At 39.0% G+C, this 72,089-nt stretch overlaps 4 protein-coding genes across 4 annotated transcripts; 1 reads left to right on the top strand and 3 right to left on the bottom strand.

Annotated features, from left to right (window-relative positions):
* Nucleotides 1-4,848: 4,848 nt before the first annotated feature.
* Nucleotides 4,849-23,582, bottom strand: bms1 (BMS1 ribosome biogenesis factor). Its single transcript, XM_066666547.1, has 23 exons — nt 23,444-23,582; nt 22,456-22,640; nt 19,930-20,120; nt 19,729-19,808; nt 19,288-19,476; nt 19,060-19,202; nt 18,333-18,454; nt 18,015-18,208; nt 16,578-16,717; nt 15,168-15,838; nt 14,710-14,811; nt 13,143-13,294; nt 12,706-12,787; nt 12,558-12,628; nt 12,253-12,441; nt 11,155-11,343; nt 9,802-9,982; nt 9,295-9,353; nt 8,994-9,116; nt 7,650-7,797; nt 6,923-7,098; nt 6,567-6,728; nt 4,849-5,481 (listed from the first exon to the last, which is right to left on the bottom strand). The coding sequence occupies exons 2-23, from the start codon at nt 22,629-22,631 to the stop codon at nt 5,254-5,256; spliced, it is 3,768 nt and encodes a 1,255-aa protein (XP_066522644.1). The 5' UTR covers nt 22,632-22,640; nt 23,444-23,582; the 3' UTR covers nt 4,849-5,253.
* A 1,728-nt stretch (nt 23,583-25,310) lies between these two features.
* On the bottom strand, nt 25,311-26,481 carry mxtx2 (mix-type homeobox gene 2). The gene is made up of 3 exons (XM_066663146.1): nt 26,460-26,481; nt 26,121-26,293; nt 25,311-26,015 (listed from the first exon to the last, which is right to left on the bottom strand). Exons 1-3 carry the CDS (start codon nt 26,479-26,481, stop codon nt 25,311-25,313), a joined length of 900 nt encoding a protein of 299 aa, XP_066519243.1.
* A 6,827-nt stretch (nt 26,482-33,308) lies between these two features.
* On the top strand, nt 33,309-42,167 carry si:ch211-214e3.5 (zinc finger protein 518A). The gene is made up of 2 exons (XM_066666461.1): nt 33,309-33,356; nt 35,500-42,167. The coding sequence occupies exon 2, from the start codon at nt 35,518-35,520 to the stop codon at nt 40,051-40,053; it is 4,536 nt and encodes a 1,511-aa protein (XP_066522558.1). The 5' UTR covers nt 33,309-33,356; nt 35,500-35,517; the 3' UTR covers nt 40,054-42,167.
* A 5,549-nt stretch (nt 42,168-47,716) lies between these two features.
* adgra1a (adhesion G protein-coupled receptor A1a) lies at nt 47,717-59,465 on the bottom strand. The gene is made up of 5 exons (XM_066665971.1): nt 59,335-59,465; nt 55,695-55,818; nt 53,613-53,764; nt 52,244-52,339; nt 47,717-51,719 (listed from the first exon to the last, which is right to left on the bottom strand). The coding sequence occupies exons 1-5, from the start codon at nt 59,382-59,384 to the stop codon at nt 50,249-50,251; spliced, it is 1,893 nt and encodes a 630-aa protein (XP_066522068.1). The 5' UTR covers nt 59,385-59,465; the 3' UTR covers nt 47,717-50,248.
* Nucleotides 59,466-72,089: the final 12,624 nt, after the last annotated feature.

The following is a 72,089-nucleotide window of genomic DNA, read 5'->3' on the forward strand; positions in this document are numbered from 1 at the left end:
ACTCACTCGAGGTCAGATGGAACACATGCCATGACCTAGACACCTTCATCCTAGAAAGGCAGGACAAAGCACTGCAGAAGCCTAATTACAAGCATTAATTATACTCAATCTGACAGAAACACCTTGGCTAACCTGCCGTGTACCCAATCATACAATACCTCAACACCCTTAATGAATACAAATGCTGGAGGGATTTTACAATTAAGTAGCAGACAGGTGAGAAAAACTTTGCTGTCTTTATTTTCCTGGAAAGACTAGAATGTTGGGACATTGCTGTGAGGGCTTGTTGGCATTTATAGCACTTAGTGAAATCTGGTGCTAAGACTGGATTATTAGTCTAGCTTCACAAATGCCACCAATATTAAGACACTGAATGGTGCTTCATCAGAACCCTCTATAGAATGTAACCATGAGAAACCTATACTAATGTGCAGGCATTATTAGTTTTGCCTTGTCCTGTACAGTCACAGTTCTAGATATAAAAGTGTTTGGGTTGTGGGACAGCAACAATATAAAACTCATGGAACACAAGAAAAATGTTTGCACAGAGAATGCACCTTCAGCTACAGTGTAATCAGCTTCAAGGTGTGGGTCAGCTCTCAAACCTGTTATAAACACATCACCATCAGAATTTAAGTTGTTCTGTTCTCAAAAAAAAATTAATAAAAAATACACACACACAAAACAGACTAAACTCCTGGGTGTAGCACAAAGCTCTTGACAGATGACTTGAATTAGAAGCAGCTTATCCTCAGAGTCCTGCTCTCACTGAAACTTAGCATTCCCATTGCACTGGGAAAATCCATGTCCAGATGTCTGTAGATACCCCTTAATGCAATCAGCTACTTATATATTTTTTTTTTATTTTAAGATGTGCCCACTGAGGAGTTGTGTGACAGATGTTCAGATGTGGGAACAAGTTAGTTTAATTTTTTTCAAAAAACATGAAACAAATTGAGATGCCCTGGAGTAGCCACACAAGTCTAAGGTCGCCATGCTCAATGCTAAGTGTTAAGTGTTGCCATATTAAAGGAAACAACCTTATAGCTGACTAAAAATTATTTTCGAGATACAAAGCATTATGTGAGTGCAGAATGTGTTATTTTATGACTTACATTGTGCGCTACAGAGGGTGAAGAAAGACATCTGGGATTTGGTAGCTTCGCTGCAGCATGGAAACATTAATCACTTGTCATCTCACATTTTCAGACAAGGAGAACTACTTTTTTTAAACTTTAAGTCAAATCAGAGAAATACTTTAGGAAGATAGTTACAATAAAACATTATCCTCCAAAAATCTGACACAGTGGGATCAAGAGAGAAAACAATGGGACAAAAGAATGCATGGCTTGGGCCTGTAGTCTCTTATACACTAAAACAAAACATGAGTGAAATAATATGATTACTGAAGTTTGTATATGATCTGTGATCATACAAATTTGGTCACAAGAGCAGAGAAATGCATTGGAGACAAACGTGTTAACAGTTTTCAATTAGATCCCATGAGGAAAATGCTAATATGGCTAACAGTTGATTACGCCCTTTTCTCATTATGCAACCCTGTGGGATCCCATAACCCTCATGATGCAAAGTGGATGCTTTCCCATCTGTTTATATTAATGCTGCTCTCTGAAACCAGACAATCTGCCTCAATATGACACTTTGGCAAAGAACATCATGTGACTGTAACCCATGGACTGAGCTTCTTAGAATTGGCTTGTAGAGCATTGCAACTGTTTTCTAGAGTCATCCAGCCAATACATTTGAGAATGGATTAAGAGGCTAATCCATCAGAAAATGACTTCACTTGTTACCGTGTCTGAATGCCATCAAATCTTCAGAGCAATGGTTCACTGACGTCTTAAGCTTTCTTAGAATAAAGGCAGCAGCTCTTAGTGCAGCAAACTGGGTCAAATACCTATTAATAGCCTTTATTTGACAAGAAATCGCCAATGAAGTGTCCATGAATGTTAAGTCAAATGACCTACCAAATATTTTGGACAGAAAGATATTCCTACTCTATGTAAAACATCACTCAGAACATTAAGGTTCCAGATGGTTCTGGTACTTGCTCGCTTTGGCAGTTTTGTTATTACAGAGTCAAACAAATTCCACAGTGTACCAGAGAATACTGCAGAAGAATTGTCTGAACTCCAGAAGGCGGCAATCTGTCAGAATCTGATAACACTTAAACAAATCCACTACAGAACGACTCAGAAAAAGAAGAAATGAAGATTCTGACAGGCCGAGGAGAAACTCGGATAGAAAGAGCTGATTCTGACACTGTGTGGAGGACTGTGCAGAAGGCTGTACTGTACATCTAAGCACTTAGATAGTTGAAACAGTGTCGTGTGGAGGAGGGGGCAAAAGAATACCACAGAGGCTGAAACGTACAGTAGTGCTGAGAACTGTGTCGTACTTTCATAAGTGCCCAAGAGCTGTACGTGTTGAAATTCATAGACAATCAGATTAACTGAGCTAAGCTAGAAGCCTAATACCTGGCATGGTGGATCACTTTTCAATACATTCGGATGAGTTTCATCTAACAAACTACCCGATCTTACTAAAAACTTAAGGGACTGAATGTCATCATATACACACAACAATGCTGCACCAACCAGTATAAAGCCTCCCTTGATGATCAGACACTTGCTGCAGCAAAGAAGGGGCAAACTCACTACAGATGCGCTTGATTTTTGAAGAAACACTAATAAAGATGGTCAGAAAAAATGTAAAATCCAAGACAGTAGCTCATCAGTTGCTACACAGTTCGCGTTGGTCATGATCTAGTCCATCATTGGACACAGGACGCTGTTGGCTAGATATTGTTGGTTAGTGGACGATTTTCAGAACCAACTTATTTTTGGAATGTTAAACTATAAAACAGATGAACTCTAAATATAAGTTCTAATAAAACTTATTCCCTACCTAAAAAAATAAGCCTATTTTATCCCATTGAACTGCTCATATACTCAAGCCTTAGGCACAAGCCTACTCACATAAACAAGCACCATCTTGGGGTAAAATTGACTAAACAGTCTTTCATGGGACATAGAGGCATTCTTAATAATGGGCACTCATTTTAAGCTTTACGTGATTATATGTAAATACTTGCATAAACATCATTCACAAATGCTTTTGTATCTGAATAATATTTAGATCCGTATTGGGTGATCCATTCAGAAATCAACCTTTTAGACTTGAATCAGATCAAGGAACTGGCTTGTAACTCACAAAAGTTTATAAAGGAAAATTAATGGGGCAATCATTTGTGTTCTATGATACTTTTTCATGATAGGAAACTACCCTTATACTAGACTGAGCAGGGAATGCTACTTTACCACCATGTGGGTGACCCTGGAATATGAACTTATTCACTCATTGACTAAAAAGTAATTGGTCTGTATCTTAAGTAAGCTGCAATTTTCAGTGAAAAATAAAAGTAAAAATATTAGATGATCACTGTAATAAATGTAATTTGCTATATTCTCATGACAAAGATTATGTATTGCTCCTCAAACAGGATTCAGGTGTGTACATTGTATGTTTCACAGAAGTCTGCTTTGGGTAATAGGGGTTTTCTAAGTGACAGAATAAGTCATGGATATTTGCATCATTTGTTCCAAAGTCATATACATTAACCGTGTTATGCATTTTGTGGCACGTTAATTGAAGCAGAATATCTATATTTGTGACAGGTTTTGATAAATCTAACATCATTCAAGAGTTCATCACACTTAGAGGACAAATGATGTAGTAAACTGAAAATCCACAAAATGGATACCTCCATCATATTGTATGTATATAATACGCAGGCCAGAAAAAAAAAATGAAGATGCAGTGAGATGCATCAAGATGCTTTTAATAATGGCTCTATAATCACTTGGCAGCATCCTTAATCAAGATAAAATCGTGAGGTGCCTACAGATTCTCACTCATAATTCTAACACTAGCAAGAGACAAGACCAAGGCTCCGTACGGACATCTGCCATCGACTGCACAGTATTTTTGATCTAGTGTGCTGTTGACACAATATGGAGAAATAGATACAGTAACTTCACACTATGGTCAAAGCCTTTAGACACAGCTCACGCAGTGTTTCTTTTGAAATCATGCACATGGTTTGGCGAAATTTCCCCCCTCTTTAGTACAGTAACATTCTACTCTTTTAGAAAGGATTTACACTAGATGTTGGACTATTGCTGTGAGGATTTGACACAAACATTATTAGGGTCATCCCATGATCCAAGTTTGACAGATCAGTCAACTCATTCCAAAGGAAATATATGCATTACTCTGTAGAAAGTTCCACTGCTATAGATCCAAATATTGCCTTTGGGCATGAGGACCTGAAGCTCATGTATAGTGTTTTAGAGCCTCCACTTTAACAAGTTGAAATCACTCGTAAGGAGTTGTTTTTAGGACAGGGTGCACCAACAGTGTACACATTCTTAAATATGTTGGCTATAGGACACATTTCAATACGATACTCAAATGCCTGCTTTCGACGAATTTTTCTGTTTCAGTCGAGTGTTTGTTAAAATGAGGCCACAAGAACTGAAGATGGTGACTGCAGCCCTACGTTGAATTTCATCACAGTAACATAAGACAAAACCTTCCCCGGCAGAAGCCCTGTGTGTGTGTGCACAATTGCTCACAGACATGTTTGTAAAGATGATGTACTGGAAGACCAGAGATAATCCAGTGACTGCTGCCTCTACTCCTACAGATCTGAGTCAACAGCAAGCAGCTGCAATTTTTAAACCACTATTTGTCCCAGTGATTAGTGATGGTTAGTGATGTGAAAAAAATACTCCATCTCCTCTGACAAAAGCAAACTTATCTACAAAGGGTTGTTAGTGCTTTTATCTAGTCTTTTAGGGAACATCACAGTAGAGTTTTGTCACAAACACAGATTTTTATTAAAACTAATATTTGGAACCACTTGGATGATTATCAAACTCACTGGCAGCAACAGAAGTCTGTATATCTCTCCACGATTCAGAGACCTCCCTGCAGTCCTTTCAGTCTTGTGCACAGTAGCTGCAGGGGATTTTGCTCATGTGGAGGTAGTATTTTCTGAAGACACAGTTCTTTCATATGACTATGTGTAATCCACACACTGAACAGAAAAGCACTAGTATCAGGACTGAGCCACTGATTCTTTTGGTACTCTTCAAAGGACAGTAGGTCAACCCAGTGTGTCTAGAGCTCTAGCCTAGCAGCGCCAGTTACAGTGAGTTCTGTACATGCTCAGTCATCTTTAGAAGCTCCCTTCAAACTGGATTTCAGCTTCTTCTTCTCCTTCTGTCCCATGGCACGGTACACCTTCTTCCTCTCTTCCTTCTGCCTCCTCAGCTTCTCTGCCTCCTGCTTCTCTTTCTGCTTCAGGAAGTCTTTGTGCTTTGCATGTTGTTCTGCTTGGACCTTCTTGCTCTTGTGATTATAAACTGTGCTCAGAGCAGTAAGCAATGCTGCCACCTAATGGACAGAGGAAGAGTTATATAAGACCACAGAAACCATGTATATCAATTGGTCACAGTATATTTTACACTTTTCATCGTGACCTGCACACATCAGCTGTGTGAATATTTCACACTTGAAACACAAGTATATTAACTGGCATTAAAATGTAAGAAACATCTGCAATCACCTACGTTACACTTTTGAAAGGTTTTTTTTAATTATTAAATTGGTACAGCATCTATATACTCCTTAAAAGCACGACAAGAATCTACATTGGCCATTAGGCAGATTTAACACCAAAGATACTTAAGATTTCTTAGATAAATTTTAGCCCTATGAAGGTCAGGATGTGTAAAATATATTAAATTAAATTAAAACATTTTTTACAATGACCATTTCTCTTTATATATGATAGTTTCACAGAAGAGTTACACATTCTACCTTCCATTCATTCTGCAGCACAATGTAGCCAATGTAATGCCACTCTTTAGTCTGTTTATTGTTGACCATTCTAAAAGAGAGCTGCCAACTTTAGTCTAAATTTAGCCAAAACACTTCACGCATGTTGAGATTTAAACAGTGATTAGGCGAATTCCAGGAGTTTAAGTAGGAATATGTACCACAAAGTCCCTAAGGCAAAGAAAATGGAGGGTGGGGGAAACATTAATAAAGATAATAATAATTAATTAAAAATAAATAAATAAAAATAAAAAAATTAAATTAATAAAAATAAGCTTTTGGCTTCCCACTTCTGTCATGACACACAAGCATGATGGAAAAAGTAAAATAATAAAAACACACTGGCTCAAAATACTACACCTCCCTGTCCTGTTTAAGAACAGGGGTTGTTGGAGAGATTTCATGGGGATTGGTTCAGAAATTGGCCAGCAAGCTGTCTGCAGTATTTGCCAGGGACAAGGATTAAAGAAATGTGATATTTAGAAAGCCGGTGCTCTGGAGGCATCCTCGGTGGATTAACTTTAGTCTAATGATAGGTATTAGAACACGTTTGAAATGACAGCAAAATAGTATTAAATTCAGTTAGTGATGCATAAAGCCCATGCTTGGGGCAGGATAGAGGGTCACCCTCTGCTCCTTACCTTTCTCTCATGGGGCTCCCGGATTACAGCAGGTCTTTGGAGGTCTCGGGGAGTTTTGCCCTTGCCTTCCTGGGTTTTGGGCTTGCTTTTGAATGGCAGGGCCTTCTGCAGTTCTTTGGGGATGTGCAGCGCATTAAAGTGTCGCTTCTGCCTTATGACCGGCTGCAGGGAACAAAAACAGTGTATATTTATTCATACTGTTGTCAGTCTTTCAGTCTTTCATGATAGTGATTATGGCTATGGTTCTATGACTGTGATTACATGGTCTCAGGATTGCAGTCGTGACTACGGTCCTATGACTATAATAAGGACGTACATTTCTACAGTAAATCAATTTTAAAGCCCTGTGTACTTACCTTGTACAGAGAGTCCTGGTTGGGCTTGTTTCTTATTCCCAAATCGTGTTTGAGCTGTCCAAGTGTCCTCATACCTGTCCATGTGTCTTTCTGACCAACTGGCATCAGAAGAGACGTCACTGGATTGTACAGCTGAGGAACGGACACGGGGTACCAGGAACGCAGGAATACAATATCTATACAAACACACACACTATATTGTAGTTATAAAAGTATTGCTATCAGTTTTTTTTTTTTAACTGGGAAAACACCCAAAAACACAGACTCTGCCCCAACTCTGGTCACAGACATCATGAAAAGAGATATTCAGTTTGGCTTATATCTCTAAAATGCAGAGCATACAGTAAATACGCAAGGTTGTATGAGTGTGCTGATGCACAGTTTTGTGCTCCATTCTACAAAGGGTGGCATCACAAGTGGTAATAATTTCCCATCGTTTTGTGCTGAATGACTCTTTTGGGAGCCATTACTTCCACAAGCTTTCCTGGTGACTTTGGAAGACAAATACCAGTCCCTGCAGCACACCCTGAGACTTTCATGACACAGTTATATGCATGCTCAAAAGAATAAATAAATAAAAAAAGAAAGAAAGAAAGAAAGAAAGAAAGAAAGAAAGAAAGAAACAACCCCTGCAGTGAAAACAATTGGAGACAAGACAAATCACACAAATGCCTAGCCCAACACGAAGCAGCACAAGGCAATTCATTACTCAGCAGATTGCACTCACCACTCATGAGGAGCCGGTCCTCGAAGGTGGCACGGAAGGCCCCGGGAGGAGTGCGCAAAGCCTTCTTGATCTGACCTTTGATCCCACTGACAGCCCGGATGGAGGCGCCCTCGAACTTAGCGACCTCCAGCACTGTGTTAAACATTCCCTGAGAGAGAAAGCAGAATAAAAACATAAAAACCTGAAGGTTTTCACAGAAGATGACTCAGCCATTTAAGTCAGTTCATTTTTTCCCCTCTCAGTTCCCTCATGTTCTGTGCTTTTCATTTACTGTTTCAGACACTAAGTCCAAAGGTTTGTTGAACTGGGTGTTGGAGTATCTGCACATGAGCATAGGTTCATGCCCAATCCAAAATGTAGGCAAGAGGGGTATAAAGTGCTGTACAGGGTAGTGCAGGGTACAGAGCAGTGTAACTGTATTCTTGGAGAGGAGAGAGGAAACTACCCAATATTTTTTTTAAATAATGTTCCAAAATCTAGTATAAATTCTTTCCAGAACAGAGGTTATAACTCCAGTATATGGATGGGCTCCCTACTGATACAATTTCAGCATATGACCACCTCTACAGTTAAACATGCTGGAAGTCAAATACAGAGACATGTTTAATACACTTCAAGTGTGCTGTTTGTCACTTGCTGTCAGCATCAGGCCTCTAGAGGCATATAGAAAATGAATGTAGAAAATGCTGATTGCAGTAAAAGCGTGTTCAAAGTCAAGGGAAAGGACCAGGACAAATTATGCACTCTGTGCCCATGTTAGAGCAAAGTAAAATGATAAAATTATCATGAGAGATTATACGTTATATTAAACATTCTCTAATAGGACAAAAAGATTTGACATTATTTTAAGTATTGGTTAATTTCCTTTTTACCCTTCTCTCTCCATAATTAGCCCATTTCTGCTTTCTCACCTTCTGCATGACGGTACCTCACTTCTCAAAGTGCAAAGGCTAGCATATGCCTCCACTGATGCATATAAAACCTGCCACTATGTCAACTCTCAGCCACATAGAATGAAAAGGCCAAGTGCTGGCCTTCCAACAGACTGTTACACTACAACCAGCAATGACACAATGAGAACATGCTTAATTACATCCTCCAAGGACCTGTTACAGATGGCAGCTTCAGCTCAAATCCAAATCCCAGCTGTAGGACCTGCCTGCACTCTGCTATGCAGAGTTTTGTGTAGGTGTAGTCTGAGCGGCTGGCCAAAGCACTGGGAGGACTGCATTCCTCCAAAGCTAGAAAGCTGCTGACATTTCAGAAGCAGGTGGTTTTGCAGCTTCCTTTTGAGCTGGTCTGCTAGAGCTATAGAGAATCGCCTGACTCGGCAGCACCACCTACCTGGATAAAGCAGGTATTCTTAAAAATCTTATAAGGGTATCCGATTAGCTTCAGTTTCTTTACGACCGTCACGGATTTGTCCAAGTCCAGTACAACTCCGGTAGCTGCGATGCGGAAATTTGCCTGAGGGAAGCGGAGAGAAATGGATTCTGAGAAAGTGTCGGGCAGGGGAGAGGGGGAAAAAAAAAACACACACAAAGGAAACCACAGAAGCTATCACACTAGAATCCTGGATTGAACTTGTGACTGGTATTGCTCTACTACTTTTGTACTGTATCCATCTCAGTAGTAAAGCTCCTACCTGATTCCCTGCAACAGTCTGAACAGCCAGGAAGCCTGTCCCCTGAGGTGTGATAGGCCCTGAGAAAGAGAAGAGGGAGATAGTGGAAGGGGGAGTTGAGAAATGGACAAAGAGACAGTGAGAGTGTGAGAAGATGAAGAGAGAAGTGCTGATCAGTTAGTAGAATTCAGAGAAATATCAGTTATTTGCCTGTTATCTGAGAAAAGCTCCCTGTAGCTGTATTTCCATAGCAGGCGATAAAATGAAAATGCATTTTAAAAAATGCAAATATAGCAGCCAGCAGCTGGATTCCATCAAACTGACATATGGTGATAAATTCTTTACACAATCAGAATCACAATCTTTATTCGTCAAGTACAAATGTACAAGGATTGACATTATTTCTGACTAAAACTGCTGTTGAGAAGGTTTTGAATTACCACATAAAATAAAAAATGTGCTGAACATGTTCAACAGTTCCAAATGTTTATAGACACCTCATTCAATGAGTGATTTTCATTGTCTCACCCCAGATGGAGGCACCACAATGCATGTGTTCAGGAGTATATTTGAGCAGACGATGGCGGCCGTTGTGGTCCTCTATGTGGTACAGCGGGATGGTTTGGAAACGTCTCCAACCCAGAGACAAAATGAGTGGGTCTCGGGTCTTCAGGATACGACTGTGCCAACGATGTTTCTTCAGACGCATCTGATATCAAACAGAAAGAGAAGAAGAATGTCATCTAGTGGACCAAAAATGTAGGCATGTCTAACAGAGTGGGCACAGGGTATAAAAACTCTAACAGCACTGCTGTGTCTGATCCATTCCTTCTAAACCAACACACAACACAACACCATACTGCCAGTATCACTGAAGTGCATAGAATGATCTAGCAGAATAACACCTATACTAACCACTGAAGAATAGGGTGAAAGGGGTAAAACAATTTGTTCAGAGAAACAGATGCACTACAGTGAGTAATTTTAGATCTACAAAGTGCTCCTGCGTGGTCAGTGAAGCAGATAACATGGAAAATGACTGTAGATACAAGGTAGGTGCTTCATAATACAGTGGTTGGTGAATGTATAAGGCATATACATACCGAATTATGGATTTATAATAGATGTCAATCAAGAAATGAGCCATACAGTTTTTGTTTTACCGGGAAAGTGTTTTTTATTTTAACTAATAACAATATGCAAAAGCTGGAGGGTGGTGGCACGGTGGTGCAGCAGGTAGTGTCGCAGTCACACAGCTCCAGGGACCTGGAGTTTGTGGGTTCGATTCCCGCTCCGGGTGACTGTCTGTGAGGAGTTGGTGTGTTCTCCCCGTGTCCGCGTGGGTTTTCTCCCGGTGCTCCGGTTTCCTCCCAATGTCCAAAAAAAACCCCCACACATGAGTAGGTGGATTGGCGACTTAAAAGTGTCCGTGTGTGTGTGTATGTTGCCCTGTGAAGAACTGGCGCCCCCTCCAGGGTGTATTCCCGCCTTGTGCCCAATGATTCCAGGTAGGCTCTGGACCCACCGAGACCCTGAACTGGAAAAGCAGTTACAGATAATGAATGAATGAATGAAATGCTGCAAGTCGTGGGTTCAAGTCCCGCTCCGGGTGACTGTCTGTGAAGAGTTTGGTGTGTTCTCCCCATGTCCTCATGGGTGTCCTTCAGGTGCCCCAGTTTCCTCCCACGGTCCAAAAACACACGTTGGTAGGTGGACTGTGACACCCTGTGAAGGACTGGTGCCCCCCCTAGGCTCCAGACCCACAGCGAATGAATATGCAGAATGATGCTCTGCAACTTGATGAAACTCTCTTAAAAGCCATAATCTAATCTTAAAAAGCAGTGCAAAGGTAGTAGTGTTTAAAAAAGCTCTGGAGCTCACCTGCAGGTAGCCTACATTGCCCTCACTGGCCCCCAAAGCACCAAGGAGGATGGGATAGTGGGGGTCGAAGTTGGTGACGAATTCACAGGGCAGAGCGGGAATCTCCAAACGCACATACATGCCTGGACGAAAGCCCTCATACTGAACTCGAGTTTCATCATCCATGTCCTCAAACTCGGCTCTGTTGAGCTGCGCACACACACACACAGAAAAATTCTAGAAATTTAAATACACATATTTCACAGTCAATATCTGGAATCACACTGTTGCAGATATAAGATGATTCTAGAAATACATTTGGAAACCATTACAATGATTAACAAAACTTCAGATGACATTTTAAAAACTGCAGGATAAATAACCTCAACAATGAAATTATAATACAGTTCATCGCTAGTGAGGATCAAATCCTAAGGCATGTGACAGTAAATCTATTTTAGATGTGTTTTTAAAATTTTAAATATTAGATTCTTTAGTGTCTAACCTGAAGTAAATAAATTGACAGATTATATAAAACATTATCATCAAGTAAAAAATTTATCCCAAGTGTATCAGAAAGACTGGAATCACTTTTTTTTCCAAATTTAGCAAGTCATCATCAATATAGCATGACAAAAAAATAGCAGTAAATCATGAGATATCAAAAATAGCACTTGATGTCAACATTACAGGACTTGATTCTATACCCTAACACGATTATATATCAATAAACACAAATTATCAATGTCACAATGACCCCGCATCTCTAAACCCAATGTTCATTTTTATGCTTATGTCAAATTTCGATCGATCAATGTGTAAATCTATAGTCCAAGTTGACTGCCAAAAGCAATACCTTTGTAAGGAGTATTCAAAATCTAATCAATATCACTAATAACTCTCACTCTGAGTTAGTTAATAAATATCACAAAAAAAACATTGCATATTAAAATATAAACGTTTCTGTAAGAAATGTGTATCTAGGAAAATTACTATTTATTTGGCAGACTACTTTGATTATTCCAGAAGATAACACTTGTTTACTTAAAATCACACATGCAACACCTGAGAGGGCAATCAGTAAGGGTTAGGAAAAAATATCCTCATATGACCTCTGACCTCAGCCTGTTTATGCATCTCCTCCTTGAGGTCATCGAAATACGTAGCATCTCCATCATCGTATTCTGCATCAAACCTCTCTTTCAGTCTCTTCTTCTTCTCCAGAAGCTTTTGCTTATGAGCTTCACCATCATCAACCTTCACCAATGGAGCCTGCTCCTCCTCCTCATCATCTTCATCACTCCCACCCTGTTCATTATTAAAATGCACATTTATTCATAGATGCCGAATCATTATGAACACAAACACAAATTCAATACAAATGGATATGAGAAAGTAAGCTTTAGTTCCAATATGAGCCTTACCTCAGCTTCATCTCCTTTTGCTTTGTGAACTTCTCCAGTTTCCAAATCTTCAAAGTCTCCATAGAGATCATCTGTAACAACAAAACTAAATTAGTAAAATAATAATAACAAAGATACAAATGCATTTGTAATAAAAATGTGCCCTTACCATCCTCCTTCAGTAAAGTGGCAGCATCTTTGTCTCCTTCCCATTGTCCAGTGACAAAGCAGTCCCTTATGGATGCCAGCATCTGAAAAACCATTATGATTAAAGCATGAAATATTATTTTCTTGATCCTTTATTTTTTCAATAAGTCACTTCCTCTGGGGGTTCCTCTACAAACTAGAAAACAGAGATGTGTGAATAATGAATAAATGTATCAGAGATTCTGTTCTAAATCAATTTTATAAATGGACAACCCCATGGGGTAATATCACTCTATGGATTATAAACTGTTTCACTCATGGACTCCAGGAGAATTTGATTTTCATCTGATTTATGTTGCAATGTGGAGAACAAGAAATAAATGCCATGAATATAGTTTTCTAGTCTTGGTGGTAACAATGACTGCTGCTGTAAAGTAAAGTAAAGCTTGAGTTTCTCACCTCCTCCTGGTCCCAGTCATGGCTGGTGTCTGGCTGAAAGCGTGAGCAGTCTATAGCATCCGCTTTGATTTTCTTACTTTTCTCAGGCCGACTAACTCTGAACAGGCCACCCAGCTCCTCTTCGTTATCAGCACCCTCTTCCTCCTCCACCACTGAGAAACAAACAAATTAGAGATGCAATCTGGCTTCCAGTCAAAACAGTCTGCGGTATTATGTCTGTTATAGCGCTGAGTCGTCTGCATTCATGAAACATTTCAATGTGTAAATCACCTTTTCTTTGATCTCAAAACATGAAAACAAACAAAGAGACAAGACAGCTAAGAATGATTTTACTTTTTAATAATAAAAAAACATTGTAATCAGAGAAAACCATAATACAATCATGATAAATACAATAAAAATAGAGATGCACCAATATATTTTTTGGGGGGGGGGCCTATATGATAGCATATTCACATTGGTTTAAAGCAAAACAAATTCTTTTTACCATAGGTTGTCATAAGACAAGCCTTTTTTGTTCAGTATTTGTAAATTTCTAAACTATTTACTTTAAATCTTAAGTATATTAGTTTTTTATCAAAGTATTTTATTAAGTATATTAATTTTATTAAGTATATTAATTTTTATCAAAGAAATACTACTGGTTCCGCATGAATGGTTTCTAGAGGGGCAATAATTAGTGCAGCAAAGGGTTTGTTTTGGAGAGCAAGGGTGAGAGCTGCATAAAGCAGTTCCGAGCGAGCGAGCGAGCAAGAGAGAGAGAGAAATTGTTTGAGCGAGTGTTTGTAATCATTTATCATCAATTAATTCAGATGCTGAGTGACTCTATATCCATTTTCATGTGTTTTCAAATATAAGAAGGACTCCTGTACACTGGTGGTTGAAAGTATCTTTCTGTCTTTCTGTCATTCTGTTTGTGTGTGTATCTGTGTGTATTTACACCGTTATCTGTGTGTGCACATGTTCTGAGCATCGCTGATATTTTAAATTACTTTTCATCACAGAAAAATCCCAGAAACTATTCTCTGCAGAAACTGGAAAAACGTCCACACGGCAGAGATAGCTGTGTATTTACAGACGTAAGTGCATATCCGCAAGCACAAAAAAGGCGCCATGGTACTGGTTGTAATATTGGCAAAAAATAATATATCAGCCGCCAATATATTGTGCATCACTAAACAAAACCCATTGATTTTATTATTATTATTATTATTATTATTATAATTATATTTATTTGCATGTCCCCAGCTAGGAGATTAACCTTATGTGAAACCTCTTGATTTGCAACATTCCTATGTTTGTTTACAATTACAATAAATATGTAACTATTACTTTGAAATATTTTCCAAATCTAAAATCTTTGAAATACATTAATATCTGTAGATACAAATGATTCTGACATTAGTATGTAATAAATACAACTGAGTAACTTATGCCAGAATATTATTTTATAATTGAATCATTATTTAAAAAAAATATTTTCTGTTTTTTAAATTTTAAATTATTATATATACAAATTAATGTCAACTAGTCTAGAATTACATGTGCACTTGTATTTTGCACTGACCTGTTCCATATACCAGTTTGCGAATGTTAGGAGCGGCACGCTGGCGTCTCAAATATGCTTCCGTAGCTTTCTGGGCCAAATCCTCTTTCCACCTTAATGTTCCTAAAATGCAGGTATAATCACAGACAGGGAGAATGCATGAAAGTTCATCTTAAAAACAGCACACAGGCATGTAGAACAGATCACAGAAATTAAGCTATGCAGCACAGTCAATATCATACAGCTTAGGATAATTGTATCAAACAGCACAGTCAATAACACAAAGCCAGGAGAAACATATCTAACAGAAGAATAGTATTTCATACAGATCAATACCTATATTAATATCTGCTTATATTTAAGCCCCTTGCATTATCCCTTTTCAAGAATCAGAAAATGAAAAACAGTTGTCAAAGAAAATTAGTCGACGAAACCTCAAGGAAAATTACCCTGTTGATTTCATTGTGTTGAAAAATTACCTGCAGTTTCAAATCCCATTTCATCTTCAGCATCCATCTCCTCTTTTTCATCAGCAGAGGCCATCCTGGGTTTGGTAGTGTCTTTTCCAGATGTTCTAACATTGACCTTTCCTTCCTTTTCAGAGTCATCATCTTCCTCGCTCTCTTCTTCCTTATCTTCATCATCATCATCATCTTCATCATCATCACTGTCTTCTTCAGAGCAGTGTCCAGAGTCTGGAGGTGCTGAGCCTTTCCCATGCTGCTGCTGCTGCTTCTCCTCCTCCTCCTCCTCCTCCTCTTCTTCATCATCTTCCTCATCACTCTCCTCCTCCTCAGTCTCATCCCCTCCCTCGCTATTTTCCAACTCATCCTCACTGTCTGCAAATGCAAGCATCTCTGCCACCATCTCTCTCTCCTTTCTCGTTTCCAGCTTCTGTCTCTTCACAGGAGGTGCAGCTTCCTTTGCTACCTTCCTCTCTTCCTTTCCTACCTCCATATTCTTCTGCGCAGTATCTTCTTCGTCCTCCTCTTGTTCTTCTCCGCTCTCCAGCTCGTCATCCTCTAACTCTTCTTCTTCATCACTTCCATCACTATCTTCTTCCTCCTCTTCCTCAGTAAATATAGCTTTCCTTCTCTCTCTCTGAGTCTCAGGGTCCCACACTCGACTCTCCACAGGGTCTTGCTTCTCACTGTGGATTGAACACAAAAATAAAAACCTCACTCCCATGCAATACCTTTTAATATAAGCACAACTTTAAGCTTGACTGGTGGGTATGAATTTAGATGTTATTTTGGATATTTAAAATGCCCTGTTTGTCAATTCATAAGGGCACATTAACATTAGTTGGCTTCAACTTAGAATTTTGATAGTGCATAATATATGTAACACTAACAACAAACCCATATCTCTTATTGGTATTTTCAGGCTATGTTCAGACTGATTTAAAAATAAACACTTTTTTGTAGTTTTTTGGTATTCCTTCTTTCATAATGTAATGATTTTCAGCCATCTCTACAACATCTCCTGACATGATGCCCCTGTGTACCACCACCATCATCAACAACTCAGGAATACTCACGCAGAAATTAATCACAGCATGAAAAGTAATACATTATGTTTCACCTTGACTCTAAAGCCTCAAGGGTGACAAGAACATTGCATAAGAAGGGATGTGCTACCTTGTCCTGAAAATCCAATTACGGTTTGGATTCCATTATACATATTTATAAAAATGACTTCTTGCATATAAATCGAGGGAAAAAAACAAACTGAATACATTTTAAAATTAATTTAAATATATATTAATAATTACAATTTCATTTCGTTGACCTGCTCTTAAAAAGTCCCTGTCCAAACATTTGTATACCAGAACATGAAAACAGCCACACATGTCAGCTGTGACCACTCGGCAAGTCTTGGAATCTCACCCGTTCTCCTGGACCTCCTCTGGGGTCAGTGCAGCAGTTCCTGTGAACAGGGAGACTTTGCTGGCAGCCATCTTTGCATCTAAGGTAGTGTGTGTGCCCATGAGTGATTGCACAAGCTCAGTTGTGGGACGGATGTCCTCCTGTCACAGCAAAAAAAAGTCATATCCAGTAAGTCAGGATAAGCATTCACAAGTGTGTTTGGTTCACACCAAAGTGACTTTTTCTCCAGTGTGATTTTGACTGGAGCCAATATGATCCAAAAACAATATGAGTACAAGGACTGAAAGCTGATTTAATTCTATTGTTAGGAAGGCCTTTTAAGGAAATTCAAAATCAGAGTCAATGCTGTACTGTCTGCTTTACTTAGTGAACTTTTTACAGATGCACATCCCTTGGAGAATACACTACTGATAATAGTAATTGATTGGAGATAGCAATGTACAAGAATTTTTCATATTTGCCACAGAGAATGATAGAATGAGTGAACAGTAAAATAAAATAAAATCTAAATTACTCTCCTGCTCTAAACTAAGCTATTACCTACTAATTAAGCTATTAAAACTAGTGGTCAAATCAAATTTTTTAGTATAGTGCTTTTTAAAACTGATGTTGTCACAAAGCAGCTTCACAGAATGAAATGTAAAACTGTAAAGAATGAAAAAAACACCAGGTGAGCAAGACAAGGTTCCCCTTGCGGGGAACCAGGGCTCACAAGGGGGGGACCTATCCCCCTCTGGTAGGTCTACTGGTAATAATAGTTAGGAGTCCATAAAAACTTCAATGAAGGGTGGGCAGCTCCAAGGCAATTGGTGGTGGCTAGAGCATGGGCAGCTGGTCAGAAGCTCCATGACTTCATGTTACTTCAGAGTATCTAAGTGATTTGTTTTTCACTCCTCATCTTCCAAGTACATTAAAACTGATATAAAATTTGATTACATCTTGAATATCCCTGCTACGGCAGCACTGCAAATTCCCTGGGCTTCAATAAAGTTCTCTCTGCCCATTTACATCTAGATTCTAAACATCTAGATTTAAGCAACTTTATTTTCATGCAACACTAAGTATAGCATTATCGAGTATAAATGCAAGGGATGTACCTGCATTTTATTTTAAAACTATAATAAATTCATGAATGCCAAGCTAGAAATAATTCATCTTTGACATTAACAGAAGAAAATGTCAAAGTAAGACTGTTCTTGTATGCATGACAAATCAAATAACACCTGAGAGTAAAACAGGATGCCCTTCAGCTACTGTGAAATCAACTGAATCACTTGAGCAGCCTTCAGTGAACAAAGTAAGCATGAAAACAGCCTCAACACAAAATCTCAAATTATGACATAGTCCTGACAGCTCTGCTGTCACATAAATGAACCATATAAAATCAAATATGAAAAACATCGCCCAGGCAAAACAGAAACACAAACTGATACTGACCTGCTGCTGTTTAGCTTGGCTTCCAGGCATGTCAATGTACACTGCATCCTTATCATACACCAGCCCCCCAACCCCAGCCATGGGAGCATACAGCAGTCTCTCTTTCTCATTCAAAGCCCTCTTCTTCAGCGCATCTGGCAGCGGACAGGGGTCAGGAAGGAAGCTGATGTCAGCTACAGAGTAGTCCCCTACACCTGTATTGGGTAATGTCCACATATTGCACAATTATATTACAGAAAAAGTCTTAAGTAATCCATCTATTGAATTATCAAACTGGATAATGATGGGTAATGAATCCATGAAGCCCCTCAGCTTTACCTGGAATGTGAACCTGGCCTTTGTTCTTCAGGAATGTCCCTCGAAGATATCCATAGAGACACACGGTTCTGTCACACTTAGGATCCAATCTAACAGCCTCGGGATCAGTCAGGTCTTCCATTCTGAGATAAAGAAGAGGCTGCTTCAGGCAATATCAAATAGAATTAATCATTTAAAGGTTTGTCAACATGTCCAAGTTCTGCCCAGTAAGAAGTGACAAACATAAGAAAAGAAAATCTGTCTAAGTACTTTTATTTCCACCTGTTTGTTCTGATAGATTTGTTCCATTTAACCTCATCTTTGCACTCCACATAAATGCAGGTCTGGCTTTGTGATTGGAGACACTCGTGTTCGGATACAGAACAACATGATGAATGAGGTTGTGCTAAATAAAAATAGCTTTTTATTGCATGTTTTCTTACTTATGGCCACAAATAACTGACTGGGCTGCCTTGTTTCAAAGTTTGTGGGATGGTAGAGCCTCACTGAAATTTTATAATAGTCCTCCTAGTGTATAAGCTGTTACAGAAGCAAAAGCGTCAACCACTCTATTACTGCCCTTAATACTGAAACATTTTAGCCAGTGTAGCAGCCAGTTTTTTGACAAATTATGCCCTATTTAACACTGAACATGAATTTAATGGTGCACTTTACTAGCTCTTAGAAAATGTACATTGGTGGAGAGAACTTGGAGATGTAAATTTTGAAGTTTTTACAGCATGCTCACCGATCAGCCACTACATAAGGATGGGAGGTCTGCCACACCAGGGGTCTGAACTTCATGACTGAAATGAATCGTCCAAGGTTCTTAATTTCTTGTGTCTGGTATTCCCCATACACCATCCCTGACAGGTAAAACAGCTTGGCTCCCTTTAAGATCAAACGAGATGATGGAAATCATATAAAGTTGTGTAACAGCTGATTTATGATAGTGGTAAAGAGACTGCAAATTTACCTGATAGACTTCAGTCCAGAAGCGATGTTTGAGACGTTTCTTTGTTTTATTTAGTGACTTGGAGTTTTTGAAAGAATCCAGATGTGTGAGCACCCCCATGACACGTGGAAAGCCATGAACCTGGCAGATGTTGAGGAACTCAAAAGTCTCCATCTCAAAGCCAAAACTAGCATCTATCAACATCAAAACCTGGCAAAGAAAGCATTGAAATGTGTCATGAAGTAGCTGACAATGTTCAAATACCAAACTGACAGGCTTTAATATAACACTGCCATCAGAACACACAAAAAATAACTTTATAAAAGGATCAGAAAACATTCTTAACATTCAGTGTAGGTTAATGTGCCTAAACAATTCTGTTCAATAAAGCAGCTGCTGTTACATAAAAATGGAGTCACAAGGTTATGTTTTGACAGTGACTATATAAAACACAACACTCACCAGATCAGCAACTTTTGCCAAGTCTATCATAGTATTGATGTCATTGTTACATTCAATGAATGTCAGACGCCGTTTCTTTCCTATAAGCAAGTACAAGTGACAACAGAACACGAGTAATAGGTGAGAGACAAAGTAAAAGTGACTCAAAATATCTACAATTTTCTGTTTAAAATCAGCAAAGACTATTAAAATAAACCTCACCAGACACTATAGTTACAGGTCCGCAAATGTCTCCAAGCTTCTGGCGTGTGTAGTTTTTGATCAGGCAGCGGATAAGTGTGCTTTTGCCCACTTTTGGGGGTCCCGTTACAACCACAACGACAGGTGGAGGCTCAAGAGGAGTGCGGTCCACCAGAGGAATGTGATGTTTCTTTGTTTTTATATCTTGAGCTCTGAGAATTATAACATAATGATGACAAGAACATCAAAAAAAAATCATAAAATCTACAGTCATTGGTGTTTAAATTATTCATAAGTAACTGATTTGCTCAATTTCTCTTGAGCCAACAGAAGCAGAGTGCTTTTTTTCCTGTAAGCTCAATGGACAAATAGCAAATTGTGACAGTGTTGTTTTGTCAGTTTAAATCATTTTGGACTTTTCATTTTCACTGGGAGGGGTGCCCAGTATTTTTTGCTTGTTACACATTTGTTTTCATACATAATTTAAATATGCAAACCTTCATCTGATGACATTTGCATATGGTCTCAACTCTATGAACCACAGCCCTTTTATCCACAGGCCTACCATTTTAATGGGCCAAATAACTTTGGGTATGTTTGGTGACCATATCAAAGCAATATTAAGTCATGACACAGACAAAACAAAAGGATAAATCTGATTCAGAACACGGCGACTCTTTTTTCTGAACCTGAGAATAACTGGATATCTCCGAATCTAAATAAGAACACTGCATGTGTTAAGAATCAGTGCGAGACACTTAAGGAACACTGAGACACAGTTTCACAATAAACCCTACACCAGCATGATCTCCTTTAGCAGGATTTATTCCAATGTGCAAACTACTTCCAAACCTTAAGAGCCAGGTTAAAGCTGTTCGACCATATTTAAAAGTGATGATTTTTCACATTTAAGGTGGAGTAGAATATCTGCCTGGGTAAAAGATTTACACAACAGAAAGACAAAATTGTGTAGAAAACAGGAACTGTTTATGATCCTTTACATACCGCCTCATCTGTGGAACATGGAGCTGTGGGCATGTACGGATGCCACTGAAATTGGTTCATTTGTCTTTATTGATTTTGTGACTGCTTTTCACAGGAGCATGTTAACAGCACAAATTTTAGCCCAGTGCCTCAAAATACTTGCAGCAGGATAATGATTTGTAAACTAATGCTAAAGCAGCTTTTGAGCTTTAAGGGACTTGTTCTTGCACCAAAATTTAACTGAACTTCTCTTTCCTCAATGGAACTAGGAGGGACTGATTCCAGCCGTATTACATCCCAAGGAAGACGTTAAGCTTGTGATGATATCTGTGGGGCAGACTTTGGGCAGTCAGCAACTACTAAGTATTAGCAAGAGTGCTGCATTACTGCAGTACTAACCCTGACACAGGACACTATCTATCAGTGTTCACCTGGAACTGAAAGCCTTTAAATCTTCAAGTGGACATATAATGGGAAAAAGAAACACTTTTCAGTGCATTAGCACATTCATTGGGGGATCCAGAGCATTCCAGGTCATTCAAGTCAGATCATGGACAATCTAATCAGTATTTTGTGGGCTGAAAACACAGGACAAAAACGAGTCATACTGATTTTGTCCTGCTTCTTCTATGAGTGCTGGGACTTTACAGTGGCTCTGTTTCCAATCACAGTGTCGGACCAGTGTTTATGTGAGAGTGCACAGACAAGGCTAAAACCAGTCATTCTGATGAGGGCTGTTCAGAGAGGGAGAGACTTTTTGGTAGTTGGAACAAAGCATGCCACAGGCATTTCATTAAGACCCCAGAACTGTGTTAATCTGTAGAAAAGGGGTCAAATGTGTCCCCTGTGAAGATTCTGGAAACTATATAATGTATCAATCTTCATTTCTTTAAAAATTACTGTAGTTAGACAGAATCAGTTCACCTGAATAGTGAAGAGTTTCTATTGTTTTCTTTGTGACGACCAGAACATTTAGGAGTTGAGAAATCCATCAGTAAACGGTGTGATTTCTAAACTGTTCAGTTATCTTGGGAGAGCTCAGTGTCATTTCCTGCCACCTTTTCTAAATGACACCGGTAACAAATTCCAAGTCGTCGGGCCAGTGGTACTTTCAAACTAGACTTTTGACAAATGATCCAAAAACAGTTTAAATAGATGATGTAATCACACTCGGCTATAAATGCTGCTTCCAGAAAAACCTAGTCTTTAATGAGCAGCTGTGAGTCAATGGCCACTTTAAGAAGAAATATGTTAGAAAAAATCCTAACAGTATAAACATAATGAGTGATTGCAGGCTTTCTCTGATAGTTTTTGATGTAAGGGGTTAGGATTATGTTAATTTATATCTTAGCAAATATTTTTCTCAAGCAAGGGACTGTGTAAAAATATGGATATATATTTTATACATTTATTCTTGTGTATTCAGGATTTAAAACCAAAATATTGCAATTTAATTCACTGTCTTGTTTTCATGTTAAATCTGGTGCTGGACAACAAAACCGTCTCACTCTCAGTGACTTCTAGACTAAATTGTGCTGTATAGATACAATTGTGAGATCTGACCTGTGGAAAGTTCTAGCCCTGTTGACTGCTGAATGCACAGTGAAAGCTCGTGGGTTTCTCCTGCGCTCATCTTGCTCCTGCTCAGCCCCCTGCTCTCTCTGCTTTCTCTTCTTCTTCTTCTCAGCTTTAGGACCACTGTGTTTCTGTTGGTGTCTCTTCTGCTCCTTTCCCTCCATCTTCACACTCTGAAGGTTTTTCACAACACAGAGTATTAGAACCATAATATTTAAACACATGGAATCATAGCTCACAAACTCAGTTTATTCACTATTCAGTGTTTATATGCACAAACATCCATTTGGCTTAATGGTGTAGTGTTAAACCCATAGAAAAATTATATCCTGCCCATCCAGCATGTATAACTGCTAACACCAGCATTTATAAAGGGAAATAGGCAAACGTCAGATCTCAACAATAGTGTAAAACAATAACCATTTTATGCAACTGTCTGATGAAAGGAGCTTCTAAGCACTCTGTCTGTTTCCTAAAACCACCAATGCAAAGAGTTATGACTCAGTTTCTTTGGAAAGGATCATTTAGATTCATATCCCTTCTGTTATTTCTAATTCTGGAAACCTTATAAACACTAAAATAAAAGACAAAACTGCCTTTGTAGCGCTGAATTTTGCCTTCAATAAGCCTCCGTAGCTCACCTACAGCTTGAAAGGCTCTCACTACAAGTTGACAGGATTGGTTCATTAGATTCCTTGGATTCCTGGCTGCTTTGAGGCTCTCTTTGGAACACAGCCATTTCTGATTTAAAACATGCAGAGCCTTCTGTGAATTTAGAAGCTATTTCACCGGTTTCTATACGTAACGCGAGTCAACCCATGCTTTAGAGAGTACAGGGGTTTTGTTATACTAAAAACGGCTTGCGATTTAAAAATAAAATGTGCAATTTACTTAAGTGTAGAACGTGCCATACACAGGGGACTCCACGCTGAGATTCAGACAGATACAGAGCCTTTCAAATCAGCACACTACTTACAAGTCTGGGTTTTTATAACGCGGTTCCTTCGGTGTTTAGCCCACGGTGTTTCTACTGTTTTTCATCTCTCGTTCTCTCACTCACTCTCTCTGTTTACACGTGTGTGCTCCTTCCGTCTGCGGCACGCACTGATGGTATGTCGTACCAAATACGCGCATCTCAACGGAAGGTTCCGGGTTTCGATAGTTCCGACTAAAGTCGCCAGTCCCAAATTTTCCCCTAAACCCTTTGCCCTAGGGACCCATTTAAAGTGCATACTTCCTTTACCTCGTCGAGGGATGAACAAGTCAAACATTCAGGGTGTCCGAATTTCAAATAGTCTCACATTGGCTACACGTTTTAGCTTTATTTAAAGTAGCTTTAAGAGAACATGAGGTAGAATATTTACCTTGAAATTATAGCTTCAAAACCATTGTGATGCTTCACTGATCTTTTCTGTAATGACGAGCACTAGGCCTCTGTCTTTGCTACTTCTTTGCTCAGCACTGTATGCTAACTTTTGTTTAGGAAACAAACCCCCCTCCTGGATTTCAGGACAGTGCTGTAAAATGAATTACAATCTGCAAATGTAGGGGAGCACAGGAGAACAAACAGCAAATCTTACCTAATGTTTATTAGCATCATAATGAGCCATACAATGTCTTCAGTCCAATCAGACCATGAAAATTAGTGGATCCAAATAATTTTGCTCTCTGAGATATGTATGGAATATCTGCATCAACTTAAAATATCCCTCAAACTACTTTAATTTAGTCTAAGACTATAGTCAACAAAAGAGAAAGAATCCCAGAGTTTTTCAGACTGGACCACAAGATTTTTAACATCCCGTATAATTTTGGTGAGAGGACCACACATTACCCAAAATCCATTGAGATACATTTAAGTACCATTCACAGTGGACATGTGACAATTCAGCTTTTACCATCACTGCAGAGAGAATGGTGTTAAAACATGATAAGAATGCATTCAATTGTGAATTTAACATATGCTGATGTCAATGGTCTGTGCCATTTTAAGAAGCTTTTTTGAGGATATAGGTTACAGTCAGCTGCATGAATACATTTTATGCATTAAGAGCTCAGTGCAGACTGAAGCCAGATAGCTATAGTTTCTGGTTCTGGCTTTATATTAATTAGTTATCATACCTTTTTTTAAAAATGATTTCATTAACAAAAAAGGGCAAGTAAATAAAATGAAAATAAATGACTAGTAAAGACAATTCCATTTGATGAACACTTTATTCACAGAATAATTTATTTTACAAAATAAGTGAATATTCACATTTTTATTTTGCACTCCTAAAATAAAGTGAAATAAATAATAAAATAAATAATGTATGGTGGACCAAGGTCTTAAATACGTATGGAGTATAAGGTCAGTTTGGAACAGACCTGCTGTTTGGTAGAGACTGACATTATAGATAAATATAAATATTACATAATTAAGGTTTGATGTTGTGTAACCAGTATTTCCCTGATATCATAAATGCAAAAACTATGATCATATAAATTAAATTAAATTAAATTAAATAAATAAACAATGTATACTTTCTTGAATAATCATCATAATGTTTGTGACCCACATTACTCTAAATCATAATATAAAAGATAATAACGTTTAAGTCAAATATAAGTACCTAAATAAATATAAATAAAAGTAACTTAAGCAAAATTAGCTCCAAATATATCCTTGAAAAGGCTTGATATTGTTGTGACCAGCAATAACACAATATCATAATGTAAAAATACATAAGTCGTGAAAATAATAAATAAATATAATAAATATCGTATAGCTCACAATTGTTTTTTTTTTTCTTGCACAGTCATTTAAATTTAAAAACAAATGAATTGTTTCACTCATGCAAGTATTAAAGTTCCATTTGTCCAGTGATCTTCCACCAACCTGGCTCCATCTCTCCAAGGACTTCCTCCAAACACTCAGATGACAGATTTGGCAGTGGGGCCAAATGCTTATCCTGAGTGGGCTCATCCCACTGAGCAGCACCCTGGGGGCATGACACAGATAGAGAGGAGTTGTCCACTCCCATGTCCCAAAATGCAGAATCAGGAGAGGCAGGTGACTTGGAGAAGGACTTTGAGCTTCCTGCATATCCAAACCTGGCACTGCCATGTGGATAAGGAGGCGGTGGGTAGAGAAAGACTTGGCTCTCATCTGTGACATTGCTTCTGATGCCTTGATGTGCTGGGCTCCACAGAGAATCTGTTGAAGGGTGAACTCTAACAGACCCCCAGTTGACCGGAGTGACCGAGTCTGAGACAAGAGGAGAAGGACTCACACTGGTGCCCATGAGGCGCTTTGGTCGTGGCCTGGGCGCCGGAGTGCTGCAGTAGACATTGCTCAGTGGGAAGCCAAAACTTTGTGAAGAAAGGTCAGGAAAGAAGCAATCTTGCGCACCATCTTCTTTTGACTGAGACTGTGGGATATTATAAGGGGATTGAACCATCTGTGGAGGCAAGAAAGGACTCGGCAGAGGAGAGGCAACTTCTGGTTGAGGCGAGGTCCTGGCAAATCTGTTCTTTAAGGTTCTTGCTCTTTTGTTCTGGAACCATACCTGTTAGACAAAAAAATAAATCCAAATTATCATACAATGCACTCCTCAAAATCATAGGCCACCAGAAATAATTTGTCATAGTGTTTATCTGTTTTGGATATGTACCTGAATGCGGGACTCAGGAAGGCCAGTAGCTTGAGAAAGACTTTCTCTGATGCTGATGCCAGGATATGGGTCCACATTAAAGGCCATTTTGAGCAGCTCCAGGTGCTCTTTGGTAAAGCTGGTCCTCTTCCTCCTGCATGCAATCTTATTGGCCTGAGATACCCCATCCTGAGCTGGGGAAAAAACATACATGTTATTTTCAACATACATGTATTTTGGAATTCAACCATTCATTAAGAAACACTCACAGGCAAGTTAACTTAGTATAATTAAATACTACTCCACTGAACTATATAACATGAGTTATGAAAAGAAAAAGAACAGATAACAATTTCTTACCAATACCACTGTCAGACCACATTCTGCAAGCTATTCTTGAAGTTACTTGAAGACGTGATATATTCCAGCTGGGAGAAAAGATGTACTTCTTGCTTCTTTTGCTTCTGCCATATGACTGAGAGCTGGGACTATTTATCCCTGAACTCCTCCAACCAGAAGTGGGTGGTGCTGCGAACTTCTCAAACTTGGAGCACTCTGATCTCATCCAAAGTACCTCAGCAATTTTCACTAGCCACGCCCCAGTTCACACCTCATTCATATTCAAACAGAGCCTCAATAATATCTGTTGTTGTTGTTGACGTCAAAAACATACTCCATTCTCACAATGTCAGGGCAGTTATCAAAACACTTTGGAAAAGTAACAACTTCTTCCAGATGTTTGTCTTCATTGCAAAAGCATATTATGAGATCGTTATGTTCTAGTTAATGTTCTCTGCCAAAGTGTTAGGCACCGAAACAAACTGATAATGCATTTTAACTCTGAGGAGTATGATCATAAAGTTAACAGAAATCCATCAAAAATTACAACCATTGTTTTTTTAAAGTACATATAGTAAAAGGAAATATATTTGGTTCCAATCTCAGCCATTGGAAGCATACCTGATTAAACTTAATGAGTCATTGCTTAGTAAACAACTAAGGATTTCTGGACTTCCTCAAAGAAAGGGACAAATGGCTAAATACCCAAAGTCAACACATAAAATCATATAAAAGTCAACACTTATTATATGAATTTACTGTAACATTTGATTTGATTGACTAGTGACGTTTGATTAATGTAAAAATAGCTTGTTTTGATATATATTTCACAGTCATAGGTGGTAAAGCTGACTTCAAAACACAGTGTGAACAAAAACATTCTAAAATTGTTTGTTTACTGTATCTATTATCATCACATTGTCAATTACTTGAGTCATGTTTGTAATGATTTTGCACTGTAATAATATAAAGTCGATTGGACGCTACACTGCTTGGTTTAAAGTCACAAAATGTTGTATATTGTATATATGTATCCATTAAATAAACATTTGTTACTACCTCAGTATTTTACTTTGTAATTTTCTTAATTTTATTTGAAATTTAAAGTAAATTTTGTTTTATATTTAAATGTAGCAATATCATACAAGGCAAAATGCAGCTGAACATTAATTGTGAGTATAATGATTCACTTTTACTCAAATGGTTTGTGTAAAACTTCCCTATTCAAATTACATATCACAGTGTGTGTTAAAGTAAAAAATAACATCAAACATCACTGGCATGGACACGTTTTTGAGACCATTATTTTTATTTTTGTACTTCTATTTGCTGAGTTTAAGAAACAATAAATATAATACATATTGTTCCATAAAATTGCATATGAATTTATTATCCTTAAGTACAACATGTGTTAAATCATGTATTTCCTTACTTTCACTTAGGAAATGAACAAACATGTCTTTTGACCTTAAAGAATACACTGTCCGAAGCATATGGCTATATTCTAAAATGTATAAAGGCATACACAAACATGTTTTCTCATTTTAGAGTATTACACTGATCATGTTTATCTTGCAGGTTATGTTTGTTTTTATGTTTATGGAGAAACATTATGATTGATTAAGTCATCCACTGATTACTGAAGGGGTGTTTAGCATAACAAAAGTCTTGATTGGCCTTTCATTTTTTTAAGAAGCATGATTGATAGCCTGTCTTAATCAGTGCAAGAGCTGTTAATGGTTATACTTGATTAAAATCTTAAATATGATAGGTCTGATAACTGTAACTACACCTCAAACTATAGATTTATGGCTTGGCATGTTTTCACACCTTTTTATTTGTTTTGTAGTATTTGCTGAACAATGATGCATGTTGTTTGCATATTTGTAGTTTGCTGAAAAATATCACTTGTGCATAAGCCCATAAGCTAAAATACAAGATACACTGAAATGTGGTATTTGTTGTTTTGTTATCACATTTCTGTTCCATCAGTTACTCTGGAGATTTTCATTAATAATTTCCAAACTATATAACACTAAAATGCAAACATGAAAATGAAAAATTGCTGATAGTATTGACTATGTTTCACTTAATACACAGATAAAATTATTAGTTTGTATCTTATTCACATTAAAGTGACACATAAACTTAGCTTAACCTAAAATCAAATAAGAAATCTAGAAACACAACAGATGTTATAGTAGAATTTTGAAATATTTTATATGAAATAAGTTTAAAGCAAGCTATTAAGCCACTTTCTTAATAAAATGCTTTTTATAAATCATGTCTTTATAAGAAAATTAAGTGTATACTTATTTTAAAAAAGAAAAAAGGAGGTGGAAAAATCTTAGGCACCTGAGATTTTTATTATTTAAAATAATTTATCATGTCAATAAGTGTTGTGCATATATAAAATTATGTGTATAATTAGGCTAAATACAATAACATAAAAACATACAAAAGAAATAACATAAAAAAACATAAAAGAACATAAATACAGTAAGAATATACAAGACATTTTTTCTTGGAAAGAGTAAAACCAACACATGCACATATAGAAAACCACTGATCACTGCATTCATTTTATTTGTTTTTATTTAATTTTTTTCTGAGCTAGTGTTTACTGTTTTTTTTTTGTTTGTTTGTTTTTTGTTTTGTTTTTTGAGCCGCAAGCAATATATATTATATCTACTTTTCTCAGGTGCCTAAAACCTTTGCACAGTACACTAATATATGAGGTTATGTTGCAATAAATCAAGGACAATATCTGAAAAAAAACTTTATTTTGTTATTCATGCTGGCTCAGAATACATCCTACAATATATATATATATATATATATATCAGCGGGGTGCAGACCCTTAAGCAACCCATATGCATGTTGTCTGGGATTGTTCTATTTTATTATATATATATAATTACATATAATAAAAATCTTTGATGACTGCAAGTGCAAACTTTGCCACCAGGCATTTTAACAAATAAGAAGAGTTGAGCTAGCAGAAAAGCTATCTGCTTTGTTTCAAATCATTTCAACACCATTTGTGAATTGCTTGCATTAATTGGCACACAAGTATATACTTCTATCTTATTTCTAAATTACAGAATTATACAAAATCTTTAAATAACTTCAAAAACTAATGAGTGATGGATACACTTTAGTAAAATGGGAATGGTTAGTGATATTAACTTACTGTTTGTGGCACATTAGTATATGGGAGGGGGGAAATTTTTTCAAGATGGGTGGTGACCATGGCGGCCATTTTGAAGTCAGCCATTGTGGATCCAACTTTTGTTTTTTCAATGGGAAGAGGGTCATGTGACACATCAAACTTACTGGGGAATTTCACAAGAAAAACAATGGTGTGCGTTTAACGTAACTTTATTCTTTCATGAGTTATTTACAAGTTTCTGACCACTTATAAAATGTGTTCAAAGTGCTGCCCATTGTGCAGCCCATTGTGTTGGATTTTAAATGCAACCCTCTTCTCCCACTCTTCACACACTGATAGCAACATCGCAGGAGAAGTGATAGCACAGGCTTCCAATATCCATATTTTCAGGTGCTGCACATTCCCAATAAGTTTGATGTGTCACATGACCCTCTTCGCATTGAAAAAAAGTTGGATCTAAAATGGCCGACTTCAAAATAGCCACCACGGTCACCAACAATCTTGAAAAGTTTCCCCCCTCCCATATACTAGTGTGCCACAAACAGGAAGTTAATATCACCAACCATTCCCATTTTATTAAGGTGTATCCATATAAATGGCCCACCCTGTAATTTTAGTTTTGTTTTATGATTGTATAAGTTTGCAGCATAATAATATGACTTAGAAATATTCATTTTGCAGCATATATGCATTCTTTTATTGTTTGTCATTCTTAAATCAGGTTTTGCTTTATTTTTTCAACATTCCTTTGATAAATGATAAATAAAAACAATAATACAAATTAACAAATGCCACATATCTGTTATTGTTTGAGAGAAACTAGAAACTCTTTGGAAATTATAGTGATTTTATTGTGCAACATATTACAGTGGTTTGTAATCACTATTTTCCAAAGTGATTTCAATTTGTATATATTTTATTTCGCTTATGGAGAAAACTATATATTGAGTATTTACCAATATTCTACTCATTAATCTGTTTGTTTATATGATAAATACTCAGGTATAAATCATATGATGACTTAATAATATTCATGTTACCCACAAATGTTATATCAATGTTTAAATAAATATTAAGTGTGCATTATTTGTAAATTATAAATATATGATTTAATTATTCATTTTCATGTTATATTTATAATTGATATGGGAACTATTGTTATCCACAATGTCGATATTATACATGTCTTGGCTTGTTATATTGATTGCCCTATGAGAGAACAAATTTACAGCCTACTGTCCTGATGACAAGACAATAGCTGATTAGGGTGGTGCCTCACACCACTTCCCATTCTAAGTGGCTTGAGTTTCCGGGGTTGTCTAATCTTGGGAAATGATTTAAGGTGCCCATTTTTTATTTGTCCAATATGGGCTTCCTGAGCACCCTCTGGTGGTCCACAAGCCTATGCTCAGGTGTCTTTTGATGGTACATTGTAATAAGTAATATTATAACATTATAATATGAAGTAATCAAACTAGTCAATCAAGTTAATATACAAATGGGTTATAGATATTAAGTCAAAGATATTAATATCTGTATTGCAACAGCCACACACAAAGCACATTTGCCAATATTTAACTCCTTACATTTCACTTTTCCTTCTTCATTTTATAATTTTCCATCATTCTACTGAATTCCTAATATTTTACAAAAAGTAAGATATCTGTATTTTGTTTTGGTTCTTGCACCATTATTTAAAAGGAACGAAATAGAAATATTTTCAATATTTTCATTCACAAACCTTATAAATTCATAATGAATTTATAATTTGGATGCTTTCAACACATTCCAAGACATATGGCACAGAGGTGTGTTTACCACTGTGTTATATTGTCTTTACTTTCAATGACACATTTAATCATTTTGGAGCAGAAGATACAAATTGCTGGAATTTTGAGGACTTTAGCTTCTCAACAGTACATATTCTTGTCCTTTATTTTGTGTCTTACCTGTACTGCAGGCAGGCTAGTCGCTCTGTGTTTACAAAACCACCTTAGCATGTGTAGAATGAGGTCTGGCATTGCATTGCTGAAAGAAACATGAGCTTCCCAGAAAAATAATTTCACTCCTTCACATCAATGGTAACTTCTCCCATATGCAAGTCACCAATGGGCACTTACACACCCACAAAACCATGACAGATGTTGGTGTTTGCACATATAACATAAAAAAGGTCCCCATTGTCTTGAAGAGAGAGCTCAACATCCATTTTTCATAAAGCTGAATCATAGACTCATCTGACCATAGAACATTTCCACATATCTTTTTGACAATGAGATGAGCTTTGGCAACTCAGCAGTGTTTTAGCATGATGTATGGCTTTCTCCTTGTGTAACAGAAAGGCAAAAATAGACTGTATGAAATTACATATTTTTTCAAAGGTCCTTGCCAAGGTCCTTGAATGTTCACCTGCACTTTGCTGAATCAAAATTGGTATAATATGAACTTTCTACACCACAACCCTTAAATGAATTAAGCAAAAAAGATGATGATAATGATGATGATGAATATTATATAAATTCAGCTTCTTAATTTGCCCATCCATATTGGCAAGAAGACAGCCGACCAAGGTTTGTTCAATGACAGCAAAGTTGGGAGGTCCACTGGTGTTTTGCACAGCAATTTCTAGTGGGACCACCAGTTGCTAAACAGACAACATGTCATGTTATGGCACTTGTCCATTCACAGATCTTTCCTTCATTAACTTCTCTTATTCTTTATAATAATTTAGACTAGTAAATTATTTTAATCCAGCACAATGCTAACATTTTCAGCATAATTATTTTATAGGAAGCCTACTCATTATTGTATCTCTCATAGTTACTGGTAATGTTTGTATTAGTTTATTTAATCCAAGCAGTCTGGATCAGAAGTGGGGAATTAACAGATCACATCTTATGTATGTATGTGTGTAATCTGTTGATATTTCACATAATGGTAGGCAGACATAGTTGTTCATGTAATAAATAAAAATAAATAATGAAAAATATTTACTTAGATATTTCGCTTAACTGTAACTGTTAACTGTAAAAAAAAGAAAAAAGAGAATTCAAATCCTTAATATCTAGTCTTCACTAAAATGGAAAGTGTTAGCAATAACAACTTCTTTAACAACATTTATATGCTACGTACATTTTACAATACTTTAGCCTGGCTAACTTGCTGTTATAAACTAACAAAAGAAAAACAATCAGAACCTCCATTAAGAGTTAACATAGCACACACCTTATTAGTTTTAGCTTATGTTTCTTGTGTTATAGTCACATTTTAATGTCAATATAACATGTTTTTATGAGTTTGGGAGATGTTATTACAGGAAAGTTGGATAAAACAAAGAGGCATTCAGTGTTGTCCATCCATATGAAATGGCGCGCTGTGTTCTAGGATCAGACATGGCGTCTGTGAAGTGGAACGGGGCTGTTGTTGAGTTCAGTGAGCAGTGGTTTATAGAGGGGTTATAAACACAATAAAGTAAAAACGTGCCCGTTTAAACACTGCAACGCCCTTCAGAGCTACAGTTACATTCACTGGTGAACTAAATACAATGTAAAGTTTGTTCTGGGACATAAGCGGGTAAAATAAAATGTATTGAGAGGAGAATGTAATGAGAGCTTGGTCTTTCAGGTGGTGAATCATATTCATCCGCTCCGAGTTCCTGCTTCACTCAGAGCTCACAGCGCAGTGTTACCCGGATGGAACTGTCATGGCCGCCGTCACTGACCTGCCAGCCTGAAGAGAAAAGAAAGGTAAAATCATCTAAAACAAGCTTCTTTTTAAGTATTTGCGTGTAACTAATGATTTTACCGGTTCGTATAGTTGTGTAGAGCAATTGTTTGAAAGAATCACTCTTTTGTGGACTTCGGTGTGATTGTAATCGTTTGATGTTCTTGCGTGGGTGGGGGCGACTTTATTTTCTGTGGATTTGCCTCAGTAACGAGCTTATCGATGAACCACTTTGTCTCATCTCTGAAAATGTCCCGAGTGTGTCCGACGCCTGATTCTAACTCTGCATGTGTTAATGCGAGTGTGAGTTGTTCGTTTTTTTCTATCGCCAGTGCACTTCCTTGCTTTTTTTCTCTGAATTGTGCATGCCCGCGTTGCTCAAAGTTACTGATAGTTATGCCAGAAGAATGGTGGTGTATATGGGACATTCTGAAACACCAAATGTTGGGAACAAAGCATACAACGTGGCTTAATGTACACAAACAACGAGTTGAACAATGATTAAACCAATCTTCATCACTTATAAAACTAGTCATGAGTACTCTACTTGCAAAAGGAAAATTCTGTAGTATAAACATTAAGGACATCATTTTAAACATAACTAAATAGGCTTAAACTAAAAAACTTAAGCTGCAAAAGCACTAGGTTGTCTCATTTTACTGGTAATGGTCGTGAGTAATCTCTCATTGCAGTGTGATGAACTTGTAGTCTAAAAACATATTGCAGCATTTTATAATAAGCTGTTTTTTTCCAGTTTAAATCTGTGATAAGGCCTGAAGTAAAACAATGACTGAGTAACAGCAAAAATAAGACTGATCAAAAGTAATTTGGACTTTAAACAGGAGTAAAATATGTGCTAAAATTAAGGTAATGTTTATTTTTACATTAAGATTTTTCATCCTATTTAAAATTATAAATTAAATTAAAGCTTAATATATTTTATCATTTAATAAATGCTTTCATATATTTCACATCGCATATTATTGCACATGAGGTAATGTTATATTTAAAAGCTTTTTAAATTTAGGCTTTATTTTCTGCTCATTAAAGTTCTTTGAAATCTTTTTAATTACTAAAATACTTAAATAAACTTTAGAACTAAATTGCTCTCAGATAATACTATATCTTAAAGACCACTTTTACTGATTGTGCATTTTAAAATAAATGATCAGGTTGTATATAATGTTTTAATAATTGTCTCTATTATAACATTTAAATAGTAGTTTATAGTGCTTTTGTTGACTAGTAATATGTTAGAGAAATTTGGATTGTAAGTAATTTGTTTTTGTATATTAAGCCACTTGAAAAAAAGTGAGCTAAAGCTGGATTGTTTTATTTGGCGAGCATAGGCTTTTATTAGCAGTAAACAGACAAACTTCAAGTTCATATAATGTTTTCAATGTGGAAACCTACAGCAGACAAGCATGTTGAACGTTTCCTCAGAAATGTTCAATTATGTGCAGCATCTCAGATATCATGTGCAGCATATCAATCCACTTGGGTATTGATAATATTTTTGGTGCCAACTAAAATCTACATGTATTTCCCAGTCTGTATACTGTCACATGTTATGGTTTATGTTTGTTTGTTTGTTGTTGTTGTTTTTTTTTGTTTTTTTTGTCTAATAAGGACAGATCTAGAATTGAATAGAATATGTCAATTGATGAGGTAGATTCTGATTTGTTGTTGTTATTTTTTTTATATTATTTTATACAGAAATTCAGTTTTTCTGTATTTTAAACATGAACAAGTTATTTCAAGCAAATTCAACAATTGTTAGTCTGTAACTTGTGGTTCTGCCTAAAGTCACAATATTAAACTTGGGAGTTTTGTTAAGTGTATTTCAATGGCCCATGTTTATTATTGTCCTTTAGATGCTTTAAACTTGTTAGTACAACGTTTAACAACCACATAATCAAACTCCAATATGAACAACGCACAAATTATGCCAGTTAATTGAACCATGCTGTTGATATTTTGTGTTCATATTAATCCTTTAGCAAAATGAAGTGTGTACTTACAGGGAAAAAGTGTTGTGCTTAATATACAAGTGCAACATTTATCAAACTTGGTGAATACATACTTACTGACATTTATTTCAAAGCTATGCTTAAGTCTATAAATGTAAGTTAGCTTTCATCTGATGCATTTTTCTCTGTTTTACAGGAATTTGCATTATAGAAAATGGAGGTCCCTCCAGATGATCCAACAGAAAGCCATGACCAGAGCAGAGACGCTGAGGAAGATGTTTCAATGGTTCCTGTATTGTCTCCATCAACAGAGTTTGAAAATCAGACATCTGAGATGGCATACAATGACCATATTGACCAAGATGAAATCCAGTCTGGAGAATCAGGTGCTGATAATTGTCAAAGTGAAAGCAAGGCCTATGAGAAATCGCCATGTAGAATGCAACAAGGGGCTATTTTCTCTGGGAAAATTCTTAGTTTTTGCTGCTCTGAATGCAAAGGGGATACCACTTACAGCCCCAATGACTTGCTGAAACATTTTCAAGGTGCTCACAAGGGAACACTTCCAACATATCCTTGTGATCTTTGTACTTTTGTCACCAATGAGTTTTCATCTCTTCAACGGCATCGCATTGGACATCGTGACACTTTGGTTACTTGTGAGATCTGCAATGATGGAGTACAGTACTCCTTACTTTTACTCACCAGACATTTTATTATGTGTCACAGTTGTAATGGACTATTTCGCTGTAAAAAATGTGACTTTTCCACCAGAGATGCAGGCACCTTTGTTCAGCACATTCATCATCATAATGAGAGCAGCCACAAATGTGTAAGGTGGCAGCCCATGAGTCCTACACATGGGAAGGCCCGCTCTGGGACATTTCCTTTCACGTGTCAATTTTGTGGCTATGGAGCTGCGCGAAAGGAGTATCTAAGTAAGCATCTGACAGTGGCTCATGGAGATGAAATGGATAAAACAAACAGATGGAAGACAACAGAGGACAGCGCTGGAGTTAATCCCTCTGGACTGAAGCTGCTGCTTAAAAAGAGTCCTGCTGGAGGATGCAGGGAAACACAGTGGATGTCTAAGATGAATTCTGTTCCCGGAGTAGGTCTGCTTGACCATAATGGCAGACTGTTTAATCCAGAGAAGACACTGGAGGAAACACAGCAGTTTCTTGAACGAGCTGTTGGTGTGAAAAAAGAAAGTGGCAAGGGGAGTAAAGGTTCTGTTAAGAGTGAACCACAGTGTTCTTACCCAGTAACACCAACTTCTCCACAGCCAAAGATACAAGATAATGAGCACAGTCCTGGACCTGGGATTGTAAACCCAAGCAACAGTAATGGACTGACTGTTCTCATGGTCAAGAACAAAATTTCCATCCCTCCTAACTGTACAACAAAAGTCATGGGATTTAAGATGGTAGATGGTAAAAAGCATTTAGTTTTAAAAGTCATACCAACAAAACAGGAACTCTCTCCTAAAAATGAGATGTCGCCTGCTGATGTTCCTGAAGCTGATAAAAAGACCACAAGCCCTCCTAGCTCCTCATATTCTCTAAGATCAAAATCTCTCGTCAGTTCCATCTCTGAGAAACAGAAAGCTTACACTGCTTCCATAAGTGTGGAGGCACAAGACAGAGAGAAGGAGAGTGGGCAATTTTCACCTTTATTTAATGAACATGAAGGAAATCTAGATAGAGCTTCTATTAAAGCTGAAAACCAGATTGGTGATGAAGCTTTTAAAACGTCTAGCCAGTTGCTGGCCATGCCATCTGACTCAAACTGTACAGGCTTAGCTTCCACTCCAACCAAAGAGGCTTCATTTAGCATAAACGAAGACAGTTGTTCCAATGGGAACTCATCACAACCTGATCATGAGCTTTCTTCCCTAGATCCATCTGCTGAGAGGTTTCAGTCATCAAATTTAATGGCTGGAAGCCCCCTTACAGATGGAACTACAGCTGAGACCACACCTGCGGATATTCTTATGGTGAAAAATGCTGAACACAGTGCTGCAGATTCAGGTATAAGTGAGATGTCACAATCAGAATCAACTGCAGAAGAGTCCACATCCATCAAGGCAATGTCTAATGTGAAATCGGACTTAATTCTGGTATCGGCTGGTTATGCCTCACCTAATTGCACTGCAGATGATACCACACCCAGTGCTGCCTCAAGCAAGACCCCTGACCAGATGGGTAATTTGGTGGATAATAAAAGTTGTGGTGATGAATCTACTGACCAGTCTAGCCAATGTGAAAGCATTTCAGAGCAGGCTTCGCCCAAAAGTTCTATGAAAATAACTCCATCTTCCATTTCAACAGATGTTGAAATTAACCAACCCCTTCTTGCTGATGACGATGCTTCATTAACAGACAGTAGTAAAAGTACAGCATCCTCAAATAGAAATACTTCTCAGACAGACGACATTATCCTGCCTATTGACTGCTCTTCAAGGAAAGAGCAATTAGGTTCAAATAATACATTTGGGGGAAATGAGTCCACTCCAAATAAAATGACGCTTTTAAACACAAGCCCACAGAATAAAAAGAGTGCACGTGAGTCCCCCGAAGCCAAAGGTAACAACAGAGTGGCTGACACTCTTTTGCAAAATTCTCCAAGTCAAGAGGTCTTTAGTTTCCACAATTACTCTAAGGACTCTTTTGGCAGTTCCCCTGATTCACTGGAAGCTGATGAACATTGTCCAGAGGACTTGGAAGAAGATGAGTGTGAAGATGATTTTGGTGAACTCAAGCTTGCTTCAGACTGGAGTTTAACGCTGCCTGCGTCTCCACCCATTGGGACTGAACAGTCGGAGGAAGAAAACATCAGAGCTGGTGGTGAAGGTAATGCGAATGAAGATCTAGCATCTGCAAGTGAAAAGAAAGACCTAGAAAGAGTATCTGATAGTGATATAGAGGTTGATGAGTGCATAGCTACTGTTGATGATGATTTACCCATTTCAGCGCTGCCAGACACTGAGACAGGAGCAACATCTTTGTCATTGTCAGGAAAAAATGATGACAGCATTTCTCTTGTGACTGAGGCGGGAACTGCGAATTTAAGTAATGCAGCTGTTTTGGGCAAGATCCTTGAAAAGCACTCTGCTGCTATTATCAGCCAACAGCTTGAGAAAGAAAGGATGGTAACTTCAGTTTCAACGCAGGATGCTGTCAGGCCTACAAAAACATATAGAATCCTACAAACACCTGAGGGAAAGCAGATGCTTCTTCAGACTACAGAGACTCCGTATGCTATGCCTGTCCAGCTGAACAGTAGTCCTGGGTTTAAGCTTATTACAAAATCCTGTGCTTCCAAAGTTAACGTGTCATATGTGAAGCCAGGAATTGAAAGGATGAACAAAGGTACAGCATTGTCTCTTACACTAAACGGAGGCAGAATTGGAATGTCGGCTCAAGGTTCAAGCGGGGAGGCCGAAGGTCATACACCCCTCTTGCAAGCAGTAAGCAGCAGTGGAGGCCGCTACTTTGTCAATGCTTCTGCTCTGAAAGGGCCTCTTCTCTTATCAAATGCTGTGAAGCCATCATCAGGAGAGCAAACAACGAACACCCAACCGACGTGTTATTTAGTTCAAAGACCACTTCCAGTGGTTCCAGTAAGTAATGAGTCAACTTGTTCGACCTCTAAGACTGTGCTCACCACCCGTCCACTGTTGGCCATGCCTGTAAACTCAGCTGATAAAACAGCACCCTTGCAAACAGGGCGGCAAGCTTACCTGGTTAGATACATTTCTCCGGCTAAGCCAGGGATACTGCTGAATAGTTCAGATGGGAAGGGAACAAGCCAAGGCAACAATGCGAATGAAGGGGTTAAAAGCAGGGTTTTCCTCAAAATTGTCAGAAGCCCTAATGGCACAAAATTACTCTCGACTTCTCCGTACAATTCTGCCAAAAAACCCATCTATGTGGCCGCAAGTTCTCTCCAGTCCCCTTATTTACTAATGTCTTCAAATAATGCTTTTAGCAGTTTGTCAACCGGACTGAAAACTTCCAGTACTCCAAAATTAATCTCAGCAAAGTTTAAGAACATTTTACCACACCCAAGCACTGACATTAAAAACAAGCCTGAGGGTAGTTTAGGGATTCAGAAGTCACAGCGGATCCCAATGCACACTCGTCCCCGAAGCCAGAGGAAGAGACGGGCTCTGTTTGAGGAACAAATTGAGATCTCTCCTAAAACAAGGAGGATCTCAAGCCGGTCGTCTGAGGTGGCCTCAGTGTGGGAGCCTGCGGCAAAAGATGTTGAAAGAACACTCAGGCTCTCTCCTTTCAGCCCACTTCAGCAAATCAAATGCCCCCGTCGAAACCAGCCAGTGGTGGTGCTGAACCACCCCGATGCTGACATTCCTGAAGTGGCAAGCATCATGAAGTCAGTTAACAGGTACAAAAGTGAAGTTGTCAAGGTGGCATTGTCTCAGAGCACAGTCAAGGCCCTCGCTGAGTGGAGACTCCTCAGTCCAGAGGGTACATTGTCAAATCCAGGTTCAAGAGTCCCACCATTTGGGACCAGTGTGAAAGAGCGCTTCATCTTAAAACTGAAGCTGAAAAAGAAGAGCAGAAGCAAATACGAGGTAGTGAGACTGTCCTCCACCTCAGGGTCAGAACAGATTGCTAAATTCAGTTGTTGGTTTTGCGGTCGAGTGTTTAACAATCAGGAAGATTGGATAGGCCATGGACAACGGCATCTCATGGAGGCTACAAGAGACTGGAATAAACTGTTCTAATGTAAACACAAAACCTTTAGATAGGGCCGAACCGTCCTCTAATGTAGAAATGAAAAAGAGACACGATTCTTATTTCTATTTCTTTTTAAAAAATAGTACAGTTAGATACACTTGAGCTGTTGATATTATTTTTCCATAGATTTCCCTCCAGATGTTTTTAATGGGTATAGTGTAATAGAGTTTGTTACCTGCAACCAGTTTATATGTAAATAGTTTTAACCCATGTATATTTAAGTCTAAACCCTTGTGTATGTACAGAATGGAACTGTGAAAACTGGAGACACTGTATGTCTATGGTGCAAGCAAAAAAAAAAAAAAAAATCACTGGTATAAAAAGAAGGTGCTGTCTGTGATAGACCTCTTTCAATGCAGTCAGATAACAAATTACTCAGGTAACTTCATGAACTTTAAATGAACAGTCCAGTTTATAAAGAGATCCTTTATAATTAGCTCAGCTAAAGTGTTCAAAAATACATCACTTTACCGTAAATGTTTCATTCATCCTTTAACATCTGAAACGACTCCCGATAGGTGTTGAATCATAGAAATGTTCGGAATGTGTGGAAAAAAGGTCAAATTTAGTGCACACTTAGGTTTTCAGTGCACGGGTGTACCTGTAGGTCTTTGAAATTGTTCAAGTCGATCTAGAATCAAACTTTAGGTTTCTGTGGAAACTGTCGAAGTGTAAAAGGCTTTCATCTGTTTGTTGTATTTTTTTTTATATATATATAGATATATATATTTATCTGTTCTCATGTTGAGTCTATGTTTTGTTTTGTTGGTGCAATTGCATCTCCTTTTAACACGTCACAATGGACCCAGTGTCGTTTTAGTAGCAATAATACATTTCACCATAGACTTTCAACAGTTAGGAGATTGTGCAGACCAGACACAATATTATGTCTGGTTTTATGTTTGTTTTTCTTCCACTATTTTAAATGAAGTTGGTAACCTATACAACAGGGCTTTAGTAAGTAAGAGGAAAGAGGGAACATCTTGAGATGTGACCCAGCAAACCTCATATGGCCAAACAAACACTAACAGCGTTTAGTTCTCATTCTCTTTGATAACTCCAGTGCCTCAATTTGCCTCAAAAGTTTTAACCAGTTATTCTTGTTCTCTGCTACTGAGTTACAAACACAGCTCACTAAGCTGTGATGTTTCTGTATGTTTAGAGGGTTTATTGGTTAAGTGGCAAATATTTCAACCCAGTTCTTAAGAACTGAGATCATTGGCAGATGGTAAAATGTGCACCAAATCAGTGTATTGTAAAAACTAGACACCATTTTGATCTTAAATTTGGACATTTAAATGCCACTAGAGCCTATTTTCACCCTAACCTGCGCGTCTGTTTTTGTGGTTAACTTATGCAAATATTCCTGCCAGCATTAACAGCGAAATGGTCTGCTTATGAATGACAGGTTCTACTTTACCTCACTGTTGCTGCCAGCGTTCATGATTCCATGTGCATTAAAAGCCAGCAGTTTGAGCAGTTTTACCAATCCACACTTGTTAAAACATGCAAGTTAATGAGGGTATTTTTGAAAAAATGTGGTCTTGTCTGATTTGTTTTTGCATAAAACCTATTGATTTTTGTGTATTATTTTAACTAAGTAACATGTTAAGAAGTCATGACTATTTTATTGAGGTGTATTAGTAGTGAGATTTCCCAAATATTACTTTAAACAGTCCCATCTTTCACTTTTGAGATGACAATCACTATTACAACTCAAAGCAGTTGAATAAGGTCTGTTTACCAATGCTTTTACATCCATGTTGCTTCACTTTTAGTTTAGGTGTTTATACATATGTTCTTAAATCACTGACCTCTAGACTCTACTCTGGCTGAAGTGATCCTGCCAAACACTACCACCACACTATGCCATCAGCAAGCAAAAAGCATGACTCTTAATTTGTTTTTGTTTTGTTTTTTCACAACAGGACAGCAACCAAAAATTTTTATTACAAGGCGAATAACAGCAGCTGTTTGGTGTTTAATGCTAATGTCATTGAGGTTGTTATTAGAAGAAACAAAAAGAGAAAAAAAATATTTTTTTTTATAAAAAGTGCCTAAAATGTGATGCACCAGGTTGACACTATATTGTACTGTATTTGCCTCCTTGCAGTTCCTCCTTGAATAAATGTAAATACTTTTAAAGAAATGTTGTGGTTTGTGTATAAACACTTGAGGAAATTGTCCGTATACATTTTGTATCTTAACATTTTTAAATTGCTGTTAAAACGTGACCCTATTACAAAACCAGATCATAAACATATTAGGGCTGATTTTATAAGTAGGAATGACTGATTATTGCATATCTACAGTGCCTTTTTACCCTTAGTGTTCATGACCAACTTCACTCCATCTCACTGACGTTAAATAACACAACAGCTGTCACGACACCCATAATAATAATAATATTACATTGTTATAATAAGGAGCAAAACAACATGTCATGTGCCATGCCATGGTTATGTCAGACTGAGGAGTTACTAGATTGCCTTGGTTGCAGTCAGATTGTCGTAAGTTATGAAGGAGTTGATTCTTTAATGCGGGGGTAGAACTAATGTTTGGAGAAGAACCGGCAGGAATGATGTATTTAAATGGGATCATTAAAAAAACTTTTTTTTTTTCATTTTTATTCCTTCAGGACTGTTGATTCTCATTGCCAAACCTGGTAACCCAAGCTGTGTGCATTTTTTTTAGATTGCCTCATCTATCACATCTTATTCAAATTATTAACTAATAAACAATTGGGTGTTCACAAAAATGTCTGTGTGAGGTCACCAGAACTCAGAATGGAAGTCTATAGTTTATTAACTGAGCAATGCAGTTGTGCTATTTGCACTGTAGGGGGCAGTATATTCTAAAGAATTGGGAGATCTCTGTTTTAGTAGCTCCTATTGGTGGAGGGCTTCATCATTCCATTATCCAGTTGAAAGGAGGACACGTTATATGTAGTGTATAAGACCTTGTGGACTGAGAAAAATATACTTTGGCACAGAACAGATCAGAGGTACAGTCCACCGTACCTACCACAAGGAACCAAAAAAAAACCTATTGTAATATATGCTCAGATATTCCGCCTGCACTTCAAAGCCAAAGCATTGCGTTCCGTATTATTTTGAAAAAATAAAAATAAAAAATACACAAATGAGCCCCATTGAAATTGTGGATAGGTAATTTTTTAAAGATATCACCTTAATGTGTGCATATGTCTTTATAATCTCATTATATACCCCCAGGTCAGTGGAACGGTCACACTCCTGAGCTCACATGGCTGTTTTTATCATAGCACAATTATTTTTTAACGGAATGCAATCTGAGGGCTCAGAATTCACTTTCAATCTATATAATCATTTCCAGCCTTGCTCTACTAAGACTACGATTCTTAGGAGTTCCTGAATTATTTTTTATTACAGTACATACAGACGATTTGAGAAAGACCTGAATTCAAAATCTTGAGAAAAGAAATGTTTTATTTTACTTTTTTTTAATTCTCACTTGAAATGTGGCCAAAAAGTGGCAAGTAATGACATGTCTTTCTTTTATACTGCACTCAGTAATCCAGGGTAGGCTCTGGTACTATTTCGATGAAGAGGTAACTGAAAATGAATAAACAGATGAATGGAGGGAGGGATACAGCACATTCCCTTTCCTGAATAAAAAAAAACACTATATTATTGCAAAACAAAATGCCATCTGGGTCCTAATGAATTCATAACAGCTAAAATAGTGTTGGTTATATATAATACCACATGTATTATTTCCGCTTATTTGCACTCATTATCAAGTTGTATGTACCACCTCACACCATTATATACACTTGGATGTATTATAGCAATTCCAATTAGCATGCATTCTTTTATTAACGCTGTTCATTTCCTGCTGCTCCATTTTGAAATATCTCAGAAATGAATGCAATATATAGGTTATTGCTGATGAATTGATTGATTCGGGAGTGGATTGATTTTATGCACTGTCATTCAGTGATGAGCCACTGAGAGCCAATGTGTGCAAAGCAGATAGAGGGGGAAGACAGTTCTGCAGGCTTTTGCAGGATTTAAATAGGTCAGGCTTGTAGCAGAGCTGTCTGTGGACTGCTTCTGACTTCATGCCACAGAAGTGGTTCAGGCCATGGAGTGGCCTGAAGGGAGGGGGGTGGTGGTGGTGGGTTTTTCTGTGAGAAATGAAGCGTTAACATGGAGAGATGAGAAAAAAGGCGAAGAACAAGGCAGAGACTGAAAAAATTCTGATTAGGCTGCTCTCATAGTCACTGTACTGCTGCATGCTTAATTGGAGTGATAAAAGAAATTCCCAGTGACATTCAGTGCACATATAAAATGGCAGAAGACAGGCCTTGACGAAGAGATGACTTCTGGATTTCATTGGAAGCTTGCATTAGCTGTTCCTTAGCCCCAAGTGCATTATTACTATTAGACTTATTTAGTCTAATGTAAGAAGCATTTATAAATATTTCACAGACATTTAGTATTATTAATGGTATACCTAACTGTAGTTAGATGATGCTATCTGAGTGTGTGCTGTTCATAATGCATTAATGTGAAGTTTTTATAGACCAGCCCCATTTTCCCAAAGGTGTCACAATGTTAAGATCAGCTTTACTGTTGCTGTTCAGTCATGTTTTCTCCATTGTTGACTCCTCTGATGCATCAACGTTTTTGCTAAAATATTCATATCATAATTTTAATGTCTAAGCTCTTGATTTTAGTAACTGAGTCTTAATACTTTTAAGAATCCAAGCTTTGATTGGATTTTAAGATCCCATTAATAGAAAAACTGCTCTCTAACCTATATACCGACACTGATAACGAAATATTATACATACATTACATGAAGTTCTACCCAGGTTATGTAGATTGTACTGGAAACACCATAAAGCCTGTTTTGTTCTTCTTTACGTTATATACAGGGTAAAAGGATTTCTATTTGTGCCAGTAAGACATTAAATAAATAGGTCACAAAGTCATTTGAAACTTTAAATTAATAAGTCCATTTGGTGAGGTTAATTTATTTCTTGTAGAGAGAGGACAGGTAACTTAAACTAGCGACTTCCACATTTAGTTGCACTGTTAGTTAACCTGGCTCTCACAGCTGTTATTGCTGGTTCAGAGGGTTTTATACTGAGATGGACCTTGTAGGTAAAAAGTAGAATGGCTTTTAAAAACTAGCAAATACCAACTACCTTAAAATATTTGTTATCTTAGTCCTAGCACACTATCGGCTTATAATATTTGCTTGTGCATGTTGTTTTTTTATGATTTGTGATAGGCCATATTATGTGTTCACAAAGACTAGCAGCTAGCAAGTTAGTTAGTAAGCTAGTAAATCATATTAGTCTTTCATCTTTAGCTTAGCTTGTTTTGGCTCAGTATAAGCCAGTATTTTTCTAGTTTGTACATTATGATTTTGTATTGAGACATTAAATGCAGTATGTGTTATGGCTTTTAAAGCCTACTTGCCATGGAAGGTTGTAAGCTTGTGTACACTGTTGTAACAGTATAATGTGTGGCTCCCACAGAAAGCTTGAATAGTTTTCATCTTTAGTTTAGCTCATTGGCTAATGGTTTTGGGCTGTTCTAAAATATTTTGATCTTTAGTTTTAGCTTAGCAGAGTACACTGACTTGTATTCATGTTTAGCTTAGCTAAATATGTTAGCTACTGATTACAGGTGGAGTTTTAACAAAACAGCCTTAAAAGCGCAAGTAGGGAAAGAGAACACTCTCAAAAAGTCACTTTTCCAGTGCAGTATCAGCGTCATGAGGTCATGCCAAAAATAATCCGTATTCTATTCTCAGGCAAAACTTCACCCTGTGACACCCTCACCCAAACAAGCTATGGACCTCCAGCCCGTCAGAGCAGAGCTGGGACAGATAGAGTTTGAGAGCACCAGCAGATGGCAGTCAGGAGCGGCAGCAAAAGCCCCTGCAATTTTGATGCGATGTAAAGTGAAAGCCCTCATCTCTATGGAACATTTTAACGACAGCACCCAACACTAGCTCGGTGAACTCAGCCCTCTTTTTTCTCCCCCTACAAAGGCATGTGAATTAGTCGTGTAGCTTGAGTGGATTTCTCTGTCCCTCTTATTTGAGTCATACTTAGAAAATGAGCTCTCCGTGTTTCTGTGCTTTCCCCTCCCTTTCACCTCCTGATTTGCACCTCTTAGGCCCATAATATGCTTATCTAAAATGTCCTTAGATCTCTTCAGTTAAACAAAATGGGATTGTATATTTAAATATTGTGGGTAAGGAATCAAAGCAGGACTAGCATTCATTTGACTATCTTTGCAAATTGTCAACAACAAAACTGAACTCTACTGAAATAAAATGGTCCAAAAATACTTGAAAAATACTCTTGGTTTATTGACTTACGTTGAAGATTAAGGACATTCTTTCCCCCACAGTAAAGATAGTCAAAATAGGGATAATATAGTAGCTTGTGTCAATACTACAAAGCCTTGGAATTGTCTTTAGATAGACAACTCATGATGGCTTAGTGTCCCATTATTATGACTTAGCATCTCACAATAATGATATTTTTAATTAAATCTTCATTAATTAAGTCATGAGGAAATATCTGTATTTAGATTGTAAGGTTGTCTTACTGAATACTCTTAATATATATGCATTCAAGTGGTGGAATTGGGACTCTATAAGATACAATTTGTCAGCTATGCATATATGTAATGATAATAATAGATGCAACACACACACACACACACACACACACATAGTACAGTGCAAAGATTTAGGCAGATGTGGAAGAATGAAAAGAAAAATAGAAGTGTTAATATTTTATTTTTGTCCATTAACAAAATGCAAAATGAACAAAAGAAACCTATATCAAATCATTTTTTTGTAAGCGCTCATTGCCTAATTTTTCGTAAGCACACATTACTATATATATATATATATATATATATATATATATATATATATATATATATATATATATATATATAACCCTTGAAAAGCCCCTTCGTTTTATGTGTACAAAATTTATGACACATTGCATAGGCGCAATTTGAGTGAAGAGGCTAGCCGTCCTTCATCCTCTCTTGATTCGTTGTGAGCCAGGGATGATGGCAGAGTCCTTGTCAACAGAATGCATGAGAGGGGATCAGCTGCAGTGTGGAGGGGACTGATGAATAAACAATGGTTGAGGCCCTGCAGGCCTGTAAGCTGTCAGCATGTGCCCAGACATACAGAGCCGTGATGAGCACACGCCCTACGCCAGACCAAGGCTTAGAATCCGCTGCAATCCAAGGTGGATTGAACACACTGACCTTCATATCTCGCTTTGGAAAAGCTCCGCTGAGCAATTGATCTGGTCAGAAATGTGGCTTTAAAGAAAGACCTTGAACCCTCTGGTCAAATTCTTTGACTAAAAATAGACCCCAATGTGGCTCCAGTCCATAAGCACATTTATAAACTTATAAAAAATTCTACTTGTATTTTATAGACACTAAAACAAATGGATTCCCTAGAAATTTAGAGCTGTTACTGCATTCAAACTTCAGTCAAATTATGTACATAACCTCTAGCAGTGTACATGGTGTATGTGACGCCAAAAAAAATAAATAAATAAAAAAAATCAAGAAACTCGCGTGGTGATAAAATACATTTATTGGAAACAGTGGCAAATGTATAAAAGAAACAAAATGGCTGGCTTTGGGTTAGGTCACAGCACAAATCACATGTACTGTACAAAATCAATGCAGCGCTTTTATGTTCTATCAAAAAGAGGTGGGTGTACATACAGCACAATACATGGAACGAAATGCAGGTCGACGGATTTCAGTTTCTTCCCATATATGAGATTAAAGAACAAGGAGCACATGAAGTCCATCTTTAGACTTACAGGCAGGGCAGAGACTTAGTCAGTGTGGGCAGTGTAGAAAACGACTCGCTGCTATTCTTCTTGCTTGCCTATTAGTGACACACCGTGTAGTAAATGGGGGCTGACAGTTAACTGCATGCACTTACATTATATTTGCATGGCTTTACTGGTAGAAAAAAAGCAACTTTGATCCCTGAGTTCACAGAGAAACACAACAACCCCCCCCCAAAAAAAAGGGAAAACAAAAAAAACAAAGGGCTGGACTAGTTAAAATATTCAGCATTGACATGTTGTTTTCATTGTCAGCCCTGTGAATTATATGGCACAATCTATTTAAACCAAATGTCAAGACAGATGCTATCTCACAGGATTAACATGGTGTTTCTTGTGTGACAGATTGCAATTCTACACCAGATAAGAGCTCTGAATTGTTAGCCACTGGCATATTGCCTATGATCATGTGGCTAATCATCGTTTTTGTACTTGTTCACTGCATATTTCACAGTAAGATTAGCTTTAATTTCAGGCAATGTTTTAAGTCCTGACAGCTTCTGTATTTTTCAATCAGTTCACACCGATCATTCAGATGAACTGACATTTGTCGGATAAATGCTACAAAAGAAAGAAGAAAGATTCATTTTGGAGATCTACAATGAACACGCTTTACTGTAGAACTGTGTCCATAAGGCTGCATGACACTTGTATTATCTTGTCACCACAACTGACATAAGCCTACATACTGTAAACATAAACTGTATATAATGACTTATTCCATTAGATGTCATCTGTCATAGTCTGTCAGTTTCACATCAGGCGGCGTTTTTTTTACCTTGTGTGATGACAGTTTTTTTTTGGGGGGATAATGACCAGTACGTAACTGAATGGCATAATGCTGATGATGTGACATAGGTAAAATGAAACCCCTTCCGAGGACAACAGGAAATGCACACCTCTGTTAAACCACCATGACTCGTTACAGGCGCTATGTCACTGTGACACACACTGACCTACAAAATCATTATTTCGTGTCATTTCATTTGTATTACACAATGTATTGCTGAAATTGATAATGAAAAAAATCTGTCATCTGTCACAGGTGTTATTACAGCTTGATATCAAAAAGAAAAAAATACGATGGTTAAGATAAATTAGGCTTATTACAGTGTGTTTTGGCTCTGAATGATTCATGCAGGTGTTATGTAGCCTTACGAACCCTGTTATACAATAAAATGTTGAACTCTTCAACTGCTCAATGACTTTGTTTATGAAGTTAATTCAGGATAATTTTCTCTCACATTTACAGTGTTACACTACAGCTGCTGGAATGATTCAGTGCAACATAAAAACCCTAGATCAATGCATAACTGAGACTTATTAAGGCCATTGATTTTGATGTGCATCTCGCTGGGAAATACTATGTGCATATCATGTGCAGTTCAGAATGCATGCTGGTTGGGTACCTCGCTTCATGACCTGTCACCATGGTAACAGACAGAAGACTATTTGTTTAGCAGTTTTTATGGATAAAAACAAACAAACAAAAAACCCTCAACGTGGCCTACTGATGATGAACGTCATTCTATGGTAACCCCTGTCGTCAAGAATAGTCAGGGATCAGACTTTAACTGGTGCTGTGGGTTGTTTATAGAAATTTTGGAGAACTCTAAATCTGATGTGATCCATAGTGAAATTCATAGTGACTTGGTTTCATTTGCATCGACTTCAGTTCAGTTACAATTCACTGTTTGATTCCTTTTGTGAGAACACACATAATTTTATAGTGCTGGTGTGATCACTGTTGGCAACCAATCTGAAATTTTGCATCAAACCCTCAACAGGTATATACATACATACATAAATACATACATACATGAACATGAACGCATGTTATTACATGCACATATGTAGGAGATGCACACAAACACATGCACTCAGACACACATTCACTCACAACAGATAATTGCACGTTATGAAACGTAAAGAACATTTAAATGTACAAAACAATAATTTGTCTATCAATATAACCTTAAAAACAAATGTGGACCAAACATCTGAAAAGTGTACATGGGTGAGTAGAGTGTGAGAAGCGAAATATAGTGAAAAATAGGATTTGAGAAGATATTTTTCAAAGCCATAAAGTTTTCGTGGTAAAAGTGATGGTTCTGAGGGTCGAGGGGAGAGTGCAGATGACAGCCACAGCAGAAGGACTACACAGTAGTTTAGTTCAAAGGTAATGGGGCCTTTTTTGGGGAAGGGGACAGCCCTGGGACTACATAGTAGTTTAGCTTGGGGAAGAAGAGGAAGAAACAGGTTGTCCACCATCAGTTACGGCGCTACACAGTGGTTTCGTTTTTCCATGGCCCAGTCCTAATGTTGCCTGTGGAGTCAGAGCTATAGGTGTAGTCCTCATGCAGGCTGCCGTTACGGCTGAGCGTCCCCCTGCGGCTGAGGGTGCCCTTTCTGCTGAGAGTGGCCTGAGAGCAGGAGAGGGCCCGCGGAGGGGGAATGTCCAAGTGCAGCATGACGTCCTCCTCTTTTTCAGCTGTTTTAGGGCTGCTATACAGCAAGGAACTTGGGTCTTCTTCCGGCTGGCAAACGCTAGCAAACGGGTCCGATTTTGGACAGCAGAAGCTAGAAAAGGGGTCAGCCTTGGTGCAGCAGGCGTGTCTGTGGCAAGTGTGTCCATCTGGACCATCCAGGTCCATGTGCACGCTGTGGCAGGAGATGCTATCGTGCAAGCTGTGTGAGGCCAAGCCCTCCAGATGTGGACTAGGGCTTGGGCAGCGGAGATGATTATCTGGATGAGGGTTGTGGCAGGACAGCTGGCTGTCCAGGTGTGAAGTATGGAAGGTGAGAGGGTTATCTAGATGGACGCTATGGGGGCTGTCCAGGTGTGAGCTGTGCACGCTGCCGTCCATGCTAGTGGAAGCCATGTGGTACGCGTAGTCCCTGAGGCAGGGACGTGGCCGATTGAAAGAACGCGATTTAGTCCTGTCCTTCAGGCAGCTCTGGAGGGGCAGGGTGGGCCGGGGAAGCTCGTCGGGAAGTGACTGTGGCCGAGAGGAGCCCCCCAGCATGGGAGACGAGGTGTGCAATGCAGCACAGCAGGTGCTTGCATGGCTCTGAGCAGAGGGCAGGGTGCCAAGCTTGCAATGAGGTGACGAAGAAGTGTGGAGGTGGGGCGAGAGTAAAGGTTTAGCAGGGCAAGGCTGTTCTGCCGGACAGTGGATTTGAGTCTGGCTTTGGGATGGAGGGGTGGGGCTTTGGATTTGAGCAACAGCATTGCCTGGTGCCTCTCCATTGACATCCACTTTTGGTTTGGAGGGACAGCAGGCCCACCAGCGATGCCACACATCATCCCGTTTGGCACAGTGCTGGATCAGCAGGAAGAGTCCCAGAGTAACTGAAAACGCTCCGTACAAGCAGCTGAAGATCATGTCCAGAAAGTGGCCTTGTGAAACAGCCAGAGCCCCGAAGGCCCACGTGGCCAGGAAGAGGAAGAGGGTGAAGGCGGTGGCCCGTAATTGGGCCTTAAACGAGTGCTCGTTGGCCAGCATGGAAGCAGTGATGGCTGTGCAGCCAGAATGGTCCCCATGTTCTCCGTGCTCTCCAGCGTGGCAGTGACCCATCTCTGCAGTGGCCAGCCGCTGCTGTTCCTCTGTCATGGCCTTCAGCTCGTACTTGCGCTCTGGGTGCCGCTTCAGCTGCACGAACGTACACAGGAAGTAGATACACATCACCAGGACCAGGAAGGCAGTGGGGCCATAAAAGCCACCAAGACTGGGCTCCCAAGCCATCCAACAACTGCAAACAGTGAGAGAGTTTTTATATCTAGTTGATGTAAAATACTCAACACATTCATGCCAAGAAAGCACTGCTCAACTACTATATGAGTGAGAGAGAGAGGGAGTGAGGGAGAGAGAGAGAGAGAGAGAGAGAGAGAGAGAGAATCAACAACTCAGTCAACAATGTCATTACTGCACTCTTTCATTAAATCAGGCCTCATTTAATTTGTGCTATTAATTAAGATATGCCTCTCAGAATCAATGATGCTTGTGTGGAGTTATTTACTGCCTCACTATGCTCTAAATATGTAAACAAATTACAACTAATAAACACAGTACACTGAAACAGAGCCTGCTGATTTGAAAACTAAAATCCAGCTATTTTTTTGTAGCTGCATGTTATCTGCATGCACCGGTGCCCGCTGTTCATGATTATAATTTTAAACATTTGAAATAAAGAGCAAGGCACACAGACAGTCAAAGTAAACAGGATTAAGGTTAAGGTTGTGATCTCTTGGCAGTGCTGGTGGACCGTGTACTCACTAAGGGGCATCGTCTCTGCTCCCGTAGTTGTCCAGGTTAACAGCAGCTGTGACCCCAACAATAATGAGTGGGACACCACCGCAGACCAGATAAAATCTGAAAAACAGATGGAGAAAAGCAGATAATACAACAAACACACACTGCTCATACACGGAGAGACAGCAAGAAAATCGTCTCTTCTCTCAAATTGATTTGTAACTGAAATGTGGCCTCTTATAATGAGTGACAGCACACGGAACTCTGCATCACTCTGACATCTGCTGCTTTGGCTGCGGTAACTGCCTGTCACCACTGCTTTGTCTTCCCCTGCTGCTGTCTTCTTTCGTTTCTTTAAAAAATCCTCAACCTTTGGTTTAAAGTCACATTATACTTTTATTATCCATGCATAAGGGTGGTCATTTTTAAACCCAACCAAGTCATAACCCGAGAAATTATACAGCACAGAAGAAACCAGGATATATTTCATAGACAGGTTGATTCACAGCCTTTCATTCAGCTTCGGAGATATCATTATTATTACTCTTGCTGTAACCCTCCTTTGTTTGCCTCAGTTCAATTGCAGAAAATAAAATGGAAAGTGAAATCATCTTAAATCTCGCCAATTTATCGCAGTCTTTTATTTTCAGTCTGAACAATATACATCTCCTTAACTTGCCCAAGAGCAACAAAATGATGCAGTGATAATTTGACAAATAGAACAAATGAAATCTTCCACTTTTAAGCATACAGAAGCCCATTTCTCTTACACAGTAGAAATAAAATCCCTTATATCTGTTTCTGGCAGAATAATGTCAAAATGTTAATCAGTATCTGGTCATAATGACTTGACTATGACAGAATAATGACTTATTTTTGAATAACAATGAACACTTTCCTAATAAAGACCTTACTTTGTTGGTCCTAAATAACATGAATAACGTTATTTTGACACATTATCAGAAATCTTCAAATAATATTCCATTATTTTGAGATATTACATCAATAATTCAATAAAATGTCATTACTTAGTAATATTAAGTCATTATTAAAAGCTTAATATGAAAAATCTCTGGAGCTGTGCCCTATTCACTATATAGTGCACTATTTTGGGCTTCCGCCATTTTGTAGTAGTGTCTGAGAACATAGTGGATGATTTTCAGTGCACTCAAACAATCCCATAGTGCACTGCAATGAATAATGTACAACCCATGTACACTAACAGATAATATTACCCATAGTCCACTGCATTGTTTGCTAAATAAAACCCTCCTGAATTCAGTTCCCTATAATAGTGAACTGTATAGTAAATAATACAGGGAATAGTGAACAGGGAGCCATTTCAGCCACAGGGTTTGTCTTCGGTTGGGAGTTGCTCTTCTGACGGTTTTACCTGAATATGGTGGCTTGGGGGCGGGGCTGGGTTGGCAGATCCCTGCCCTGAGGTGGGGGTGGAGCCTTGGAGACCTCTCTGCAAATATTCCTGGCAGTGAACACCAGCCAAAGCATGGTGGAGAGGGAGGAGTAGTGCAAGATGATGCCAACCTGGGAGAAGAACACACAGAGACGGTGAAGACAAACTCAGCCAGGAGGGGCACTGAGGCGAGTGTGTAATCACAGTGGGGCTCGGCCATGAGCGGATGGCCTCTTCTGAAAGAGAGAGAGAGCGTGCGGAGAGATTCTTGCTGAAGGGGAAGAGACCGCCCAGGTGCACTGTGTGGAGATCTTGAGCTAATCCTCCTCAGACAGCTGCGCCATGCAGGTGTCTTCCTTGCCTCTGCGAACACAGCACTAAAGCCGGCAAGCTCACCAATCTTCCACACGCACAAGAACACTGGTAGCTGCCAGCACACCATAAACAAAGACACACTCACAAAAACAAGGATGTGCACGCATACACCACAGTTTAAAAGTTTGGAATTCGCTGTTATATCATGTGTTAAATTTAAAGTTATATACTGTGCACTCTTAAAAATATAAGTGCTACCCAAGGTTCTTTGAGTGATGGTTCCATAAAGAAGCATTTTTCATTTAAATTGGTAAAGAACCTTAAAATAGGGTGATGGATGTTTTACTTTTTTACATTAAACACGGTTCCTTGTGGAACAAAATGTGGTTATTCTATAGCATCACTCAAAAAACCCTTTGTAGCACTTTTATTTTTAACAATGTGTGTTAAACTATTTAAACTTCATTTGTGAATAGGGATGTGCAAAAAATATAATATCATGGTGCTGACGGTGTTATTTTTTACATTTTTAAAGTAATGCACATAGATGTATCAATTAGCATACCCAGCACAAAAAGATGAGTTCGTAATCAGTGTATATTGTTAGAAATAATGACAATGAGATTCAATTCACGCTGTATTTGTTTAGACATAGTGTGATATCCTACTTAGTGAATGTGTGAGTGTGTCTGTGTTGCCCTGTGAAGGACTGGTGCCCCCTCCAGGGTGTATTCCTGCCTTGCGCCCAATGATTCCAGGTAGGCTCTGGACCCACCGCGACCCTGAACTGGATAAGGGTTACATATAATGAACGAATGAATGAATGAATATTGTTTTGTACTGAGAATGGCATTGCTACAGAACAGTTTAAGATGACTGACATGTCTAGAGCATTAGCATAATTTTAAAGCACCTGTATCTGTAAGAATATTGGTGTTATTCGTTCATTCATTTATTCATTGTCTGTAACCGCGTATCCAGTTCAGTTTTTCACAGGGCAACACACACACTCACACACTCACACCTACGGACATTTTTGAGTCACCAATCCACCTACCAATGTGTGTTTTTGGACTGTGGGAGGAAACCGGTGCATCCAGAGGAAACCCACACAGACACAGGGAGAACACACCATACTCCTCACAGACCGTCACCCGGGGCGGGACTTCAACCCACAACCTTCAGGTCCCTGGAGCTGTGTGACTGCGACACTACCTGCTGCACCAAAGTGCCACCCTAGTGGTGTTACAGTTTTTAAAAACATTATTCCGGTTTTTGACAAATATTTTATGCAGAACATATATAGATACTTCACAGAATAAATAGAGTCACAGAGGCCTGATTTAAAATCTGTTTTCAAGCAAAAAAGCTAGAAATGACTGTGAGTGGCCTCAGCTGTCATTAGCTGCACAAACATATGCAATTAGTGCATGACTAGCATAAACATGCAATCAAATTAGTCTGATTCAGTGATCTGCATTACCAACAGTGCGTGCTGAAGTACACAGATTGCACTGCAGAAACTCACCCCCCCCCTCCCAACCCTGCTGCATTATCCTCTCCCTGCTCAGCAGCTCAGCCAATGGGGGACAAACAATGGGCTTTGTTAAAGGGCAGCAGAACCAATTGAAAAGTCAAAGAGGCCATATGTTAGTGACCCTGAGCTTGGAGCTGGGGACAGAGGGCATGGATAATGCAGTTGAGGGAGCTGCAGAGCTGCACAGATTAGAGCAGGAGGAGCCTCACCACTTGGCAGACGATGGGGTATTTGATCTGGTTGATGCCTCCTGCGAACACCCCGAAAGTCATGGCTGTGTGGAAGAGGAAGTTCAGGAGTATGTGCCATCCTTTCCTGCTGATTCTGATCACGCTTCACCCAGGAAAAGATAAAAAAAGGTGGTTAAACCCTATGGGCCCCTTATGACTTACACACACTTCAGTTCACTTCACCCATGCTCCACCCACAAATGTGTACTTTATAAACCTACCGCATCTGTAACTGTTCAGAGCTACAAAAGCACATCCTGATATCAATGTACAACAACACGGTCCAGTGAGGTAGAATAACCACTTAAACTTTTCGTACATAGCAGCTTTAGACAGAATTACATGCAACAAAATCTTGTTATATAAACTTACAGTAAACCTTAAAAGATATTGGCCATCGTCAGTAAAACTCCTATTTTTAAACAAAGTGAATTCTTAGATTTATAGTTGTTATTGTCAGTTAAATAAAGTCAACATTTCTAGCCTTTCCTTAATGTCTCAACCATGGGTAAAAGGAGGAATTAAATACTGTTCCTGAATTACAGTGTTAAATTCATCACCAAAACACAAAATAATATACAGTTCAATAATCCCAAGGTTTGAAATCTGTGGTGGGAACTGAAGCCATTTTAAAAATAATACCATGATTCAAGTTCTCTGTGGTTGGGGTCTCTCAGCCAGGGCTTTTGGGCTCCAGCAAAAGCCAACTTGGCATTGTTTCTTTCAGGGTGGCTGTAGACCCCCTCTCCTTGCTGCATGTTACTCACTGGGCTCAGCTGTGACAGCCAGGGCTATGAATCTATTAACGTTAGTAATGTGTGTCAGGAAGAAAATTGCACCATGACAGTGTGACCCAAAAATGGCCCCACTGAGACTGTCCTCAGCCAGCGACAGTGCTTGAAATTTAGAGTTCATGTAACAGAGAAGAAAATCTCCAATACTTTGGCTACTAGTAGATGTAATACTCCAAATACTCCAGTGTAACATAAAAGAAATTTGGGACAAAATTATAGGTACATTTACATTTATGCATTTGGCAGACGCTTTTATCCAAAGCAACTTACAAAAGAGGATCTAACATTCGAACTACAGCACAAATTATACAGAATACCTTACATTGAGTGCCAGGAAGTAATAAGTGCATTAAAGAAAGACTTTCAGTGCAAGAGATACTCTCGGAAGAGTTGGGTCTTCAAGGATTTCTTGAATGCAGAGAGGGTTTCTGTTGCTCTGATGGTGCTTGGAAGTTTGTTCCACCAGCATGTTACCAGAGATGAGAATAGCCTCGACTGACCTGTAAGGGGGGTTGGCCGTGTTAGTAGGCGCTCCTTTGAGGAACGGAGAGGGCGGGTGCTAACATATGGTTTTAAGAGTTTATTGAGGTAGATGGGAGCAGAGCCAGTGAATACTCTGAAGGCCATCATTAGTGGTTTAAATTTGATACGAGCAGCTAAGGGTAGCCAATGCAGCTCAGCTAATAGGGGCGTGACATGTGCTCTTTAAGGCTGGTTGAAAACCAGGCGTGCTGCAGCATTCTGGATCATCTGTAGTGGTCTCACAGCACAGGCCGGAAGACTGCAATAGTCAAGACGGGAGATTACTAACATCTGAACAAGGAGCTGTGTTGCATGTTGAGTTAGATATGGCCTAATCTTCCTTATGTTGAATAGGGAGAAGCGGCACGATCGAGCTACAGCGGTAACGTGATCTGCGAAGGTCAGCTGGTCATCAACCATGACACCCAGGTTTCTTACAACCTTGGTGGGAGCCACTGATAGGGACTCTAGCTTGATGCTGATGTTGTGGAGAATAGCTTGCTTGGCTGGGAGGACCAGCAGTTCAGTTTTGGATAAATTCAATTGGAGGTGATGTTCCTTCATCCATGTAGATAAGTCAGAGAGACAGTCAGAGATTTGAGTTGCCACTGAAGTGTCACCTGGAGGAAAGGATAAATAGAGCTGTGTGTCATCTGCATAACAGTGATAGGAGAAGCCGTGTGAATGTATGACTGGGCCTAGAGAGGTGGTGTACAAGGCAACTCATATGCTCTCACTCAACTAATGCTTTCCTTCCCACATCTGACACTCGGGTTTAAAGTTGCATCTCGTCATGTCTGACTGACATTGCTTCTTGGATGGCAGCTCACCACCTGAAGTTCAATCCTAGCAAGACTGAGTTGCTTTTCATCCCTGGAACAGCCGGTCCTCACCAAGATCTTGCTGTCTCATTTGAGAACTCCTCAACTGTTCCATCTGAAGATGCCAGGAGCCTTGGTGTGTTTCAACCCATACTGCAAACCTAACTTGGTCATGCAGATTCCTTCTGTACATCCGTTGGATCTGACACTTTCTTTCTCTGGAGGCTGCTCAGGTGCTTGTCCAGTCTTATTTCAACGCTTGAATACTGCAACTCACTCCTGGTTGGTCTTCCTCTGCAGGCCATCAGGTGCCTTCAGCTGATCCAGAATGTAGCTTGCCTTCAATCTTCCTAAGTTCACCAACGTCACTCCACTTCTGCGCTCGCTTCACTGGCTTCCCGTAGCTGCCCGCATCAGGTTTAAAACTCAAAGTCAAGAATGGATCAGCCTTTCCCTACCTTATGGAAATGGTCAAGAGTCGGGCTGCACCTCGAGCCCTTCGAGTTTCAAGTACAGCTCGACTTGACCTGCCATCCCTGAAGTCACATGGAGGACTAGCGTCAAGACTCTTCTCAGACCTGGCGTCCAGATGGTGGAACAAACTTGCACTGGCTGTCCGAACAGTGGAACCTCTTGGGGTGTTCAAACACAAAGTGAAGATCCATCTCTTTGTGACCCACTTAGGTGAGCTCTAACAGACTGTTTTTGCACTTATACTGCACTTAACACCTTTCTTTCTAGGTATGAGCAATGAGGTATGACTAAATTGAATTGCGTATTGCGCTTACTCTGTTTTGTTCTTTCTAGGTATCAGCACCTGCCCTTGTTCTGACAAGCGTCTGAGCTCAGAGGGAATCTGGACACTAACCTATCTGTACCAGCTAGGATCCACATTCTGGCTGAGCACTAAGAATTTGTGTGAGTCACTTTGGATAAGGGTGTCTGCTAAACGCTGTAAATGTAAATAAGCAGCTGCTCCAAAGCATTCCAATACATTTCATGCTTTTCTATGGAGATTAAACAAGCTAAATATCTGAGCTCATGCCGAATACACAGTGCTATAATTAACTGATATTTAGAGTTACCCACTAACTGTGTGACATATAGTTTATGTTTTGTTTCTGTATTATTTAAAGCCATATTTAATAGCATACTGTGTTGAACTGAGTGGAACAAAATGAATAACATTTACAATTTAAAACTAAATATTAAAACCTCTAACATAGCAGTAAACGTATTACCGATAAATGTGCTTCTGACTTTTTAGAAGAACTGAGTGAATTTCACTGCTTGATTCAGGGAGCTCTGAGTGGGAAGTAATTCATAATAAATTATACCGCATTTTGTTAATGCCTACAATAACCGTGACTGTGTCAAGGCTTAAAATAGATGAGAAAATTATTATTCTTTCAGAGTCACTAACGCTGCAATTAGCACATGGGTTTAAGTGATACATACCACAAAGAAGCATTAAGCACTTACCTGTGGTGTATAATGTATGTCATTATTGATATCAGCAGGCAGAGCAGCATAACTGCTGTGCATGCATACACAACCGGGTGCAGGTAGTCCCCTGGATATGGAGGGAAGGAGAGCACCCTCTTTAAATCCTGCAAAACAACAGGATACAAATGTGTAGAAAATATTACAAACCATAGAGAAAACCATAGAAGAGAGTAAAAGGCATGTATGGAGGACGAGAGGCATAGACAGAGAGGATCACAGATAGATAGAGTAAGCTTTTTCCCTGTGAGGCAAAAGACTCGCACACACACACACACACACACATCATTCTCTCTCAGCGTGTCTATTTTATCACCCAGCCTGAAGATTCCCTTTCGTTGTGTAACTGAGAGGCTCAATCCCCTTTGGCATGCAGTTCCTCTCTCTACTTTACTTATTTTATGTTTCTTTCTTTCTTTCTTTCTCTCTCCCTCCCCCTCTCTCCAAATACACTGAAGATATCCTCTGAGCATTACAAAAACAGCACTGTGAAATCTTGACAGTGTTTACTGCAATATTACTTTAATATATATCTCCCACTGACCACACCTCTTCCCCTTACACGATGAATCCTTTACAAATGGTGAGTCATCTAGGTGACAGAGAGCAAGGCTACTGGACAAGAATTGTTCATTTGAAAGAGTGGAAATGAAAGGAAAAATCGCTGTACCTGGTTAGTGCTTATTGCTTGTTGGAATAATGTTATGGTAACATTGATGTTTAATTCCCAACCCCAGCAACTAACACAATTCTATAACAATAAGAGTCACAGGACAAGACTCCTACAAGTGTAACAGGAATCAAGAAGAGCCTTCTAAATGCCATAATTGTAAATATAATGCTGTAACATAGTAAAGCAATCCCTGGCATGGTTAAAGAGGACATGCCCCTACGGGTGGCACTTGCCACAGGCAGCACTGGCACACTTTAAAAACCATGCTGTTTTTTTGAGTGTCCACCACTCACAGCTCATTAAACCATGCTGCTTACTGCTTGCCAACTACTGCCTCAGTCCCAACTGTTGTATATACTGAAAAAAATAAAAACACAGTGACCATTTGCAAAGTAATAACTGACAGTACTTTCAGCCAACCACTGTTGACAAACATCTTCTTTAGCCATGCATCTATAAAGCAAACATGTGCTTTACAATAAACCTACTTTCTACATCAGGCAAAGTTAAAACTCCAACAAAACTCCTCAGAATCCTTTATTTTAAATACATTTTTCCATTATATTTTGTCATATTTGGGGTTGTCCTGAAGCAGATTTACAGTAATACTGGGCCTAACATGAAATCACAGTTGCAAAACCTACATCAGTGAAGTAACCTTCCTCAGAACCTTCAGAAGAAAACATGAAAGGATCTCAAAAACCTATGCTTATCTGATCACTAGAGATTCAATAACTGGCATATTCCTTTACACTGAAAACCATTTAAACACATGAATAAATCTTGATGACTACTGTGAAGTGTAAAGGTTGTACTCTATGAGTGTACTTGTAAAGCTACTCAGCTCACCTCACCTCGACTCATAAATGTGTATACAGTGAACTTATAAGCCTTCTCTAGGATCAGGATGGATTATGATGTTCTAGCATGAGTGGTGTGCAAGTACTGTCAATAAAGGCAAGCTGACAGCAAGTATGCAGTTAACTTCCAGCAAAACCCCAATGGAGCTATACAGCAGAAGCCATTACATTCAAACCTCAAATGAGATCACAGTCTAAGCTTCTTGTTATCGCATAACATCCACCATCCGTCAAATCTCAGAGACCTCGCTGACAGTTAAAATATGCGTTCTTATTTCATAATGCAAACTGCTAATTTGTAACATGGTGGACATTAAATAAATAAAAATAAATAGATAAATAAAAACAATGCCAATGACAACGTGTTCATGCATTATCTATTAAACAATGAGCATAGTTATCTTTGGCCCATGATATACAGCATACTAATGAAGAGACTAATGGTAAAATTCAGTATCATGTTCACAATATATATATATATATATATATATATATGAAGGAGACTGTTAAATAAATGTTCAGACAAGCTGTAGAAAGAAACCAAATGATGTAAATTCTATGTCAGGCACATCTTAAATATTATTTAAAATGTACATATCTAAACTACAATCTGAATCCATCGCTTCCCTGGGTTTCTACAGAGAAAGAAAGGTCATTTCCATCTAAGAATTCCTAAAGACCATCTCTAAGCCCGGAAATAGGTACGAGAGACGAGACAAATCTGACAAAATCTGATAGGATTCTGTTGACAGACATGGTTTCAAAGGACATCTAGGTTTGTCCTTTGTCATTTTCCAGAGGCATTACAAATCCTATAAACATCAGTGATGTAGTTCCTGACATGGCTGATCCCGTTTCAAATCCCAGCCACACTACAGTTTCAAGAAATAAATAAAGGTTCCTACATGGTTCTGGGTTTGGAAGTAAACTTGTACACTGTCAGAAAAACTTCCATTCCCTTTAATTAGGGAACATAATTGTACCTTATTCTATTATAAATGTAGATTTTAAAATTGTGTTGGTTTCATACGTCCCATTTCACCTCCAGGACTTGTGTTCTTTTATTTTACATGGTTCTATAATTGAAGTTATGTAATAACATAATTTTGGGAGTAGGACCACGCCCAAACTCGTCCTCTCAGCCCTAAATATACCCCGCAAATTCACATCATTTCCGTCTCAGACAAATTCGCTTCATTTAGTTCAGGAGACGGATTTCGACTCGACTGCTCGCTCCTCCGCGCTGGGTCATTCCTGATGATTCCCTGATATTCGGAGCCGTGCCATTATCAAACCCACCTAGCCTCCTGTGTTAAAAAACTTGCTCCCACTTCCACCCCGTCTCCACCCTTTTCTCATATTCATTTATCCAACTTATGAATGCTTCATATGCCCTGAACCCCTCCCCAAAGTCTTCTGAGTTCACCTCCCCGTTTCAGCCTCTATGGGCGTGGTCCGTACTAGCAAATGCAAGTTTACAAATATTCATCTCTCCTTCTGGAGAAGAGAATTTAATGTACCTTCAGGGAACACAACTGGATTTCCATATTCCACAACCACTTTTATACCTTTAAAAGATACAAAAACAATTTACACAGTATGTACATTTAGTGACCAATAATATACCTCTTCCGTACCTTATTTTCTGAGAGTGTACTGCAACATCAACTGGTAAATCTCTTCCTAGACCCTCGTGTTGGTCTGCTCTATCTAACAGAAATGTCTTTGGAAGAATGTGCAATATAACTTGCTTTTAATTGTAGACTTAGTTTTGTTTCCTAATTTGTTGAAAGTGCTGCAAAAATATCAGAATTTGACTTGAATGGGGCAAAATGAAGCTTGCTGCCTTAGAGGAAACTGCAGAATGTTAGAACACCTCTGAGGCAGATTCTGAAGAAGTACATTCCTGCACACTTGATTTATGACTGCTGCCTCTGAAGGAGCTGCAGAACCGACACTAAAATTTTGCAGCACTACTAAGAAATTATTAAACAGAACTAAGTGTACAGTGTTCTCCCTGTGTCCGTGTGGGTTTCCCCTGGGTGCTCCGGTTTCCTCCCACAGTCCAAAAACACATATTGGTAGATGGATTGGCGACTCAAAAATGTACGTAGGTGTGAGTGTGTGAGTGAATGAGTGAGTGTGTGTCACCCTGCGAAGGACTGGCGCCCCCTCCAGAGTGTGTTCCTGCCTTACGCCCAGTGATTCCCGGTAAGCTCTGGATCCACCGCGACCCTAAATTAGATAAGCGGTTACAGACAATGAAGGTATGAATTACTGAATGAATTAATTGTACAAAATATTGCACATTTTTTGTTATTCCAAAGTTATTTCTGTCCGACAGAAATTACCACAAAGGTGGTTCTAGGGTCTAGGCAGATCTTTACTTGTTTATGGCAGGGTACTTGAAAATCTTCACCCAATTCATTTTAACCAATCACATCCTTCCCTGCCTGTTGGCTTGTATCAAGTTACATTCCTTCTGCCTCCAGAACCATTTTGAGTAGTGATTTTACACATGTAGAACTCTGATCACAAATTGTCACTTGAGACACAGTCAAAATGGCGGGTGTAGAAAGCTATGTGTTTTGATCAGATCACCCAAGACGCATGTTAATTCCTGGTGTTAACAGAGCTTAACAATAAAGCAGTGCTCTGCTCCCATGAGCCAAGCTCAGACCCTGTTAGGACATCTCATATTATTATTTTCTCTTGCTAAGGTGCACCCTTGGCCAGTTGTTGCATTACCTAGAGCAGTGGCTCCTCAAGCAGAAACAGGGTCAGTGCACAGAATGCTAACTGTCCTTACTAAGTGAGAGATGACCTTCTTTCTCAGCGTGTGTCCATTGGTGGAGCTCTGCACAGCTTCGGCTCAGCCTTCACCCTTTGTGTGCTGAGCTTTTTTTCTGCTTGCATTGTGATTGGCTGGAACAGCCCTTAGCTGAAGCAGGCTGAGCAGCCAGTGGAGGATGCTGAGCAAACCTTTCCTACTGTCTCTCCACCAGCAGGAACAAAAAAATCTTTTAAGAAATCTTCTCAAAGCAGAGGCAGACACTACCTGATTTTTCAAAAGGTTTTAGACCCAATTCATTTCTGTAATTTGGCATTGCACATTATTACATTGTGTTTGTTTGCAATTACACAGTCTTCCTTTTATAAAATGTTAGTGCTACAGATTCCAATATGTTTTTAGAAGCAATATGTGTAAATGAGATAAAATGAAGTCTTGAAGAAGCTGAACCTCAACCTACATGTGATGTAAATATCTGTACCAATTTCCTACATTCTCAGAAAAAATGTGTTAGAGGTACATGATTGGTCATTTAAAGTACAAAAAGTGGTTTTAGAATTTTGTTCCATAAATGTAAGCTACATTCTCCTCTCCGGTGAATATTTGTAAGATTTCATTGCAGAAATGTGAAAAATTAAAGAACACAATAGTCCTGGAGATTAAATGGGGTGTATGAAATCAACACAATTTTAAACTCTACAATTATTATAGGTTGCGGCACGGTGGCGCAGCAGGTAGTGTCGCAGTCACACAGCTCCAGGTACCTGGAGGTTGTGGGTTCCATTCCCGCTCCGGGTGACTGTCTGTGAGGAGTTGGTGTGTTCTCTCTGTGTCTGCGTGGGTTTCCTCCAGGTGCTCCGGTTTCCTCCCACGGTCCAAAAAAACACACGTTGGTAGGTGGATTGATGACTCAAAAGTGTCCACAGGTGTGAGTGAATGTGTGTGTGTGTATCTGTGTTGCCCTGTGAAGGACTGGCGCCCCCTCCAGTGTGTATTTCTGCCTTGCGCCCAATGATTCCAGGTAGGCTCTAGACCCACCGTGACCCTGAACTGGATAAGCGGTTACAGATAATGAATGAATGAATGATTATAGAATAATGTACAATCATGTTCCCACCACAGTGACAGTTTTTCAGACAATGTGTTTGAAAATCTCCACCCAGTCCGTTTTAACCAATCACATTTGAGTAGTGATTTTGCACACATGCAAAGAAATGCTGTGCACATGTGTTACTCTTCTGAAAACATTTGTTTTCAGGCAGAAATGTTTTGTGAACGTTTGCTCATGTTCTAGTACAGTTGTAAATTCATTCATGAGTTCTGCTTGGGCAACTTCTATGAATGGACACCAAATAAATCTAGGACAGTGACACAATTGATATGGGCAGCATTTCACTGCTGTCAAGCATGCATCAGGACACATTATATTTCACACTACAAATATGAAGTGGTCTGATGTGTCCCAAAGCTCCTCCAAAGGTGGTTTGAGTGACTGGTTTACATAGCAGCACTGACATGCACTGTACCTTGTTCACATTTCTTTCTCAGTGCTGGCCAGCTATGATTCGGTCACCCATGTTGCATGTTAAAGGAACACGAAGTAAGATTTAGTATTTCTGCTCCTGGACTCCCTCTGCGATTGCAGAGTGTAATTCACTCCTCCAAAAGTTACATAGTAATGTTTCTGCAGTGCTGAGCCTGATTTGCATACCAATGGAGCATCACAATAGTTTTGAAGCTGTAACTTACACAAGGTAGAATTACTACCTAGTGAATGTGTGAATGTGTGGGTGTGTGTTGCCCTGAGACAAACTGGTGGCACATCCAGAGCCCCTTGTTTGTGCCCAGTGATTCTGGGTAAGCTTTGGACCCATCACGACCCTGAACTGGATAAGTGGTTACAGAAAATGAATGAATTATTTAATTAGTACCTAGTGTTCATTTAATACCAGGCGTGAACCTGTCTCCCAGATGCAGCAAACACTATATTTTGCCAATCAAATTACACAAGATAAGCATGCCTAATGCAGTCTGTCCTGTTATGGCATTTCCTAATAATGAATGTGTTCATAGCTAAAATTAAATTTACAGCGATGATAAAAACGCTGTAACGCAGCCCAAATCAGCACAAACATATAGCCCTGTAAATGTTTAAATCGTGTTCTCTGTTTTTTATTGAGGTTATAAGAGTTACTGAAACTATTAAGGTTTGTTTCAATTCCCTTGAGGACAGAAATATATGTGGTTCCAAAATTTTGGGAACATAATTCCAGTTTATTTTCAGATCAGTGTATCTCCCTCTTATGAACCTAATACTGTAACAATACTGTGAAATATTCATAGCAGTTCAGAAGTTAGAGCGGCACGGTGGTGCAGCAGGTAGTGTTGAAGTCACACAGCTCCAGGGACCTGGAGGTTGTGGGTTCCATTCCCGCTCCGGGTGACTGTCTGTGAGGAGTTGGTGTGTTCTGCGTGGGTTTCCTCCGGGTGCTCCGGTTTCCTCCCACAGTCCAAAAACACACATTGGTGGGTGGATTGGCGACTCAAAAGTGTCCATAGTTGTGTGTGAGTGAATGTGTGTGTGTTGCCCTGTGAAGGACTGGCGCCCCCTCCAGGGTGTATTCCCGCCTTGCGCCCAATGATTCCAGGTAGGCTCTGGACCCAGCGCGACCCTGAACTGGATAAGCGTTTACAGATAATGAATGAACGAATGAGTCTTCTATGTAAATATTTAATAATATGCATGGATATTATAAGCATTTAAAATTCACCTCAAATAATAAATTAGAATGTGTTGAGAAGCAATCTTTTACTAAAGTGAAGTGTAGGAAAATGGCATTAACTCGCACACATCTAAGGGAAAGAGAATGTTCTTGCCTTCTCCTTCCGTGTGCCCCAGTGAACATGCTCAACTCGGAGACAAAACTTGGTCGATCACTATGCTTCAGTGAGCAAGCCCCTCTCTATCTGACAGAACATGACTTCATGTATTTGTTTCAGGCAACACAGATACACGTTGGTGTGTGCGTACACGCACACAGTTTCACACTCTCCATTACTTTCTCACACATTGACCTTAAAGTAAAACGTAGAACCTTTCCGCACCCATAAGGTTACACTGTTCAACCTCAGATTCCCACCATAAATACTGCAGCATTCCCATCTTGCACCAGAAAAATGCTAATGAATCTCAGAATCTAGCCCATATAGCACACAACCGCTGATTACAGTGTGCAATCACATTAGCATTCGCCAAATTACAAGCACAGAAAGGGATTTACGATATCCTTTAATATGGTTAGAAAGATGCTGAAAGATGCTAATCCTGATGTCCTTTGTGATGTGAAGCCACTCTAATTATTTCTGAACCTATGGTGTTTAATCTTAAGCCTACATGAACACAATGGTGTATAAAATTACAAAGAAGCCTTTCCGGTTTGATTTCTAATTCAGTGTTATATATAAAAACGCAATAGTAATTCCATACACAAGATAATTAGAACTGGGTGATGTATTCAGACTTTATATTGGGATGTTTTAACTGGACTGAGCATCGTCCACCAACCAAAAATATCCAGCCAACCACCTCCTGTAACCACTGATGAAGGACTGGAAGATAAGGAACACTGTCTGTGACTGTGCTGTGCCTGATTTGCATTTACAGGCTGGGCCAACAATGTAGATATGCCTATTAGAGTGGACAGTGAGTGGGCACAGGGTTTAGAGGCACCAGCTAATAAACTGGACAATAAATATAGAATACTAGATTGTATATGTTAGAAATGTATGCAGTGTATAATTATTCACTATTATTTAATTTGATATAACAATTTGGTGTCTCAATGTCTTACATTTTATTTTAGCCTCAAGCTAGCACACTACCTACAAGCTACAATGCTAGCCATTATTCAATTAAATTAACATGGATTATGTCCAAAACATTACTTAAACCAGACAGGTCACTTCACTAGGCACAGTTTGTGTTGTTCCCCATTGTGAACACTGTAAGCACTATATGTCCAATAGTTTGTAAACCCTCCTTCTGTAAATAGTCAATTCAGCTACTTCTACTTGTACCCACTGTGGACAAAGGCTCCAAACATATTTTTTGCAGCACTTATCTTCAACAAACAAAACATTACATTGAATGTGCTCAGGTTTAACATCCTCAACATTCTTAACATCCAACCACAGGCTAGAGAAGTATGAAGACCCCCAGCATTGGGCTATGGACACCATTGAGATGAGTGTTGTTTGTGACCCAGAACTATTCATCCATCATCAGGACCTGATCTCACTAATGTTCTTGTGGCTGAAGGCCATTCAGTGTCCAGAGAAGTTTCTCACCACCTACTGCAATGCCTGTGAACTGAACTGAGGCTCATTCTCTTTTAAAGGGACAGGCATCTGAACAGGTCTGTCTGGACAAGGGAGACTGGTGTTGTTGATACTTGTGTTTCACATCTGTTTCATTAAGAGCCCATGGACCTGTTTTAACTTGTGGAACTGGGCTATAATACGCCTACATTATGGTCTACTATCAATTTTGCACTAACAATTAATAGTAGTAATTATAGTGCTATATTAATGATAATCAACCCCCAAAAATATCACATGAAACACCACTTGTAAATTTACTGGTATTTATAAAAGAAATAAATAATGTGAGTCCATAAACACGACCTTAATTTATTAGACACTTATTGAACGACACTTGCTGCCCCTCTCATCTCTGTCCTTGGTGCTTAAGCGTGCATTGCTTCACTGGCTTTCTCCATGGTGCTGACAGGCTTCTCTATCAACTGATGTAATCTCAGGTCTTTTCTAATCATGAGCAGGACCTGACTGACAAACATGCTCAAGCAGTTGGACAGAATATTGATCGACCTGGGATCAGCCCGAGTGGGATCTACGTCATACAGCAAGTAAATGGACATGATTAAGTGCCTGTGATTAACGACACAGCTCACGTCAAGATGGACGAGGCATGCGAATAAAGACTTTGGCATGGAGGACCATGGTGAAATCACTGGGCGTGTGGGGGGAGAGTAGGTTTTTATCCCAGTATCCACACCATAGAATAGACAAACAGTATAGGAAGGCCAGTGAGGGTTGATGCGTCTATTGTTTTTTTTTTTTTTCTTTTTGTTTTTGGCTCCCTTTTGAATTCCCATGCACCTCCACCCCCCAGTGTTAGTCCCTTGAGCTTGAGAAGGAGGAGCCCACCCGGCCAAACGCGCCACAGCCCCCCTGCGACTGGGAGCTGCCAGCCACCATTGATATTCAACACACGCCTCCTCTAGCTTCCACACTCACCGGTGCCGTTTGCCCTCCAAGCAAAACGCTTCTGTGTCATGTGCACTTGCTTCGACACAAGGTCCAAGGAAAGTGCAAAAGAGAAAAAAAGTCTGCTTATTACACATGTGAATTGAATTACCTCAACACTACAGAGCCACACTATGAAGACGGTGCCCCACACCTCAGCCATTGAGTGAAGCCCAGAGCCAAAGATCCATTGCAAAAAGAAAGCTTTTGTGAAAACACAAAAGTTCCTATTTAATTAAAGTAGCCTCCAGTTCATTTGGCAGTTAACTGCAAATAAAAAGACAATTTTGTGTACTGTTGTATACACTGTGTCTTGCTGCAGGCTTACAACAATATAAATCATGACAAAGAAAACTACATATGATTAAAAGCCCCCATGCTGAATCAATACATGCAGAATATATTTATGACCAAACAAACAAAATCAGAAATTAAGGGTAGAGACAAGGTAGAAAAATGTAAATGAATGCGCATAGTTATAACATAGTACATAATGTGCAATAGTTTACCTCATGGCAGTGATAGAAAGTTTGGGAACACTTTAGATTTTTCCATAATCCTGCATAAATATGACCTAAAGTATCTGAACCTCTAGGCTCATAATTTCAAACTGTTTTCAATCAATAGGATGACACTGTGGTGTGAGTGGATGGCCTGTTTGTACTTACAGAAATGGGAGCTATTAAAACATGATTTTCACTTACTAACTTTATCACAGCAAAAACAAAGATGTTTCTGAGAAGATTAGAAGAAAGTTGCTGAGGCTGAAGAGGCTGGAAAAAGGTTACAAAGCAATCTCTAAATTGTATGGACTCCTCTATTCCACAGTCAGATGGTTTGTGTACAAGTGAAGAAAACGTTCCCCTCCCCAGAAGTGGTCGATCAACAAAGTGTTCACTCCAAGAGTAAGGAATACACCATGAGTTCACAAAGGAACCTAGAGTAAATTCCAAGCAATTTAAGACCTCTGTGAGTCTACCATCAGAAGAACACAGAACAACAATGCTGTGCATGGCATGGTTAAAAGGATACAAAATTGCTGCCTATCTGCAGTCTGCTTAATATCACTGGGACAACCCAGAAGGCTATAGGGGAAATATTTTGTGGATAGCTGAATAGAAAATAGATTGGATTTGCATTACATCTGGAGAAACAATAACACCACACTGCAGCAAAGCAAGTCACATCTGTAAAACATGGTGGTGGTAGTATCATGATTTGGACTCGTTTTGCTGCATCTGGTCCAGGGCGGCTTGCCATCACTAATGGAAAAATTAGTTCTAAATTATATCTGCCATTTCTAAATATCAGGACATCTGTCTGTGACCTGAATCCCAAGAAAACCTGGATCATGCTGCAGGACATTCCACAAAACTCAATTTATCAAAGAAGGCTTAAAGAAGAATAAAGTTAATGTCTTTGAAATGTCCAATCAACGTCCTGACCTTAATGCCATTGGAATGTTGTGAATTGACCTGATGTGAGCAGTTCATGTGATGAAACCCATTAACATTCCAGATTTGAAGCTGTTGTATAGAGGAATGGGGTCTCACCAGATACTGAAACCAAAGGTTTTCATTCTTCTTGCCACTCACAGATATGTAATACCATCCACTTGTGGAGCATTTCTTACAAATTATTGAGTGAGTGACAAGCCAGTTCTATGAGGTGCTTTGCATATAATATCTGGTGACTCACCACTGACACTGAAAACAACTACACTTAATCCTTGTCTGGGAAAGCGACCCTAATAGTTATTTCCAGCTGGTTATTTCCTACCACTGTAGGTGGCAATTTTACATAGCAGGTATTAATTAAACACTGGGCCAGTTTCCCAGACACATTTTAGTTCTAATTCTAGACCTTAAACAATTTAAAGTAGTGATTTACCTTTGCCAATGCAATTCTGTCCAGGACTAAGCTTATTCCATGACATAGAAACAGACCTTTCAGCTGTTAATTCAACACTGCAAAACAAAATGATTTGTTTACATACAACTAATGTTCATTTTACACCTTATCTGTTAAGGTGTTAATGCTGCATTATACATGTTAAAGTGTTTATTCTACAGTTTATCTGTTAAGATACTATACGTTGTGTTAAGGTGATCTTTGTGACAGAGTCTGTTATTATGTTAATTCTATAATGTATTTATAAACTGTATCTAACTGTATCCAATATTAATCCTACTCTCCACATTTTAACGGTTAATTTGTTATTCCTACACCTGTTAAGTTACTTCTAAACTCCACATTTATTCTGTTGTTACTTCTACACTGTAGCTCTTAAGGTGTTACCACTACACTGTATTTGTTAAGGTGTTACTTCTACACAGCAGCCAGACTCTACGGGGGCTGCCCAGTAAACCAAGCCGACAGCTTTCCCTCCACTCTTTTGACCAGCAGATGTCCGTTCACTCACCATCAGCTCTGCGGGGTCTCGCTCCAGTCTTCAGTATTGAGTGTTCAGTGGCGTGTGCGCGCTCTCGCAGTCCGTCAGCGGGAGGCCGCGCGGCACGCGCTCACAGAGCGTACCGGCAGCTCGCGCTGCACCCACCTCCGCCGCCATCTGCGCGCGTGGACGAAAGATCAGAGAGAGAGAGAGAGAGAGAGAGAGAGAGAGAGAGAGAGAGAGAGAGCGGGAGAGAGAGAGAGAGAGAGAGAGAGAGCGCGGGAGAGAGAGAGAGAGAGAGAGAGAGGAAGCGTCCGTTCAGGTAAAGTGCTCGAGTCCTCAGCCAATCGATAATCAATGAAGAAACACGGCGCGTGCCAACAGTGTGCTCACAGGCTGCGGAGTCACGCGCTGGGCGTGACGTGGCTCTGAGATTTTGGGGACCGCCGAAGGTGCGAATTTAATTGAAGAGCAGGTAACGTGGATGTGGAACAGGAGAATGAAAGAAAGAAAAAAACGACACGTGTCGTTCTGTTGACGACGAGACGAAAATGCTGGACTCGAAAAATATTTTCTGAAAATAAAGAAGATTCGACAATGGCTTGCAGCGCCTATTAGGAGGTTAGTCACAGAGATGTGTGAGTAATCCAAGCCAACACCCCACAGCTCAGTCTACACGGGCTCATGGATTCG

This window comes from Hoplias malabaricus, chromosome 3, assembly GCF_029633855.1.
Source record: "Hoplias malabaricus isolate fHopMal1 chromosome 3, fHopMal1.hap1, whole genome shotgun sequence".
Classification (NCBI taxonomy): Eukaryota; Metazoa; Chordata; class Actinopteri; order Characiformes; family Erythrinidae; genus Hoplias; species Hoplias malabaricus.

Excerpts from the sequence above, each read along its gene's own strand:
- bms1 (XM_066666547.1), bottom strand. The coding sequence starts at position 22,631 with ATGGAGGGAAAGGAGCAGAAGAGACACCAACAGAAACACAGTGGTCCT. Across the intron at positions 13,295-14,709 it reads CAAACTGGTATATGGAACAG|TGGTGGAGGAGGAAGAGGGT; the intron begins GTCAGTGCAAAA and ends TTTGTTTCTCAG. Across the intron at positions 9,354-9,801 it reads TTGTGGTGCCTCCATCTGGG|GGCCTATCACACCTCAGGGG; the intron begins GTGAGACAATGA and ends TCTCTTTCTCAG.
- mxtx2 (XM_066663146.1), bottom strand. The coding sequence starts at position 26,481 with ATGTGGTCTGACAGTGGTATTG. Across the intron at positions 26,294-26,459 it reads GTGGTCTGACAGTGGTATTG|CTCAGGATGGGGTATCTCAG; the intron begins GTAAGAAATTGT and ends TTTTTTCCCCAG. Across the intron at positions 26,016-26,120 it reads TTCCTGAGTCCCGCATTCAG|GTATGGTTCCAGAACAAAAG; the intron begins GTACATATCCAA and ends TTTGTCTAACAG.
- si:ch211-214e3.5 (XM_066666461.1), top strand. The coding sequence starts at position 35,518 with ATGGAGGTCCCTCCAGATGATCCAACAGAAAGCCATGACCAGAGCAGA.
- adgra1a (XM_066665971.1), bottom strand. The coding sequence starts at position 59,384 with ATGCTGCTCTGCCTGCTGATATCAATAATGACATACATTATACACCAC. Across the intron at positions 53,765-55,694 it reads ACCCCATCGTCTGCCAAGTG|GTTGGCATCATCTTGCACTA; the intron begins GTGAGGCTCCTC and ends TTCTTCTCCCAG. Across the intron at positions 51,720-52,243 it reads AGCAGAGACGATGCCCCTTA|TTGTTGGATGGCTTGGGAGC; the intron begins GTGAGTACACGG and ends CACTGTTTGCAG.